Here is a 67227-nt window from a genome sequence, read left to right on the forward strand (position 1 = left end):
TTCTGTTTTTATTTGTTTAACACAACGTCCCAACTTCATTGGAATTGGGGTTGTAGCATTGGAGTAACTGTTTTTTTCGGTGACAGTGAACCGTTTGTTGCGGGTAATGCATTCCCGACATACCCGCAATTGGTGAAAATCTGCAATAGAGAGACCATATAAAGTTTTTCTTTTTTTTTTTTTTTTTTTAAACAGTTTTACAGCTCCAACACGCTTTAAACACACTTTTAATTTAGTCCTTAGCACCTGTTCTCGCTCTTGCTCTCACTTCTCCAAATAAGAGGCAAAGCTTGCTTGCTTCAAGCTGTTGTACCTTTCACTCTCAGTTGAATTTTATTGTACAACTCTCATACAACAAAAGATAATTAAAAATGGTGTATAAAACCACTAAAATGTTCAACCAAATAACCAATTTTATCTTCCGAAAATCTGCAAGCTTAATGCTGACATAATAGGAAAAGCCATCGTTGGGCTAACAGAAATTAGCATTACTGAATAGGAAAAGTCATCGTTGGGCTAACAGAAATTAGCATTACTGTTATGGTAATTATAAACCTTCAAACAACTGCTACCTTAACACATAACACCGAGCATACGACAATACTCACAGGCATATATTCTCTCTGCTCTGTGGGAACGACTATGACTGGAGATCAGTTGGGGACCTTCTCTGTCTTCTTGCTTAATTGCGCAGCATCTCTTCCAGTTGACCTCAGTGCTACCTGGCGCGTTGCTGACCTACGTGGTACTATACTGTAGTCGCGCAACTCTAAATTCGTACTTGCCTATATACCGTAAAGCAGGGTACCTACGCAAATATGGAATCTGATTTCATGAATTTACAGGTCCGGAAAGGTTTTGAAAATTAAAACTATTGTATGGAAAAACATTCATGTTTCCAAGACTGTTATAAGACCTATTTTTATTTTTTTTTTAATTAATAAATTACGAATTTAAAAAAAAAAAAAAACGTTTTTGGAAGGCATTTGAAAGCGCAGCTACAGTGTTTGTCTGAAAGCACACCGTATTATACCGTGGTCTTGGTGAACACTCGATTTTGATTGGCTCAGAAAATTCCATTGGTATATTTTACCAGTTGATAATGTACATCTTTCGAATGTCTCAAGTTGTTCCTGTCAAAAAAATCATTACATTGTTCTAAATTAATGTGCAGCACCCTTAGCCATTAGATTATACGAGCAAACAACCTGTCAATCAGACACATTCAGATTTTCTGATAATTAAATGTGAAGTATTTTGAGGACAGAAATTAGCTAATTTAAAACAGTGATTTAATCATTTGCTACACTTAGTTTGGTGATTACAACACCTTTGACTGGGATGTTGCTGAGGAATTGAGGAGAAAATGATGTGACTGAAGAGGCACAAAGAGTCAACTCTGTAAGATTAAAATCAACTCTCAGACATGATGGATGAAATCAATGTGAAGAAAACAACAAAATAAGCAATTAAACACAAATTTAACACTTAACTGTTGTTTTGAGTGATACCTTGCGACAGTTTTGTCGCCGTCCAGTCAGAGTACAGCGTTGCCAGCCTGATAGCTTGTATCAACCATCAAATATAAATATACAGAATATATGTGTAATTATAAAAACTGATTTCATCGTCATACCTGTGGTTATTATTCCACATTGTCAAACTCGAAAACCTATTTGCTGGAGTACTGAATAGCGTGTACATTCGCTTAGAAAGTTATGGAATTGAAATGACTCGTCATAGTCAAGCCTTCAGGCATTGCAAAGAAAAATAAATTCTTAGTCAACCTTTCTATTTTGACTGCAAAACATGTATTTACTCAAATGTCACAAATTATTTGAATTTTTATTTTACTGAGAAGTCTGGAAATGTATGGAATTTTGAAATCTCAAATGTGTCGGAATCCTGGTAAAATGCAAAAAAAACAATCGCTCAGAAATCTGCGCAATAGTGGGCATGCAAATTATGAATCCCAAGTATAGCAGAGGAACCACACCATTATTTGAAAAATTGTGCAGCTTTAGAGGTATATTTTTTCTCAAGAATATGCTCAAATTCCAGTTTGTTTGTTTTTGTGGCTGAAGGTGTATTTTCCAGAATTTTTGGTTTAATATCCTAACACAGTGTCAGAAGGCATATTTTCACAAAAACAATAATATTGGGGCTGCAGCTATTGAATATTTTAGAATTCGAGTATCCTACTAAAAATCTTACCAAAAAATCGAGTATTTGGATAAACTATATTTTTGCTTGGTTAGAGCAAGTATGGATACACAAGAAAAAAATAAATGACCAATTGATTTTCTTTTCTAGATAATTAACTGTTTTATTTCTTAAATTCACATTGAGCCGCAAACTGTATTTTCTTGTCTATAAACATTTTCAGTGAGGCAATTTAAAACATCCATCCATCCATCCATTTTCTGAGCCACTTATCCTCACTAGGAGTGCTGGAGCCTATCCCAGCTATCGACGGGCAGGAGGCGGGGTACACCCTGAACTGGTTGCCAGCCAATCGCAGGGCACATTTAAACAAACAACCATTCGCACTCACATTCACACCTAGGGGCAATTTAGAGTCCTCAATCAACCTACCACGCATGTTTTTGGGATGTGGGAGGAAACCGGAGTGCCCGGGGAAAACCCACGAAGACACGGGGAGAACATGCAAACTCCACACAGGTGAGGACGGGGATTGAACCCCGGTCTTCAGAACTGTGAGGCAGATGCTCTAACCAGTTGAACACCGTGCCACCCAATTTAAAACAAATAAAAATAAAACACAAATATAATTAGATTTCAGTTTAAACTTGGCATGTCTTGTAAGTATAAAAAACACAAGGCAATTTAAAAAGGCCTAAACAGCCTTTATTTTCTACAACTTCAGCAGCTAGCATTTTGGCATGTGACATAATAAGTAGGTTCATAACTGCATTTATGAGCACAGACCAGACTAACTAAATTAAAATGAAGACACCTCGAGAAGAAACACAAATACTACCTTCATTTAGTTTGGGCCCGTTTTACTCTAAAGTCCTCTCTGACCAACTGTGCCATGTTTCACAACCTTCTCTTAAGACGTGCCAGTACCAAATGCATAACTCGCAATAATTTTTTTCCACCTACAGGAGATAACTAAAAATGTAGCCACTTGTATACAGATCAGATGGTAGCACACTGGCCATATGTCTCACAGTTCTAAACTACTGATCTACACTGAGCAAAACTGTCCCTTCCTTGCATGACAAAGCACCCTGTAAGAAGTCACGCTATAGTCGCCCACATACTGTAGTTCTCACCATTGTAATAAACTGGCCACTCGTTCGACAGTAGTCCTAATTAACCGAAACCTTAGTCCTCTGCAGGACTAACGTTGTGCTACTAAGGTACATTAATGGTAATTTACTTCTTTTTTTTTTTTTGTCTTCCGCTGCATTCTGTGCATGTTAGGCGGAGATATTGCGAGATTGATGTGCTTGCAAGACGTGCTGTTGTAATTTGCAAGGTCTGTGAACACGTCACAGTTGTTCGTCTTTCTGCTCAGTCACTTTTGGTATTTTCTTTTTTTGTCTCTCATTTGTCTTTCATCACCGTCTTCATCTTCTTTGTTGTGTTTAACGGTTGTTTGCAAACTATAATAGTGCCTTACCCCCGTCGTCGCCATCTTCCGGCTCCTTGAATCAAATACGTGCTCTTCGCTTCCGCCTCCTTTCCTCGGATTGATGAGGATCCGCTCCGTTGAGCTTCACAATTAACTCATTCCTGCCTATGACAGGCAGCTACTGTATATACCAATATCAGGCAGTGAATCGGCTAAATAGATCACCGAGGCAGACAAAATTCCTCAATCATCGAAAAACTCATACTCGTTGCAGCCCTAAATGATAGTTATGTCTTCCTTGACTGGCGTTAAATGTTGGGTGAATTCTGAAGTTCTAGAAGAACTTTGACAGATGTACTTTGCCAAAAATGTAGATTTAATGCTGATGTTTTTACAGTTGTATGCCCAAAGATTTGGGTGAAAATCAAACTTTTGTGCAACCTTTACAGATGTCTTTGCAAAAAATTTGCTTTAAATTCCATACTTTTGTGAACCTTACAGGTGTATTTTAACTTTAATTTCAAATATTTGTTTTTTTTTAAATCTAAAATTTGGTTTAATTACAAGGATTGAGCTACTGTAAGATGTGTATTTTCCAGAAAACGTTAGGTCCAATTCCAACACTGCACATTTTTTGGTGTAGTTTCACAAAAATTATCATGATTTTAGACATCCAAATGAATTTTGGTCAAGTTAACAGTTGGGCAATGTTAGGCTTTTTTTTTTCCTCACATTTTTTTTCATATTCCAACATTTTCCGTAACTAACTTTGCATTACTTTAGAGGAATATTTCATACAAATTTGAGTTTTGCCTATATAAGAAACTGTTGTTCAAATGTTAAAATGTAAAATTTTGAGTAGCACTTTGGTCACCGTGTTAATGTTGACTTGTTCTGTTGTCATTATTAGCATTTTCCTGTATGACTTGTCATCACTAACACCCTTGTATCAGTACTAACAATACTTGTTATACGATATTATCGTAGTGATTTGAATGTTCCACCATATTTTCCTTGAATGTTTAGATTGAATTCTGTTGTTTTACCACTGAATATATGCTGTATTTGTTACCTAATTACTGTGAAATGAATGCAAATAAATAGTGCCACACATAGTAGCTTTGTTACTCACTCTGCCTTCTTCTCGGCGCAGAGTAAAAGCCTTCGAGAGGTGCGCAAAGCTGTGGGCGAGGGCAAGGTGCCAATAGGGGGCATGACCAGCCAGCTCCAGGAGCCCCTCGCCTCCACTGGGCACATCAAGCCGCCGCGCACAGGCACAATCAAACCCCAGGGGGTGAAAGTGGAAGAGGGCAAGGCGTAGTCGTGAAGATTGGACCTAAAAAAAATAGATTTAAAAAGACTGGTCATCACCACCCAGCCTACAAACACGCAAGCTCCTTACACAACGTCTGAGCCTTCCAACAAGCACCATCAACAATTCCTCCTGTTGACCCGGACACTTACCACGTCACACCACAATGTAAGACTTCTAGAGAGAGAGATATATATACTGTATATATAAATATATACATAAGACACAGCCTTTTAAAAGATCTCCACACGGTCCTCTTTAATTTATTACTTTCCCCCTCCCCCACCTGTAAATGGCTGCTTGATGGTTCATTTGTGCTCACCGTTTTTGCCAAACTATCAACTGCCTGTTAATGGACAGTCGTTTGGACACTTAAAACCAATTCAAATACAGTTGGGGCACTCCAACCCCAACCCCCCCCCCTTTTTTTTTTTTTTTTTTTGGTTTGTTGATAAAAAAAGGTTCAAGCTCGTCATCTGAAATGGGGTTTTTATATCAGTAAAAAAAAAAAAAAAAAAAAAATTGCATGTCGACGTCAAATTGCCATGAACGTGTGGCTACACGTACAGATTTGTAGATGTTATTTCTAAAAAGAAAAGAAAAAATGTTTGCTTTTACACTCTTGTCTCTGCTGTACAAAATGGTGAGATGTTTTTGTTTTGTTTCCCTCTCTTTCCCAAAAATCATGTTGCTTCCACATGAAAGTTGTCATAAATCTAATTGTCTGAAAACGTTACACGGGACACATTATTTAAAGCAGAGGTGGGCAAACTGCGAAGTGGGTCCATATTAAGGCCTGCGAGGGAATTTTTGTTACTAAAACGAAATCGTGTTCAGATAAAATGGCAGACTATAGGCAAAAGTTCCCTCTTGTTTTTCAAGAGTTTTCAGTCCACCCCCATTAAGTTCTGCCAGCTTCTATGTGGCACAAGCAATAAATGCAGCAATCAGGGTCCAATTATGATGTAATATTTCCATCACAACCGTTACAAAAGGGGAGCATTGTTGTTTTTTTGTGAAACACAGTGGAAAAAAGACTTGTAATGTTTTGAAAAAAATGTGAAAGCTTTTTTTTTTTTTTTTTTTTTTTTAATTTTGGGACACTTGCAAAAGTCATAGCTGGGTAATTCAATGAGTCTGGTTTAACTGTACTGTACCATGATACTACAAACGGATTTATCTTGGCGTGGTACAAATGTGTGTGTGAGGAGACTGATTAAACCCACATTTATTTTGAGATATCAATGCTTAAAAAAGCCAGGGTGGGAAACCTGCGGCCAGCTATGCATTCTAGAAAAAAAAAAAATTATTAAAAAAATATGAACATGTAATTAAAGGAGCCATATTTTACCAAACCAACTATCTATCCCAAGTATTTGGGATGTAAGATTGTCTCTCTGGTGCCTCAGTAAAATGAAATATTAATTAAAATCGTCCACACAATAGACTTTCTGATGTTTTTCTGCTGAGGCCTGAAATCAGGTCATTTGAATTTCTTGAGCTTATCTACGTCACTAGCGGAGATCTTCGCCTTCCCTTTCCTCTCCCGAGCCGTCGTCAAAAAAACCTAAGTGCTCTCTCAAGTGGGTCTCTACGAGGAGGCAACCAATCAGAGGAAAAGGGGTAGTCTTGATCAAATATGGACAAAGCGATACAAAACTGGGATCAAACTAAAGTAGCTGTCAGAGGAGCCTTTTCTGCACACTCGTATAACAACTCGTGTATTTTAAAATGAAATTGACACTTATACTAAGTCCATGTTAGAGAGTCACTATGGAGGTCTATATTATCAAAATATGGGACCTTTAAAAAAAGTAATCAAACATTTAAACGACAATACATTTCGTCATGAACCTAAAAGTAAAAAGAAAGTTCCCCACCCCTGCTTTAAATTCGCAGAAGGGACTTCCCATTAATGTTACTTTGTCCAATTTTTGGGAGTGTTTCTGTTTTTTTTTTCCCCCTACAAAAAGTGCCCCACGCTTTCTCACCCGTACCAAAAATGTTGGTAACCTAACTTTTTTTTTGTACTTTTAAAGACTATTTAATTTTTTTTTTTTTTTTTTGGTGTGTCAAAAGGACCAGTGCTTTCTACACAGCTGATCCCAGCGTTCTATTTATCCTACCCTATGATATGTTTTATCCTTTCCAGATTTGGTCATTACTCGCCCTTGTTTCAGGGAAAAAAAGAGCTTATTGAAAGAAAAAGTAATAAAGCAGTCGTGATTTCTTAAAATGTACCGTTGTTGACTGGATAATGTAATTTTTATTTTGTTTGAGTTCATTCAGTGTCATGGTAGACCTTGTGCTGTTTCAAAATCTTAAATTTTAATTTTGAAAAAATATATATATATAAACATAAACTTATTTATAGTATATTTAACATAACTTGAAAATGAAGGGTCGTTTTATTTTTATTTTTTTTGTTACCGTAATACCCCAAACACTCAAGAGTTTTTCGTGTGTAAGACGTCACAAGTATCAAATTACAAACATTCTTTTGGTTGTTTTAAAAAAAAAAACTTGTCAGGACGAAGACCCACTTTTATTCTGTGACTGAAAGGGGGACCTCGGAGAAGTGCATTTAGTGTAATTCCACTAAAATACGGTAAGTGGTATTTTATTATAAACCTCAGCGCGGCGTTAATAAGCTAGCTACGAGCCAATGGAAATATAACTCGGAGGTAGCATTGCCATCGCTTTGAACCGAACTATTTACGTTTTTAATTAGCCTTCTGTTGGACCAACTCCGGAACTATATGTATTAACTCTTATTTAAACCCCATGATTATTTTTGCTAAAAACTTGCAAAACATTTGGCCTCGTTATAAAACGTCGATGCTTGGTTGCTCCTTAGCCCACAACGCAAAAAACATGTTCTACATTTCGTCGTCACGATAGTTCTCCCCACCCCCCAAAATATTCCTCACACTTAAAACAAATGAAGTTTTGTAACAGCCTTTGAAAACATGGCAGTGACAGAAGATGAGTTTGCCTATGTGACCAACTCTGATAGACGAGGGCCATTTGAATGCTTACATTTAGCTAGGTAGGAAGGACAATTTATTTGGAACAGCTCATAAGAGTGCTGTTCAGCATCAATGTCACTGTGGACTGATTTAGAAGAAGCAGTGCCGAGATACACAAAGTCTTCGAAACAGTGGCGTCCAACCGAAGGCCCGTGGTGCGAGAGCATTTGATCAAACTTGTCATAGGCGTTTCCAGCCCGTTTTTGGGGTGCTCAAGCACTCTCAATCTCAGAACCACTAAAATTATATATAGATATATATATGTTTTTACTGTATGTCTTTTTTAAACAAGCTCCAAGAGTTTAACCATACTGTCCTTAGTTGACACTACAAAGTTACTGTTTGTTGTGCAAATCCGATCCTTTCCTTTGTTTTGTTTTTTGGTCTGGTGCAACATTTAAGTAACTTGACTTTTCCCAAAAAGGTTGTTTCTCTTTCAAAAAATGTCAGAATGAAATTGTTTTAAAATGTACAAATTTGTCTTGTTGTTCTTAAATACACATGTACTTAAAAGTTAAATGCAACTAAACTGCACCTGACCTAACCTAACAAATATACCTTATTGGAGTTAAAGCTATAATCTGTCATTTCTGTCGCCCCCTAGGCTGTAATTCAGTATTACAACAACAAAAAACATGGCTTTGTTATGACGTAGAATGTGATGATTCTACTTTTTTTTTCTGTTTTGAAGGACATCCAGTTCGGAAAAAAGATTGATGCTTTGGAAGAGGCAGTTGTAAAATCACTCTCATTGCTGCGTTTTGTGCATGCATTGCTCAGACGTTGCTGAACTTCATTTATTTTACGTGAGGCACCTTGTTGGGCAGCGAAACCTCAGAAAGAGGTTTTGTTCATTCACAACAATTATTGTATGATTAGTTTCTGCTTCAGAAATGCAAAACAATATGTTTAGTGAGCTTCCCCCCCCCCCCCCCCAAAAAAAAGACAAGGGGCCGCGCTAAACCCATTGATAGGTAAAATTTTCAAAGCGCTAGTAAGTGGGCCGGTTTGGGAAATGAATCAGGCATTCAGAAAATATAAATAAATCAAATGCTGAAAAATACAGCAATATTTTAGAGGAGCTGATGTGCTTAATCAGCAATGTGTCATCTCCTGTAGTAGTGGCTTGGGTGAAAAAGACTTGCAAAACATAATTACCTACTACAGGTTTTTAAAAAAATAAAAGATTTAAACTGCTGTACCATTATGCACAGTTTAAATATTGAATTCAGTAATTCTGTCACATACCACTAGAGGGATGCGTACCACTCTTTAAGAGTCACTGCTGATATACAATAATAAACAGGTTAACAGGGTGTTGCGGTGTAAGAAAGCATGGCTATGGTGGCCATGAGAGCCGACGAAAGCCTGATGATGATGCAGGAGCTGGACGACCGCCTTAAAGAGCAGATTGACAAACTGGAGCACATCCGCCTGGCTGCCGTTGAGCTCAAGGACAACTTGTCTATGGTGAGTGAGGCAGACCATATGCGTGTAGTATGGTATTAGTTGTAATATTATGTGATATATGTGATATTATTTTGTGTGCAGGGCGACAGTGATCTTTCTCAGTCGCTGAGTGATCATGTGGAGTGGTTGAATCACTTGTCAGAGCGCGTGGAGAATCTTCACATGAACACATCTGTTTTTGTTCAGGTAGATTTGACAGTTTGCAATACAAACACATACTCATATTTATTATTCCTAAAACTACTATCTCCTGTATATCAGTGGCGGGCGGTGAGTCTGGGACCTGTAGTGACCTAATCCACATCTTAATCACACCATCACGTCGCAAAAAATAATGTACAACAATACATATTCAGCTTCAACCAATCAGAGGGCTATTTAGCTGAAGCAATCGGAGGACAAGAAAAATACCAATGTGACTCAGCCTGCGTGACAGCGCAGAGTGATGGATCTAAAATCTGATTGGTTAGACCATTTCAATGGTGTGTGTGTGTTACTTGGTTGACGCCAGAACTTGCGATTCTGAAGGCCTTGGGCAGATTAGATTTCCATGGCAACACATAGAAGCTGAAATCTACATATACAGCACTGTACACGACTGTGAGCGGAACAAAGCACATGCATACATGCTATGACATGAAGACAAAAGACTTGGAAATAAATTAATATATATTATTATATATAATATATACATATCCATCCATTCATTTTCTGAGCCGCTTCTCCTCACTTGGGTCGCGGGCGTGCTGGAACCTATCCGAGCTATCATCGGGCAGGAGGCGGGGTACACCCTGAACTGGTTGCCAGCCAATACCAGGGTACATACAAACAAACAACCGTTCACAGTCACATTCACATCTACGGGCAATTTAGAGTTTTCAATTAACCTAGCATTTTGGGATGTGGGAGGAAACCGGAGTGCCCAGAGAAAACCCACGCAGGCACGGGGAGAACATGCAAACTCCACACAGGCGAGGCCTCTCTCTCTCTCTCGCTCTCTCTCACTCGCTCTCTCTCTCTCGCTCTCTCTCTCTCTCTCTCTCTCTCTCTCTCTCTCTCTCTCTCTCTCTCTCTCTCTCTCTCTCTCTCTCTCTCTCTCTCTCTCTCTCTCTCTCTCTCTCTCACACACACACACACACACACACACACTCTCTCACTCACACTCTCTCACTGATGGTGTAGTGGTACACTCGCCTGACTTTGGTACAGGCAGCGTGGGTTCAGTTCCCACTCAGTGATGATGTGAATGTGAGTGCGAATGGTTGTCCAGCCAATCGCAGGGCACATAGAAACAAACAATCATTCGCACTCACATTCACACCTATGGGCAATTTAGAGTCCTCAATCAACTATACGTCGTAAAATGCGCACTGCAGAGTTGGCTGGTGGTGTTGATGTTCAGCTCGCCATCTGCGTGTGTCTTTAAAAAGTCAATCCATCGGTTTTTTATTTCCTAATTTTTGGGAGCTTAAAAAAAACACCACCGAGCTGTTTAGTAAATTGAGGCATCTGGCGAAGACACCTTTTCGGGGTGGAGCCATCGTTAACTTGCTAACTGCACACTGGAGTGGTAAACGGGCACAGCTAACTCACAACTGAGCAGCATAGCCAAACAAAACGTCACTCATCGCAGGGCTGTGTTTTAGCCCCACCCACAAAATCGGGAAAATTGAAACGGTGAAAAATATGTTATAGCTTAACAATTCAGCACTATATTGTTATGTCTTTACATATGTTTTGAGCACTTCAAACATATTTACTGTATTTAGAAACAAAACGGATATCTGCTGAGAGTGTCTTTATCAAACAGACTAGCTGGTAAAGTGACTAACCAACCTACTGACAGAGTGACGTCAATCAAAACATAACCTCTGGTCTTTTAAAATGTGTACTTCGCAGAGGTAACAATAAGGGCATACAGAACAAGCCTGACCGTGCAACAGTGAAGCGTCTCATCCATTAATGGAGGTTTCTTTGTCAGATGAATCCGAAGCCTCGGGCTTGGTCCGGAAGGCAGGCCTCCAAACCCGGCTACCGCTGGGGGCGCGCTCACCTGGCCGACGACGCGCAGTCCGAGATGTGCCGGTCGCCAATATGCACTCGAAGGAACAGCGACGCCGCCTCCGAGATGTCTTGTAAGTGGTGACCTCCAACAAGAAGGAAAAACATGACGTCTACGTGTGGAACTAGCTCACCGCATCGCCTCTCATTCAAATGATTTACATTTCATGCATGACTTTACATTTCTGTTTGTGTAAACATAAGTATTTGTTCTCCTTGTGTTACTCCTTCAAAAGTTGTATAGTCAGTAAATGTGACTTTTAAGTTACAAAATAGGTGGCATGGTGGACAACTGGTTAGAGCGTCTGCCTCACAGTTCAGAAGACCGGGGTTCAATCCCCGGCCCAGCCTGTGTGGAGTTTGCATGTTCTCCCCGTGCTTCCGTGGGTTTTCTCCGGGCACTCCGGTTTCCTCCCGGATCCCAAAAACGTGCATGGTAGGTTAATTAAAGACTCTAAATTGCCCGTAGGTGTGAATGTGAGTGCGAATGGTTGTTTGTTTATATGTGCCCTGCCATTGGCTGGCAACCAATTCGGGGTATGCCCCGCCTCCTACCCGAAGATAGCTGCGATCCTTGTGAGGATAAGCGGCTCAGAAAAAGGATGGATGGAAGTTAGAAAATAGCAGATTCAAGATTTAGGACAGTCACAAAACATTATGTTCAGCTCACTACAACAATGACAGCAATACCATTAATATCCATCCATCTCTCCATTTTCTGAACCGCTTATTCCCACTGTTGTTGCGGGTGTGCTGGCGCCTAGGCCAACTGACTTTGGGCGAGAGACATGGTACACCCTGAACTGGTTGTCAATCCAATTAATAACCCCCAACAAACCCCACCCAATCATTCTCTGCTCTGCTGGTCCTCCAGTTTTAATGCATCATACACCCTTCTGTGGGGCGTCCCAGCACGCTTGGCCTGCATGTCCTCACCTGGTGTATCCCCCACCCTCGCTCCCCATCCACAAATAAGACCACGATTTGACTGTTGTAATCTTACTTGTGTTCAAATATGTAGACTGTCTCCCTATTGTTCTGCTGTGGTTCTCACCCCTATTCCCCTTGTCCAGTCTGTCCCCTAATATCCGTTTCTATTCGGCTGCTTTTTCAAAAACAACAGAATAATTTAAAAAATTAAAAAATAAGCAGAGGGAATATTTTAAACTCTCCTGTTGCAAAGCAAAACTGTTGCAGCACAAAGGCATACAGATCCACCATTCTGCAAGGCCATGCAGCTGAATAAAACAGATTTAAAAAAAAAACCATTAATAAATATAAAAAAATAATTAATACAATAAAAATACAAGACCAAGTATAAAGCATTCTGTCTTTATAAAGATAATTGTTCCCACTTGATATGGCCAGTAAAGGATTTATTACATTGTAGTGACACTTATTTTCCTTGTACTTTTTCATTTTTATTCAGAAGAAAATGCCTTACCATTTTCATAATTTTGTATAATCTTTTTGGAATTTTTCAATTATTTTTATAACTTTTTAAATGTGATTTTTAAAACCAAGTACAAATATGTTTTTATACATATTAAAAAATAAATGTTACAACTTTTTGATAATTGTTTTGTTTTCTTTATATATATATATATATATACATATATATATATATATATATATATATTTTACAAATGATTGCATTGGCATTTTTATATACATTTGAATACTGCAATGCCTTTTTTATTTATTAAAAAAATAAAACAATAATAATCATCATCAATATCATAATAATCAATGCAGCCCTATGGGGGCTACAAGCCAGTGCAAACTGGAGGCCGGTCCCAAGCCCGGATAAATGCAGAGGGTTGCGTCAGGAAGGGCAGTCGGCTTGAAATTTTGCCCAAAAAATAGGAGCGTTCATCCAAAGAATTCCATACAAGATCAGTCGTGGCTCGGGTTAACAACGTCAGCTTCAGCTACTGTGGGTTGAAGACAAAAAAAGAGGTGGAAAGCGAGTTCTTAGGCAAAAAGAGAAGAGGACATTAGGAGGAAGGTTGATATATTGATGTGTCCAGTAGAGCAGGTGGAAAGGCATTAAGGCTAGGCAAGTTTAGGGGCAGGGTTCTAATTATTTTACCATGATGTAGATGTAAGCCCACAAGCTAGCTAAAATGTATAATGAAACCAAAAAAAGAAAAACAAACAACTTCTTTGGAAAGGGGAAAAGGCCAAAGGATGAGACAGAAAACATAGAGCCTCCAACTTTCAAGAAAGAGAAAGCTGTGCTGTATCTGAGAGCCAATATCCGCAGTCCCACTGCAAATACAGGTTTATGGCTACAGTTGATTCTCACACGCCAAGCCTGCTCTACGTGATGTGTGGTGCCAAAACTGCCCAAAAAACACTGAATACCTTGCTTCCATTTCCAACATCCTATCTTTGTGAAGCAGGATTTTTCAGCAATGGCGGCCTAAGTCACTCACTTCAGGTGTCATTGTCTCCCATTACACCAAGAAAAAATAATAAAAATGTACCGGCATTACCACATAACTAGCAAACCTTTATTGCGCAGTGACTTTTTTTTTTTTTTGTCAATGTCTATGTCTCAAAACTGTTCTCTGTCAATCTGTTGTCATACTCGAGCGGCTCCAATTACCGGAGACAAATTCCTTGTGTGTTTTTTGGACATAATTGGCAAATAAAGATGATTCTGATTCTGAAGATGGTACCAGCTGGTTGAAGATTAGCACAGGGCTCCCACTAATTACAATCACTCATCCAGCGCAACTGTGAGTAGTGTTTTCAATCATTTTCTATCATTTGTTTCTATGCTAGTCCGTCAAAATATCGCTTTATGTAAAATTGGTCGGTGTCGCAAAAGGTTTGGGCAACAGTGCTGTACCACTGATGTACAGTTATTGCATTAGTTTACAGCAGTTTTGTAATGTAACACATTACAAATACTCTGTTACTGTGCTTTAGTAGAGTTTTCACATATCTTTACATTGCTTCATCATGTATTTTTCTGGCAACTCACTTTTACTCCACCACATTTCTTAAATAAAATGTATAATTTTACTCCAGAACGTTTCCGACCAACTTCGTTATTGGACAAAACAATCTGAAGAAATTGTTCATCGAAGTAATTGGTGAACCGTGGAGAAAAATAATCTAACAATAGTTCTTCATGTACTGAATGGTAGGGGTAGCATAGAGGGAGGTCATGAAAAGAAGATGCAGGTAATCAGGTCTTTATATGGGTAGTGTCGCCAGGCTAATTTAGCTTGTTCGCCACCACGCAGATCTCTATGCTTCACCACTGAACTAAACTTAATAATAACAAAAAGTAAATAAAAACATAATCAAAATTCTAGCCACTCACTTTTTGTGTACTTTTAATTTCAGTTCTAAAGCTTTAGTATGTTTAGCATACAAAATTACCGTTGATACATAAATACAGCAAATGTCAGATGCTAATTCGAATTTTACTCAAGATATATTATACAAGATTACTTTAAGTTCTGCCAAAGTTTTTTTTACTGTTAACATACTATAGTTGTATTTTTACCCATTCTAATACTTTATACAAGGCTGGTTTACGGATGGACTTGCCACATCCAATATGGCAGAAGCACTGACGTGTCTGCAAGTATCCTGGCTATGCTTGACGTCATGTTGTTCGTCTGGTCATGTCAATAAAGCTTTATTAAGAACGCGTGGTGCGGGATAGTTGTAGAAGGAGAAGACGACGACGACGTGTGCGTGTGGACACAAATAGCACCGAAAAGTCGAAATTTTCCAAGTAATTTTCATATTTTGAGCCTTAATATTACACGTGGCGAAGAAAATGGCCGAAAGCGACTGGGACACGGTGACTGTTTTGAGGAAGAAGGGGCCGACCGGTGCTCAGGCCAAGTCCAAGCAGGTATCGCCTCATTTCCACTCTTGTTTTGGGGGGTATTTTAGGTCAAGCATTCACATCGACCCTATAAAATCATGTACAAAGTCCATAAAATCAACCTAGGTCATCCGTAACAATGTTGTCAATCGCGAGGCTAGCAATGCTAGTGCTTCGTCGGATGTCACAATCATAACAAATAGTCTTATGAATCGGTTGGAAATAATCGACAGTTTTGATTGTGTGAAGTGTGAGTGTAATAATAATCATAATAATAATTGGACATGAAAGGTGGGCCAGTCCAACTTGGTACGCCGCTTTTGAAGCTTGGCGACATTTGCTAACAAACGCAGACGAGAAAGTTCCATAGAAGCCCACAGGAACTAGCATGGCAAAAAAAAACATCATGCTCGATGACTTTTTTCCACGTTTTCTCATTCATTTTACTTGTATTTAATGAATATACGAATGGCAGAAAGGAGTTTGGTGTTTCTGTATGGAGAAGATAGCGCCTGAAAGTCTTGTTCGTGAGTTTAATACCGGATTTAAGCTAGTTAGCAATAGCCACCACTGCTTGTCCAAATGTGGCCTGCGATTGGCTGGCGACCAGTTGAGGGTGTGCCCCGCCTCTCGCCCGAAGACAGCTGGGAAAGGTTCCAGCACGCCCGCGACCCTAGTGAGGAGAAGCCGTATGGAAATGCATGGATGGATCGTCCTTTAAGTATTCTTGTTCTATATCCAGGGGCTTATTTAGTGATGTGGGAGCTCAAGGCAACCCCCGTCAGCCGTGGACTGCAAATATTTAGAATATTAATGCTGAATTGTTTGTTGAAAAAGTGTGAATTTTGGAACGTTTTCCTTATTCCTGAGCTAGATCAAGATCCCGTTTGATCATTCTTATCTAAGAATTGAATCATTTTAAGGATGATGAGATTGATAAGAACGTTATCAACATTATTGCATTGGATATACTATTACTATACTATTTACTATTTTGACCATTTGAATACTCACCTCTTCAGCCTCTTCAGCTTCACTTAATCTCTACTGCATCCATCATCCTCAGCTGGCACTGACAGTGGTACTACTCGTCTGGTTTATGCCGTTGTCAGTGAGGCACATTTGGTGTCACTGTGAAGAAGGTTGAAACCTTTGGTAGTTTTTAAAAAGCTGCTGGTTTCCTCTCACCTGCTCTTCCCCGCACCACTGTCATTACTCAAAATAAGTTTATTTCGCTACCCTCTTCTTGAAACAAGTCTGCTCATGCTCTGTATAATGGAATAGTCCATTGCACGAGAAGGGAGGGGGGACACTAGGAGGGTTCATAATGAGGTTAAGTGTTGATGTGTTTTTAAGCACTCCATTTCAGACTAAAACAATAATTATGCCTTTAAAGCGAAGACAACTTTATTACCAGGTTTTCAAGAGATTTTTGGAGGCCCTTGGACATGTAGGCAGCTGTCTGTATTTGTCCAATGGTTAATGCGCCCTTGTCTGTTTTGGTATTTTTTCATCAAAAGTTATGACTTCGTGGATTACTTGAACACTGTTAAAACCTGGCCATAGTTTGCTGTGTTTTTATAAAAAAAAAAAAGCAATTTCAAGTACAATGGCAATTATCCGGATTTTCGCTATTCGCGGTCACGGCCGGTCCATATCCCCCGCGACTGGCGAGGATCCACTGTACAATGATATGCAAATTCTCTTCAACCTATATTTAGTTGAATATACTACAAAGACAACTTATTTAATGTTCAAATTGATGAATGTTTTTTGTTTTGTTTTTTTGTTTGTCCCCCCCCCCAACAATTCTCCCATTTTGAGTTTGATGCCTGCAAAACGTTCCCCAAAAATTTGGGACAGGGGAAACAGAAGACTGGGAAAGTTGAAGAATTCTCAAAAAACACCTGTTTGGAACATTCCACAGGTGAACAGGTTATTTGGAAACAGGTGAGTGTCATGATTGGGTATAAAAAGAGCTTCCCCGAAAGGCTCAGTTGTTCACAAGCAAGGATGGGGCAAGGTTCACGACTTGGTGAGCAACTGAGCAAATAGTCCAACAGTTAAGAACATTTCTCACCATACAATTGCAAGGATTAATAGTATAAAATCATTCAGAGAATCTGGTGAAATCGCTGCATGTAAGCTGCAAGGCCAAAAACCAACATTGAATGTCCGTGACCTTCGATCCCTCTGGTGGCACTGCATTAAAAACTGGCATCATTGTGTGAAGGCTATTGCCACGTGGGCTCAGGAACACTTTAGAAAACCTTTTTCATTTGACAGAGTTTGTCGCTTCATCTGTGACTTTGAACAGATGATGTAACACATCTTTTTTGGAACGTGTTGCAGGCATCAATTTCGAAACAACCGAATATTAGCAAAAAAACATAGTTTATCAGTTTGAACATTAAATGCCATGTCTTTGTAATGTATTCAAGTGAATAAACGTTGAAGAGTATTTGCAAATCATTGTATTCTGTTTTTATTTACATTTAACACACCCTCCCAACTTCATTGGAATTGGGGTTTGAAAGTCTCCTTACTATTTTTAAAGAAGTGGACTGAATAGTTTTACATCATTTTGTATTACTTTTTTCATTTTATTCCTGTTTTTTTCTGTCCATCCATCCATTTACTGAGCCGCTTATCCTCACAAGGGTCGCGGGCGTGCTGGAGCCTATCCCAGCTATCATCGGGTAGGAGGCGGGGTACCCTGAACTGGTTGCCAGCCAATCGCAGGCTATTTTCTATTGACTTGAATTACTGTTTTGTATTTTTTTTGTATAAATGAATACTATCCTATGTTATTTGCTATCAACAAAGTTACAATTCTGTAATAATTGTACTATTTAAAACATCACATTACTTTTTTGTGTGACTGTAAAGTTATGGTATTACCATTTTCAAGTACATGTGGAAAAAATAAGCAATATAAATATGTTTTTATCACCATTTTAATACAATTCTAAAATTACTCATTAATGTTGATTATTTTTATTTCAATTTGTAATCTATTTATTGCATTGAAAAAAATCATTTAAATTGTTTTTTGTACATCTGTATTTATTTGTCCTGCTTGGATAATGATTACTTATCAAGGTGTGTATTGAGTCTAAAGGACGTTTTGACTCATTGAACATGACATAATCATGAAAAAAAAAAAAAAATAGAACTCCAATGTGTTGCTGTATTTTCTGATCGTCAACCCCCCCACCCCAACCCGAAGGCGATCACCTCAGCTCAGAGACGAGGGGAGGACGTGGAGACCACCAAGAAATGTAACTGAACTTGCACATGAAAATAGCGTGATCTTAAGGCGTTGCCATGGTAACCGTAGCCATCGTTTGCTCTGACTCAAAGGGGCTGCGGGGCAGAACAAACAACACCTGGTCAGCAAGAACACAGCCAAATTGGACCGCGAGACTGAGGAGCTGCACCACGACCGGGTCTCCTTGGAGGTGGGAAAGGTCATCCAGAAGGGTCGCCAGGAGAACGGACTCACCCAAAAGGACCTCGCCACTGTGAGGATGCAACGTAACGCATATACGGCGCCATACAGTAGCTTCAATTGGTAACAAGAACACGTTTGTGTGCGTTTGTCCCTGAAGAAAATCAACGAGAAGCCGCAAGTCATCGCCGACTACGAGTGCGGGAAAGCCATCCCCAGCAACCAGGTCATGGGCAAGATCGAGAGAGCCATCGGTAACAACCGCTCGTCTTTGCCAAGGGCCGCCGTTTCAAAAAGGCCCATCACTAGTTTCAGCATGTTCATGAATTTTTACCAAATCAGATAGAGAGCGAAAATACAGCAGACAGATTATTCATCCACAAGAATGACTAAAAATACACACATACTAAAAATAGTATTTTGTTTAACATAAAAATGATACAAAATACAAATGATTTATGTCATTTTATCATTTTTCAATTTTCTTCAGTTTTTAATCATTTATATTAAACAGTTGCATTTTGTATTTGTACTGTATGGATATTGGTATTGTATTTTAAAATGATATATACACACACACAGCAGCTGAAATACGTATTTAACACGTTACAATTTTTTTCACAAAATATACTTGTAAAGGTGCTATTGAACAGAAAATTTCACCCGATGTTGGGAACAACCCAAAATCTATGGAAAGAACTGAAACTCAAGGTCCAGAAATACCATACCAGTTGGCGTGTTCAATACTTTCTCTGTGTCATTTCACATTATAACACAACTTAATTTCTGATCTTATTTGCTCTACTTTCTTTGTATATATGGATTACTTGGGTTGTTCCCAACATCTGGTGAAATTGTCAGGTCAATAGCACTTGGAAATATATTTTGAGAAAAATTGTGACACCTTAAATACTTATTTCAGCTGCTGTATATATAGTGGGTGTGGGTACGGAAAGTATTCAGACCCCCTTAAAATTTTCACTCTGTTATATTGCAGCCATTTGCTAAAATCATTTAAATTCATTTTTCCCCTCCTGTACACACAGCACCCCGTATTGACAGAAAAAACCCGAATTGTTGAATTTTTTTCATATTAAAAAAGATAAACTGAAATATCACACATCCATAAGTATTCCGACCCTTTGTTGTGACACTCGTATACAGTGGGTACGGAAAGTTTTCAGACCCCCTTAAATTTTTCACTTTTTGTGTTATAGTGCAGCCATTTGTTAGTCATTAAAGTTCATTTTGTTTCCTCAATGTACACACAGCACCCCATATTGACAGAAAAAAAACTTAATTGTTGAAATTTTTGCAGATTTATCAAAGAAAAACTGAAATATCACACAGCCATGAGTATTCAGACTTTGCTGTGACACTCATATATTTAACTTGGGTGCTGTCCATTTCTTCTGATCATCCTGAAAATGGTTCTACACCTTCATTGGAGTCCAGCCGGGTTTGATTATACTGATTGGACTTGATTAGGAAAGCCACTCCCCTGTCTATATAAGACCTTACGGCTCACAGTGCATGTCAGAGCAAATGAGAATCATGAGGTCAAAGGAACTGCCTGAAGAGCTCAGAGACAGAATTGTGGCAAGGCAGGGATCTGGGCATGGTTACAAAAACATTTCTGCTGCACTTAAGGTTCCTAAGAGCACAGTGGCCTCCATAATCCTGAAATGGAAGACGTTTAGGACAATCAGAACCCTTCCGAGAACTGGCCGTGCGGCCAAACTGAACGATCAGAATCAGAATCCTCTTTATTTGCCAAGTATGTCCAAAAACACACAAGGAATTTGTCTCCGGTAATTGGAGCCGCTCTAGTACGACAACAGACCGTCAATTGACAGAGAACACTTTGGAGACATAAAGACATTGAGAAAAACAGTCACTGAGCAAGAAATGGTTGCTAGTTATCTGGTAATGCCGGTAATTTATTTTATTTTATTATAAAAAATATTTTGTCCTCTAGCACTTAAGAGCAGTTCGAATGACTAATATTACAATAGTCCGGTGCAATGACCATTGTGCAAAGGGCGCCGAGACTTCACGCGAGAAGTACGATAGTCTGGGACAATGTTGATTGTGCAAATGTTGCAGATACTCCTCAGTCAGTGTGCAAATGGAGCAGATGCTACTCTGGCATGAGTGGCCAGTATTGGTCAACAACAGATATGCAAATAGTGCAGTGTGGCGAGACTACTACTGCGAGTGCACACGTAATATGTAATTGGCCTGACAGAAATGTGACAACAAACTCGAGACGAAAAGAACAAGAATTGCCAGCATGTTGGAATGGAATTGTAGGTTAGGTGTTTAAGAAGTTGATTGCAAGAAGGAAGGAGCTGTTGGAATGTCTGCTAGTTCTAGTTTGCATTGATCGGTTGCGCCTACCTGAGGGAAGTAGCTGCAATTGCTGGTGACTGGGATGTGGAGGGTCCAAGAGCATTTTGCACGCTCTTGTCTTAGTTCTGGCAGCGTGCAAGTCCTCAAGGTTCGGTAGGGGGGTACCGACAATCCTTTCAGCAGTTTTGTTTGTCCGTTGCAGTCGGAGTTTGGAAGAGAAGAGCCTTGGTGAGAGAGGTAAAGAAGAACCCAAAGATCACTGTGGCTAAGCTCCAGTGATGCAGTCGGAGATGGCAGAAAGTTCTAGAAATTCAACCATCAGTGCAGCCCTCCACCAGTCGGGGCTTTGTGGCAGAGTGGCCCGACGGAAGCCTCTCCTCAGTGCAAGACACACGAAAGCCCGCATGGAGTTTGCTAAAGAACACCTGAAGGTGTCCGAGCTGGTGAGAAAAAGATTCTCTGGTCTGATGAGACCAAGAGAGAACTTTTTGGCATTAATTCTAAGTGGCATGTGTGGAGAAAACCAGGCACTGCTCATCACCTGTCCACTACAGTCCCAACAATGAAGCATGGTGGTGGCAGCATCATGCTGTGGGGGTGTTTTTCAGTCAATATGGGGTGCTGTGTGTACATTGAGGAAAAAGAGGAACTTAAATGAATTTAGCAAATGGCTGCAATATAAAAAGAGTGAAACATTTAAGGGAGTCTGAAACCTTTCCGTAACCACTGTGTATGTATATGTTTGTGTGTGTGTGTGTGTTTACATACACACACGGTACGGTCAGTTTAGTTTTTAATTAATGTAAATTTGAATATATAAATACACTTAAAGTAGTATTTTGTTGGTAGTGTTGCGTGAGGTGTGCTATTTGTATGATTTGCGGGACAGGCATGAAGCTGCGCGGGAAGGACATTGGTCAACCCCTGGAGCCAAAATCCAAGACAAAATGAAGACAAAGCCTCGAAGTCAGCCGCCCCATCCCCCCCCCTCCCCAACCCTCCCCTTCACCTTCCCTCACTGCCCTCCCTGCCCTTTTTCCTCCTCCTCCCCGGGCTGACGAGTCCAGCGTTCTCACCCGAGGACCTGCCTGGACACTGCATTGCAAGCTGCACACGGGACAAAACCAGATCAGACGAGATGTCACACAACGTGTGAGAGCTTTTGCTTTTTGGTTCTTTTGCTTCCACCCTCTCCGGCTTGAAGATGATGATGATACTCTTGGTCGCCATCCTTGGGGCGAGCATTCTAACGGCCAAAAGTGCTCAACCGTTGCATTTTTTTCACTCACTCAGCGACAGTTTACGTGGATGTCATTTAACAGTTGAAGCCTTTCTGATGCTATGATTTTTCTTTGCAAATAAAGTTTGACAACACTCCTAAGTTGTCTTCTTTTTATGTCAATCTATTCAATAGCACTGTGCTTTCATGTCGAAATGAACCACTGCCCAATGAAAATTGTGTACTTTATCTCCATACTCATTTCCATGATTTTTTTTTTTTTTACTCTATTTTGTACAAAAAGCTCTGTTAGTTTTAATATTTTTAAGTTGTGAAATTGCGAGACAATGGGTATTTTATGAGTAGTTGATTTTCATTTAAAAGAATAATAAAGCCTTTTTTTTTACCTAAAAATATAACATGCATTCATTTAATTAAAATACTTTAAACTGATTTTATTCAATCTGAAAAAAGAAAATCAAGAAATGCATGGTTGGAAAAAAAAAAACATTGAAGATGCATGCTTTATAGTTTTATTATAAAAATTAAAATTAATTTTTTTATGCCAAGATTCATCCATCCATTCTCTACCGCTTATCCGAGGTCGGGTCACGGGGGCAATACCTTTAGCAGGGACGCCCAGACTTCCCTCTCCCAAGCCACTTCATCCAGCTCTTCCGGGGGGATCCCGAGGCGTTCCCAGGCCAGCCGAAGGACGTAGTCTCTCCAGCGTGTCCTGGGTCGTCCCCAGGGAGGCGTCCGAATCAAATGCCCCAGCCACCTCATCTGGCTCCTCTCGATGTGGAGGAGCAGCGACTCTACTGTGAGCTCCTCCGGGATGACCGAGCTTCTCACCCTATCTCTAAGGGAGAGCCGGGACGCCCTGCGGAGGAAACTCATTTCGGCCGCTTGTATCCAGGATCTTGTTCTTTCGGTCAGGACCCAAAGCTTGTGACCGTAGGTGAGGGTAGGAACGTAGATCGACCGGTAAATCGAGAGCTTCGCCTTTCGGCTTAGCTCCTCCTCTACCACAATGGATTGATACAAAGTCCGCATCATTGCAGACGCTGCACCGATCCGCCTGTCGATCTCCCGTTCCATTCTTCCCTCACTCGTGAACAAGACCCCAAGATACTTGAACTCCTCCACTTGGGGCAGGATATCATCCCTGACCTGGAGAGGGCACTCCACCGTTTTCCAACTGAAGACGATGGTCTCAGATTTGGAGGTGCTGATTCTCATCCCAGCCGCTTCACACTCAGCTGCGAACTGCTCCAGTGAGAGTTAGTGGTCACGGTTTGATGAAGCCAACAGAACCACATCATCTGCAAAAAGCAGAGCTGCAATACCACCAAACCGGACCCTCTCTACGCCTCAGCTGTGCCTTGAAATTCTGTCCATAGAAGTTATGAACAGAATCGGTGACAAAGGGGAGCCTTGACGGAGTCCAACCTTCACGGGGAACGAGTCCGACTTACTGCCGGATATGCGGACCAAACTCTGACTCCGGTCGTACAGGGACCAAACAGCCCTTACCAGGGGGTTCGGTACCCCATACTCCCGAAGCACCCCCCACAGTACCGCCAGAGGGACACGGTCGAACGCCTTCTCCAAGTCCACAAAACGCGTAGACTGGTTGAGCAAACTCCCATGCACCCTCGAGGACCCTACTGAGAGTGTAGAGCTGGTCCACTGTTCCACGGCCAGGCCGAAACCACACTGCTCCTCCTGAATCTGAGATTCGACTTCCCGACGGACCCTCCTCTCCAGCACCCCTGAATAGACCTTACCAGGGAGGCTGAGGAGTGTGATCCCCCTGTAGTTGGAACACACCCTCCGGTCCCCTTTCTTAAAAAGGGGCACCACCACCCCAGTCTGCCAATCCAGAGGCACTGTCCCCGATGTCCACGTGATGTTGCAGACGCGTGTTAACCAGAACAGCCTTACAACATCCAGAGCCTTGAGGAACTCTGGGCGAATCGCATCCACCCCCGGGGCCTTGCCACCGAGGAGCTTTTTAACCACCTCGGTGACCTCAACCCCAGAGATAGGAGAACCCGCCTCAGAGAACCCAGACTCTGCTCCCTCATGGGAAGGCGTGTCGGTGGAATTGAGGAGGTGTTCGAAATATTCTCCCCACCAGCTCACAACGTCCCGAGTCGAGGAAAGCAGCGCCCCATCCCCACTATACACAGTGTTGATGGTGCACTCCTTCCCCCTCCTGAGATGCCGGATGGTGGACCAGAATTTCCTCAAAGCCGTCCGGAAGTCTTTCTCCATGGTCTCCCCGAACTCCTCCCATGCCAGAGTTTTTGCTTCAGTGACCACCAAAGCTGCATTCCGCTTGGCCAGCCGGTACCCATCAGCTGCCTCAGGAGTCCCACAGGCCAAAAAGGCCCGATAGGACTCCTTCCTCATCTTGACGGCATCCCTCACCGTTTGTGTCCACCAATGGGTTCGGGGATTGCCGCCACGACAGGCACCGACCACCTTACGGCCACAGCTCCGGCCGGCCGCCTCAGCAATGGAGGCGCGGAACATGGTCCACTCTGACTCGATGTCCCCTGCCTTCCCCGGATCATGAGCAAAGTTCTGTCGGATGTGGGAGTTGAAACTCCTTCTCACAAGGGATTCTTCCAGACGTTCCCAGCAGACCCTCACAATACGTTTGGGCCTGCCAGGTCGGACCGGCATCTTCCCCCACCATCGGAGCCAACTCACCACCAGGTGGTGGTCAGTTGACAGGTCTGCCCCTCTCTTCACCCGAGTGTCCAAGACATGCGGCCGCGAGTCCAATGACACGACCACAAAGTCGATCATCGAACTGCGACCGAGGGCCGTTCCTCCCAATCACGCCCTTTCAGGTTTCACTGTCATTGCCCACGTGAGCATTGAAGTCCCCCAGTAGAACGATGGAGTCCCCAGCGGGAGCGCTCTCCAGCACCCCCTCCAAGGACTCCAAAAAGGGTGGGTATTCTGAACTGCTGTTTGGTGCATAGGCAAAAACAACAGTGAGGACCCGTCCCCCCACCCGAAAGCGGAGGGAGGCTACCCTCTCGTCCACCGGGGTGAACCCCAACGTACAGGTGCCGAGCCAGGGGGGCAAGATGTATACCCACACCTGCTCGGCACCTCTCACCGTGGGCAACTCCAGAGTGGAAGAGAGTCCAACCCCCTCGAGAGCACTGGTACTAGGGCCCAAGCTGTACGTGGAGGCGAGTCCGACTATATCTAGTTGGAACTTCTCGACCTCACACACCAGCTCGGGCTCCTTCCCTGCCAGAGAGGTGACATTCCAAGTCCCTAGAGCCAGCTTCTGTAGCCGGGGATCGGATCGCCTTCGGCCACCGCCCAGCTTTCTCTGCACCTGACCCCTATGCCCCCTCCCACAGGTGGTGAGCCCATGGGAAGGGGGACCCACATTACCTTTTCGGGCTGTGCCCGGCCGGGCTCCATGGGTGCAGGACCGCCCACCAGGCGCTTGCCTTCGAGCCCCACCTCCAGGCCTGGCTCCAGAGGGGGACCCCGGTGACCCGCGTCCGGGCAAGGGAAACCTGAGTCCATTTTTTGTCGTCATCATAAGGGGTCTTTGAGCCGTGCTTTGTCTGGTCCCTCACTTAGGACCTGTTTGCCATGGGTGACCCTGCCAGGGGCATAAAGCCCCAGACAACTTAGCTCCTAGGATCATTTGGACACACAAACCCCTCCACCACGATAAGGTGACGGCTCAAGGAGGGTGTTGTCCAGGGGGTTGTCCGTACCTATATGTACCCTGTGACTGACTGGCGACCAGTTCAGGCTGTAATCCGCCTTTCGCCCGAAGTCAGCTGGGATAGGCTCCAGCGCCCCGCGACCCTAACCAGCATAAGCGGTGTTGAAAATGGATGGATGGATGCTGCCATCCAAGCCACGTCTTATGCCAAGATGGTTTTGAATAATTTTCAATTGTTTTTTTCATCTAAAACTTTACATTTGGTGACAAATGCATGTTTTTGTTTTTTTATTCTTGAAAAAGTGAAATAATTAGACACCTGTGAATATTCTCATTCATCCAAGTCATTTCATTCTTAAGGCAGTGAATCGATCGCAACTGGACTATTCTGTTTGAATTGATGAAGCCTGCTCGGATGAGAGGCGAAAGGTCTTTGAAAACAAACAGAAAAAGTCCAGTTGCGATCGATTCAGTTCCCTGAGAGCAGCCATCAGCAATTGAGATGGTTTAGCCGGAAGATGGCACTATATCATCAAACCATCCGTTCTCTGTGTTGCTCATCCTCACTAGGGTAGCTGGCCTATCCCAGCTGACTCTGGGCGAAAGGAGGGGTACACCCTGTACACACCTACAGAAGATTTAGTCTTTAACCTAGTACTTAATATGTATTAATATATGTACATAATTGATATAGAGTATTTCTTGGGAGAAAACTGGTGTGCCCAGGAAAAAAAAAAAACAGATTTGCATCCGGGTCCTTAGAACTGTGAGGCAGATGTCTTAACCAGTCGCGTGCACTATAACATACGTCCATATTGGGTCGACATTGGCTTTAGATCCCCCCCTATGAATTAGCCCTCAAATTAATTTGTGTATATATATATTTTTTTAGAATAAAATCGTGTCATTCCCATATTGAATCGAATCGTTCCGCCCCTCGGGATAGCATTTTTTTAAAATCAAGTCGCTACCTGTGTATCTAGATATGTATCAAATCGGCCTCACGCCAGAGATTCCCAACCACATTTATACATACGCTTGTTAAAATGTATATTTTTGTTTTGTATTACATTTTATGAAAAATGCAATTGGAATTAATAATTATATCAAAATATATTACAAAATACATTTTCTTCAAATCAATTTATTACATTTAAATGTTAATCTATTTTAAAATTGCTATTTTAATTATATTTGAATATATTTATTAGAACATAACTGTTATATTTGATTTACTGAAACATTATTATTTTATTCTATATTAATTTCTGTATGTTTGTTTATATGGAGTCAAATACAGCAAATGTTATTTCCATTTAATAATTCATTAAAAGAATAACAAAGCTTTTTGGATTACCCCCAAATAATAATGTATGGCTTTAATGAAGTCTAAATAATGCAAGCAAACGAGGGGTAAATATCCAAGTGTTTTTTTTCTGACCCATTTCTATTAGCAATGATGAAAAGGTTTCAAGTGAGAAAATAAATGGTTTATTGGTAGACACACACTTAAATGATTAGTCATGAGATGTTTAAAAAAACAACATGCTGTACATGCAGTCCTGTTAACCTCTCGCTCACCAGCCACTTATTAGGAATCAATCAAATGTTTGCTACTTGTAAAACAAAACAAGGCTGCCATGAATAAAAACTTCCATAACAAACGACATCATAAATATGACCTTGAACTGCTGCTCATTTTCATGACTTTTTTTTTAAGGCCTGCTTGGGTTGTTCTTTCACAATCTACTGTACAAAACCAAAGAGGAGTGTTATTGTGAAAATCCAGTTACACAAAAAACACCAGCCATATTTACATGTTGGCTTCACAAACACACACGAGGAACTGAAGGCACAGGGTCAACAGAATAAGGACGGATGAGCGAGCAGTCGTTGCACGTCGACAGGACAGTACAGCAGATCATTCCATCAAAACATGATAAGGATGCTTTATTTTTTCATTCCGACGGATCAGGTTCCATTTTCGACACGACACAGCAGTCCTTGAAAACATTGTAATACTTGAAATACAGCACAGAACAGCGGCAAATATTCGCAAGATCAGCTAACGCGCACACAGTACAGTACGTACTACATTTCATTCCAACAAGTATTAAGACCATCCTGAAAAGAAAAGAAAAAAATTAACTACGTCATTTTACGAGAAAAAAAAAAACGGCATATTTTCCAAGTCATGCATTTGAGAAAAAGAGTTGTATGCGAATTTTTTTTTGTATTTTTAAAGAAAAAAGGTCCTTTAACGAGGAATATGTTTTGAGATTAATCGGAATTTCGGAGTATAAAAAAAGTTACTGTAGATTACATTTTTTTTTATATATATATATATATATATATACACACACTTTTTTTCAAGATTAGTTATATATTCAAAATTATAGTTGTAATTATATGACAGTAAAGCTGTATATTTCGATGGAAAAAATATTTGGGAAAAAGTTGTACATTTTCAAAATTGTCATATCATCCTGTCATGTCATCCTTGATTACAGTCGTACATTCAAAACAAGTTTACATTTTTGAGGAAATAGTTGACAATTGTTTTCATATTTTCTTGAGAAAAAAATGGTACATATTCGAGATTTATGTTGTAGTTTTATGCAAATGTCTAATTATGAGAGAAGATGTATCTTTACGATATTAAAGTTGTAATTTTCATTTGAATGTTTTTAAATGAAATCATAAATTACAAAATGAAATACTCGTCACATCACTATCAGATTATTCGGAAATTCCACTCCCTCAGGAGAGCCTCCACATTACTCTTCCGTTCGCAGGAAACACACTGCTCCTCTGATGTCATTCCTGAACTTCCCCTCATAAAAATACAACTTTAAAATCAAGCTATTCAGAGAATAATCTAAAAAATACAACATTCCCCAAAGGATATTTGCAATTTTCAACGATCCAGATTTTTTGGGGGGAAGCCATCCTCTATTGTATTCTCACCTATTTTGCTGCTGTGCTCAGGCAATACTTTTATTCTTTTGGCAGCCTTGTAGGATCTTGGTGCCAAGGAACTACTTGGAAGTGAGGGGAAGAGCTTCATTTCTTCAGGCCATAGCCCTGTCTCATAGAAAAATATTTCTTCGCCGCCATCTTGTGGCATCGACAGGCAATTCTAAATCTTTGTAGGCAGGGCTCTGACCCAATCCCCAGCGAGTAACAGTGCATACAACTCTTCTTCTAAAAGACACCTTTTTTTCTCGTAGGTTTATGACGTAGGTCTTGAACGGTCATTTTCTTTTCTTTTTAGTTTGGCCCTAATATTCCTTAATAATTTCAACCATATGAGTTTGGAAAAAAAGTGGCAGGATAAATGTGGACGCTCGGTAGCGGTAATGAGGAAGTTATGTTCACAGTGTCTCCTTTTGAAGAAGTAGAAAATCACCACACATTTTGGGCCGCAAAAAAAAGAAAATCAAAACAGTAAATGAACCAGTGGGGACCAAGGACAAAACCTCGGGGGACTCTGCCTTGAGACATTTTGAGGCTACGTGTCCCAATACTCTTGTCCAAACAGTGTATCAGTCAGGTTCCCAGAGCACCGGCAGCCCGTCACTTGAGAGAGTAGAGCAGTTCGGCGGTGTGACACAGCGCCAGAGGGTGGGCTGAGGAGAAGTACTGGCAGCACAGCCAGTCCTCCAGCTCGGCGTTGCGCTCGGGTTCCAGCGACCGCTCGGCGAACTTCATCATGAGCAGCGCTCGCTTCACGTCCAGCCAGTTGAGGAGGCCCTCGTGGCGGGCCGCGTCCGCCCCCGGCCCGCCGCTGCCCGGCCCCCGCTTCTCCCACTGCTGATCCAGCAGGTCCTTCCTTGGCCCCCACAGGAGGCTCTGCAGAATGCGCTTGGCGTCCTGGATGTGGATGCGCTTGATGGGGTCCGGTTGAAGCAGGAGCCGAGCCAGCCTCTGGAGGCCAGCGGAGTACAGCGACACGGGAGGGATGGTCGGCAAGTCTTCGCAGCGGTAGTCCTGCTCCTTCAGGGCCGGACTCACCTCCGAGGAGTAAACGGACAAATATTTACACGTAAGATTAAACTCATAATTGTACAAACTGAAAGAATGTTGCAATTTTAGAATAAGGTTCTGTATTTTGGCGGCACGGTGGTCGACTGGTTAGAGCGTCAGCCTCACAGTTCTGAGGGCCCGGGTTCAATCCCCGGCCCCGCCTGTGTGGCGTTTGCATGTTCTCCCCGTGCCTGCGTGGGTTTTCTCCGGGCACTCCGGTTTCCTCCCACATCCCAAAAAATGCATGAATTGGAAACGCCAAATTGCCCGTAGGTGTGAATGTGAGTGCGAGTGGTGTTTGTTTGTATGTGCCCTGCGATTGGCTAGCAACCAGTTCAGGGTGTACCCCGCCTCCTGCAAGATGACAGCTGGGATAGGCTCCAGCATGCCCGCGACCCTAGTGAGGAAAAGCGGCTCAGAAAATGGATGGATGGTTCTGTATTTTCAAGCATTTATTTATTTATTTATTTGTATAATAAGCCCCTGATGAGTTGTACATCTTGATAAGACAGCTTTGCAGGAGTCAAGTAATCTCAGTGCAAGTCAAAATAAACTTTTTCTCAATAAGATATTACAGCTAATTTTAAGCCAAAAGCAATGGTTGACAAGGGGTCCCAGCTGACTTTTTGTCTTATTCTAAGAGTAAGACCATTTGCACAATTTCACAAATTGGAATTAAAGTAATACATTGAAGTTGAATACATATATATATATATATATGCATGTGTGTGTGTGTGTATATATATATATATATATGCATGTATATATGGAGGCGTGGTAGTCGGAGTTGTTGTAGGCAGCCAAACCAGACTGCCGTTCCGTAGCTCCTCAATGAGAGTAGACTTTGAACTCCGTAAAAGTAGTTCTGCCTGTGTCGAGCCGCAATATACGACCGTATCTGTATCAGAGCGGACTTGGTTGCGATAAACCTGTATTTTAAATCGGACTCCTGATATAGTGTTGTTTCGTTTGCGAACGTTTTGTTCAAAAGAACACAAATCTTTTCAGTAAACGTAATGAACTGAGTTAGTTTATGAAATGATTTCGTTCTTTGAGCTCTGCCGCGTGAGGATAAGTGGTACGGAAAATGAAAATGAATTGTCTTTTTTTTATTTTTGTTTGTTTTTTACTCAAAGGTTGCCATTTTTTTTGTCATACATTTTCGAGAAGAAAGTAATGTAATTTAAAGTCATCTATTGCTTAGATAAAAAGTTGTATATTTTCCAATCAAAAGTCATATACTCGGCGGTCGTCAAGCTCCTTCAGGGCTCACCTCAAAGGGGTTGTGCTGGTGGAGGAGCTCGTAGATAAGGATGCCCGTCTGGAACTCGTCGAATTTGCGGTACTGGGCAGCGGACACGATCTCGGGCGCCAGGCGAGCATGGTCCCGCTTGACGCGAGGGTCCACGCTGGCGGATGCGGTGTCCTCGGCTGTGCGCCGCTTGGCCTTGGCGAAGTTGCTGATGAGGAGGCGAGGGAGGTGTCGCTGACTAAAAGCCTCGCTCATCTCGGTCTGCTGGGTGGGCGGGGGCGGGGCCGGTGGGTAAGGAACCAGTAGCAGGTTCTCCAGGCACAGGTGGCGGTGCGTCACCCCGTGCTCCTTCAGGTGCTCCAGGCCGTGGCACAGCTGCAGCAGCAGGAAGCAGACACGGCGCTCGTAAACCTCCGGCTGGCTTTTGTGGAAGGCCTCGAACTCTCGGGCGAAGTCGGCCGCCGTCTGCCGCGGGATCTCGGGAACGATGACCACCACCCGCTCTCGCTCCGATGCCGCCTGGTCGGGGGGCAGCATGCTCTGGGGGACGCACGCCAGGAAGTGGCCACAGTCCTGCTGGAGGTTGAAGTGCGGGGGCATACTCTGTTGCACCGACAGGCCGTACAGGCGGCCCTGCTTGGCCTCCGCGGACGGACTCTTGCAGATCTGACGAGGCAGGAGGAGGCGGCGTCGAGGAGAGGAAGAAGAAAGGATCACGAGAGAGAGGAGGTTTTTACAGACGGGCAAAAGGTAGGGCAACCAAAAAACACAAATGAATTCAAGGTTTCAAGGTCAATGGCAATTCAGTTGAAAGCAATGGGCCTCATTCACTAACCATGCATACGCACAAATTTGTGCTTAATCGTGCGTACGCAAGTTTGATACACAAACGTGTGATTCATCGATATGTTCGTACTTTGCGAACTTCAGAAGCTCCTCAGACCGTCAAATAATGCAGGATCAGCTTTTGAAAAACAAAACAAAACAAACAATAAAAGTAACATTAAAGATAATACATCAAAACAGGAATTGGCTAATGAGTTGACTAATGTCCTAAATAAGGACACTACACATTCCTTTTACCCTCGCTCCCTTAAGTGCTTGTACAGTGTATCTGCATTAGTGTGTGTGCGCATATACACATTTATTAGTGAATGAGGCCCAATGCCATTTGATGCATATCTTAACTTAATCCCCAACTGAGCATTTAGTCATAACAGGAGTTTTTTTTTTTTTTTTTTTTAAGAATTCTGGTATCACTATACTAACCCCAAAAGTGGGGTACAAACATACTAATAATTGGGACGAATTTGAGTATTTTCTCTCCCTTGCAATAAAAGACAGCAAAGGCTGAATTGTCTGATGTCTCCTGTGCTGTGAAAGGTGTTAAGAGGAACTTCTCCATTCCCGATTTGCTCGGAAAACAGGGCCTACGATTGTAAACACATCCTTGTGTGTGGTCAACACCGGATTCAAACTTTTGAGTCACCATGGGAGGATCGGGATTACTCTTAAACGACTTCTTAGAAAGTGGGAGTGAGACAACACTGTGGCCTTGGACTATGATTTGAAGTTTTACAGGATTTATCTGATTGTAATTTCAACTGGATGATGAGCGGGCCGAGGGGCATCCGGGCTGCAGCTTCAAATACTGGACAAAGAGCCACTAACAACTGAGTACACACCCCTCCTCCAGTTGTGTTTACATCGGAGCCATGGTGTGCGCCCTAGTGGGACCAATCCATCTGAAGTCCCAGAACAAACAAGACCGGCGCCTGATTTTAATCTGCAGACCATTCTTAACTTGAACAACCCCAACTCACCCCTAAGACAAAATCCAAAGTATTTGTGTATTACCTTCACGGCGTATGAGTTGCTGGGGTCGGAGGCGCAGGCAGCGGAATAGTAAACGGCGTCGCCCGCATTGCAGCTGGGCTTGTTGGACGTCAGCCTGAACAAAGACCAGTTGCTCTCCTCGAACCTCCGGTTCCTTTGTGAGCCCGTAAAGTGCTCCTCGCATTTGAGAGCCAAGCGCCGCAGGGACTCGGCGTAGAGGCCGCCCAGCTTGGAATACACGCCCTCCCGACTGTCGATGTTGCTCAGGAGGGTCTGCAGCTGCAAACTGGAGCCTAGGTTGGGCGCCGGCCCTGCTTCGGAAGCGGAAAAGGGCGCGCTGAGTTGAGGAGAGGAGGAGCAGGTGATGCTGCTTCGGCAGTGGACACCTAAACGGCCATGATTCTTAAAAGGCTCGTCCAAAGTCCGGGATCTGGAGGGACGGCCGAGTGGAGCGTGACAGCGCTCCAGAGACTCATTGGAGGAGAAAATGGGTCTCGTATCTACTGGACTGGACGGTAAACTGGCCCGGCAGCTGGAGTCATTAGGTCTACACACGTTGTTTTCCGACCCGGTGAACAGGAGGCGAGGGTAGGCCTGGAGAAAGGCTTTGGAAGTGGCGCTGTCGGGGGCTGACACGGTGCGGTTGACAATCTTCTTCTCTGGCAGTGGAGGCGGCTGGATGGCCGTAATGCTAAAAGTTGGAGGGCGCGGAGAACCTGGCGCCGACGCCACCGGACTTCTCAGGAACGGAGAGGAGCAGGACAACCAAGATCGATCCCGAAAACCTGAGGAGAGATGGGATATTATGGTTTCACTCAAGCATCTGTAGGATTTGGGCATCCACTTTCGACAGATCTCTCCCCCCCCGCCCCCTCTACTCATCTCTGTTCAGATCCCCTTACCTCTTGCCTGTAATTGAGCTGGAAACTTCCATAGTCCAGGACTAATACAGACATTCCAAACTCCGTATTCCATCCACAATCGGGACATTCGCAAATTGAGACTATGTGGTGACTTTTAGAGCTGGAGGAGTCAGACACTGAGGTAATTTAGTGGTACGGCCTCCAGTTACTGTGAGGAAGATGTAGCCAATCCCCGTTTCCCCCTTGTTATCAGACCCCATAATTATATCTTCAAACGACGCTGGAAGCCAGGAAGTCACAGCAAATGCAAGAGACATTTTAACCTAAAAATAAGCAACAGATGCTGCTCGTTGCACTTTTTAAGTCTTTGGCGAGGTTATAAAAGTGATTCCTGGCGGCTAGTCTCAGTCACAACATGGTGTGAAAGAGGAAGAGATAAGATGACAGGCACAATAAAACCTTGGGAGTTCCTCTACTTGTCTGTGCGCAGTTTTACTCTCGTCAAAGGGCAGCAGAATAGTCAAACACAGCAGCAAACATTTCCCATTCGCACATGAACACCTGACTTAATTAGTTCGCCTAAACAATGTCAGCCCATCGAGGTAAACGATTCCCACAAAATTGGAAGCATACAATGGTCTAAAATGTCTGTATTAAGATGCAGGGGTCTGGGGTCTTGTCCAACCCGTGATTCATTATTGTTTAGTCATGATTTACTGGTGATGTAACTTTCATTTGAATTGGAATCCCTCAAGGTTCTGTCCTTTGTACCCATTTAGTTTTTGGGTGCCTTTTAAATTGCTTGTTTACAAATATTTGGGTCTTGCAGTGCCTGCTCACCAGTTATCAAGTGCAATTTGGCATCTTGGTAATGAAGTGCTGCCTCCACGAGGAAAATACTGTAACTGCAACTTATGGGGGGCATGCGTCCATTTCGCTGTTAGTGCTCGCTTTTTCAGACTTTGTGCTTAACAAGTAGCTATCGCCATGGAATGAAATATGTTCTCACATTGGAACCGTAGGGGGATGGGATGGTTGAGCAGTGGCTCATTTACATAAGAATAACAGTTTGATTTCAGCGAGACTTGAAAAAGAGGGTGAAAAGTGTATGACTTTTCACATTGCCTTAACATCCCAAACTGCAAAAGACTTCCACTTCACAACGTACTGTATATGTCTGTCTCCTTGTTCCTCTTTATGACTCTTGACAGTCCACTTCTCTGTCAATTTTCTGACCACAAAACCAAAGATGACCATACAATTTCAATTGAATGGCCACTTTTTTTCTACTGGATTGGCTCTACTTCCATCGGGTTGGGGCTTTCGGGTTTTCACCTCAAAATTGTACAGCTGGGAAACTGTGGAAACACATTGGTTGTAATGAGACACTGTAATCTGTATTTACTTTTTGATCAATTTTATCTGAGAGGACACAACAATAAAAGGGCAACAAGAAAATGGTTGATGCAGCAATATGGAGATTTGGAGCATATACAGAACATATTGTGAACATCAGGCGATAAGGCACAGCAATGGGTTAAGCTAAAGTCAGTATGAGTTTTTATTTTTGTCAACATCCTCGAATGTTACAATAGCCTCTTTCACACAGCGACGCCGCAAATAAATGGCGCTTTGGAGCCGTGACACAAGACAGGGCATCTATTTACAAGGCCACATTCACACAGCTGCGGCAGCTTTGCACATTCAGATAATTAGATGCGTGGTGGCTTCAGCATCTGGGACAGTGACAATTGCTTTTAGCAGAAAGCTTGAGCAGGCTTGGGCAGCGAGTTCCATTGCTGATTGTTTCTCCACTTCTTGCAACTGGCCCCTTAAACGATTTGCTGTGACCTGTACGATATTGTTCATTCTGTATTTGTCTTTTGGGGCTGAAAGTGCACGTGGACCTGGATGTTGAAAACGAAAAGACCGCACCGGGATCAAAAAAGTTGTCTGAATCTGAGTCTCTGGTGTTAAACTTCACATTCTGGTCATTGCCCCTTAAGGTAGCTTTCCGCCTCTGATACTGCTTTGGAAGCCAGCTAATTTGCGGGTCGACTTGTGAAAAACAGACACTCGATCAAAAGCGACTCACCCGCGTCAGCAGTCAGACTGTCGGTGGAGGCGGTCCGTAGCCTGGCGCTGCCTAGGTCTCGAGGGGATGTGGCAGGACTCTCCAGTGAGCCTAGCTGTGTGCAGCGGTTCAGTTCCATGTTGCTGCCGCTCAAGTGACCGGATGCTCTGCGGTAACAACAGACACAAGGACACGATTGAAAAACACACCCTAATCACATTTGATTTTTGCATAGTCACTTCCTGATTTGGTATCATACAACCTCATCCTCTGACTTCCCACTGCCAATTCTGAAAACAGCGCACGTGCCGACTTTCCAATCGAGGCGACCAATTAGGGTGAGTGACAGCCACTCACTTGTCTAATCAGAGGCACTAATGGCACGGGCAAACAGCGTCCCATCCCACCCCTCCCTCACTTCCATCATAAAACAACTCCTGCCCCATTAATCTCTCGCCCTTTGCCTTCAATTCTGCCATAAAACAGCAGATGACGAGGACTGTCATTTTAGACACTAAAGGAGCCGCCGTGAAAGGTGTACGGTGTATAATCGAAGCACGTCTGTGCACGTCTCTGAAAGGCACGTTTCCAAAACAAAAGATTTTCAATGCGGAAAGAATGTCAAACGCTGCCTGTTAGCCGTGGGAGGATGAGCACAGCCCTGAAACTCTCCTACAAGGCTCTGTTTTTAATGCTTTAACATTATAGGGTTTCATGTAAAATGTCAGAAAACTGAGAAATTAATATTTACATTAAAGTGGCTCAGGGTGTTTTTATTACGTAACTGTAGGGACTATTAAGGTGAAATCATTTACTTGTGTAAATTTTATTCAATTATACAGTATTTTGCATTATTTTTATTTTTTATTTTATTATTATTATTATTATTTTGTTATTTTTAAATGAATTATCAATGTTGAATTAAATGTAATTCAGTATAAAATTACTATGTACAAACATTTATGTAATTATTTGTAGAAATGTAGATTTTTTCCTTTTTCAACATATTCATTAAAAAACAAAATTCCTATTTGCATTATACACATCATGCTTTAATATAATTATTTTTATTATAAATATTTATATGTATAATTATATATATGTAATTCAATATAAAATTACTATGTACAAACATTTCTGTAATTTGTAGAAATGCATTCTAATGTGTATTAAATAGATTTTTTCCTTTTTCAACATTGATTAAAAAACAAAATTCCTATTTTCATTACAATATACATCATGCTTTAATATAATTGTTTTATTATAAATATTTATGTGTGTAATTATATTTTTATTATAATATATACATAATTGTTTTAAAAAAGGAATATGAAAAGATAAAAAAATAAACTCAAATACAATAATCAGGCAATAATTAGGGTATGGTGTCAATAAGAGTGTAGGCCGTCATTTGAGGAAATACAGTAGCATGGCTGTAGATGTCAATAATATATCCTGCCAGGCACCATTTTGTTTTTTTTGTTTTTCAATTACACCTTATATGTATCATAAAACAACAGAAAAATCAAAGGTTGCAATGAAAAGTATGCACAGGTTTCAGGAAGGCCGATTCCTGAAACGTGGCAACAAATTAGTGGCTAGTGTTAAAATAAACAGTAGCTACAAATGTCGTCACAACATAAAAATGCACAACTCGCCAGGATGTTTGTCCTGTTTATTTTGGGGATGTCCGCTGTTAGCCCAAATAGCACTTAATCAACATCCTAATTGCACATTTCCTCCTAACAGATACCAACACTTTCTTTGCTATAAAAAGACAGCCCACAAGCTTGTCAGTTACAATCCTTTGACCACACTGACCTAGTTTTACAGTGTACACAGGCATCTTGCAGTAAATTACACATTACTTTCAGACGCACTGTTAAACAGTGAAACGATATGAACTGAAGGCGGTGTGATGATGTGAAACTGCTGTACAACACTGAGTCGTGACTAAAGAAAGGTGTGTGTGTGAGGTTATCGCGCCCAATACATTAAATAATTACACACTTTATGGGATTTGAGCAAGGTGGAGTTTGGAAAGAATTTGGGCTGACTCAGAATTTCGGAGGAGAGACACAATGTGACGCCACAACTTGATAAAAGCACACAAGCTTTGCAAAGACTATCAGTAGGACTGCAGGTTCCTCCGGTGGATGTTCTTCTTTTGTCTTAACTTTTCACTGCGCCTCGAAAAAGTGTTAAAAACGAGTTAAACGAGTTAAACTCTCACATGACGTAAACAATGTTCAGACTCAGAGGTTTTGTACATATTTTCTGGAAAATGTTGGAAGAATTCTGCATTTTTCTAGAAAGTGTCAAAATATAAAAATCTAAATTATGTGATCTTTTTTTTTTGGGGGGGGGGGGGGGCGGTCACTTAACTGAGGTCCCACGAAGCCCAAGAAAAAGCTAAATACATCCACCTTTTAATGCTCGTGAATTAAAGGTCCCATATTTTGGTTATTAGGACATCCATACAGTGAATCTTTGTAACATGGACTTAGTATAAAAGTGTCAATTTCATTTCAAAACAACACCTTGGTTTCGTATCCACTTTGTCCATATTTTTCTCCGATTGGTTGCCTGTAGAACGGCCAATTGTGAGAGCATGTGTTATGTTGACAGCGCAGCTGCCTCAGAGAGGAGAGGTAGGCGGAGATCTTCACCAATGACGTAGTTGATAAGCTTGAGAAATACAAATGACTTCAGGCCTTTCGGCAGAAAAACGTCTGGAACTCAGGAATGCGTGGACGATTTTAATTCATATTTCACATGTTTACTGAGGCACCATAGCGACAAAATTACATCCCAAATACTAGAAGTTGGTCAGGTAAAATACGGCACCTTTAAGAGACAGTTTTCCCTATAAATATCAGTTACAATGGGGCAAAAAAGTATTCAGTCAACGACCAATTGTGCAAGTACTCCCACTTAAAAAGATGAGAGAGGCCTGTAATTTTCATAGGTATACCTCACATAGCCATCTTCTTTACCACGTCCCCTCACTAGGGTTGCGGGTTACCTCATCGAGACAAAATGAGGGGGAATTTTTTTTTTAAAAATCCAGAAAATGAAATCTGATTTTTAAAGAATTTATGAGCAAGTTAGGGTGGAAAATAAGCATTTGGTCACCGACAAACAAGCACGATTTCTGGCTCCACCCGTTACCTGTATTAACGGCACCTGTTTGAACTCGTTATGAGTATAAAAGACTCCTGTCCACAACTTCCAACAGGCACACTCCAAACTCCACTATGGCCAAGACTAAAGCGCTGTCAAAGGACACCAGAAACAAAATTGTAGACCTATTCTGAATCTGCAATAGGTAAGCAGCTTGGTGTGAAGAAATCAACTGTGAGAGCAATTGTTAGAAAACCGAAGACAGACAAGACCACTGATAATCTCCCACAATCTGGAGCTCCATGGAGCTCTCACCCCATGGAGTCAAAATGATCACAAGAACGGTGAGCAAAAATCACAAAACCACATGGGGGGGACCTAGTGAATGACCTGCAGAGAGCTGGGAGCAAAGTAACAAAGGCTACCATCAGTAACAAACTACGCCGCCAGGGACTCAAATCCTGCAGTGCCAGACATGTCTCCTGCTTAAGCCAGTACATGTCCAGGCCTGTCTGAGGTTTGCTGGAGAGCATTTGGATGATCCAGAAGAGGATTTGGAGAATGTCAACAGGTCAGATGAAACCAAAATAGAACTTTTTGGTAAGAACTCAATTTGTTGTGTTTGGAGGAGAAAGAATGCTGACTTGCATCGAAAGAACACCATACCGACTGTGAAACATGGGGGTGGAAAGATCATGCTTTGGAGCAGTTTTTCTGCAGAGGGACCAGGATGACTGATCCGTTCGTGTAACGGAAAGAATGAATGGGGCCATGTATCGCGTGATTTTGAGTGAAAACCTCCTATCAGCAAGGCCATTGAAGATGAAACGTGGCTGGGTCTTTTAGCATCACAATGATCCCAAACACAGTGCCCGGGCAACGAAGGAGTGGCTTCGTAAGAAGCATTTCAAGGTCCTGGAGTGGCTTAGCCAGTCTCCAGACCGTTTTAATGTAAGTGTTGCAAAAAAGCCAATGAAAAAACTAAAGTTTAAACTTTGATGCTCGCTAGCTGAGGTCTGGTGAACTCCTGCATGTTGAAATTGCAATTTTGCGTGACTACCTGGAAGATTCCGGTTCAAATGACTGTAGAATTCTGACTTGTGCAATCCTTTGACAAACCAAATAACAAACATTGTTAAAATAACCCCTCTCATTACATCTCTCGCATTGGATCACACTGTAGCATGCAGCATGTACCTAATGTCCGGGCCTGTGGAGCCCTCCGACACAATTTCAGCATCTTCAAAGACAAAGCTGCCTACCTCACAATGAAGAGTCCGACTGGCAGGCGCCACCCCGCCAAAACAAACAAGAAGCTTCAGGATCAGCCTGGTGGCTCTCTAAAGCCCCACATAATATGTAACATAACCCTGGCACCACCCGGGTCATAGCTGTATTTAAAGATCCCAAATCAAGCGCTCCTGTATGGTGACCGCTCACGTTGCAAGTGATGAATTGCCCGATCTATTAATTCTACTGCTATTGGTGGACAGTGTCACTGCCAGAGTGGGACAGTTTGGGTGTTGCCCTGGGCAACAATCTGCTCAGCAGAGCCCCCTCCCCTTTGGCTATCTTCAACTGACCAGCTGACTCTCTCTTGAAGCCTTTTACGAACTTATACACCCTCACACACATATTGCACAGTGCAAACAATTCACGCACACACACCTGCAGATGACTTTTAAGCAAGTGATTAACACGGAACTAGAAATGACAAGAAAGTGTATTTTTTTACGGTTTAGTCAAACTCTCACTTCCGGAACCATCTGTGGCTTTTAAATGATTCAACACATCATCATGCATCATGGGGCACATGCAAGCGTATCAACTTGTTGGATAAGACACTAAAAATCCTCACAGGAAGAACTGAAAAGGCACAACCAACAGAGGATAGATGATAAAGCGTTTACCCATAAAAAAAAGTTGAGTCGTTGAAAGTTTCATGCACCGATCACAACCTTCTCAAAACATTCCCAGTTGACTGGGAAAATAACTGATACTGCTGTAATAGGAATGCCAAACCACTAGTTGGCAACCTTTTGAATACCCTAGTTGGACAAGCAGGACATTTGGGGGGGACTTTATTAGTGCATTTTGCCAGCAATAACAACAAACACCTGCATTTGTGATTTTCTGGAGGGGAACCGATCTGTTCTTTGCTATAAAAAAAAACCTCACCTATTCCTTGTTTTTGTGCTCAGGCAAAAACTATGCGTAAAGAAAATACTGCTTTGGCACCATCTGAGGGGTGGTGATTTTGTCAAGCCATAGCCTTGTCAAATCTTTTGGGTGTGTGATCTGGAGACAATTCAAAACCTTTTTGGGTGGGCATAAATTAGTCGCTAATTTTCACTATTCGCCGCAGGGCTCAGTCCCTATCCCTCACGAATGGCACGGGTTCGCTGTATTGCAATATAGCGATTATGGGACAATCTGTATGTTTTGTTAAAACGTATGTTGTTGCAATATCTAATAGAAGAAGGGTAAGTCTTTGCAGTAGTCTTTTTCTTGCTCATTTAAGAATAAACACAGTAGCCCCAGAATTAACAATGAAAAGCAGAGCTTTTAAAGAGATTAAAACAAAATATACTCAAGTATTCTATAAACACAGAACACTGACGAGAGTTAATTGCTAAATGTAACACAAGGACTAAAATTTGTCATTAAGTTTGCAACTGCACAAACTGAGAAGTATAGTGTAGACCGTGTTGTTCGTCCATCCTTCCATCCATCTTCTACTGTATAGTGCTTGTCCTCATACACATCAGGGTGGGAAGTGGAGTGAACCATGGTAGGGTCCCCAGTAAATCACAGGGGACAAATAGGCAAACAACCATTGACCCTCACATTCATACCTATGGGCAATTTAGTGTCTTTAAGTAGCCTAATGTGCATATTTTTGGAACGTGAAAGGAAGCCGGGGTATCCCCTGAGATTTGAATTCAGAACCTCCCAACTGTTAGGCATATGTGTTAACTACTAGGCCACCATAATGCCCTATGATAGTATCTCCCATATATTGTTCTGGGAAAATATAAGGATACAATCGTAATATTGGTATTTTGTTTAACCCTTGTAAATGTACACATTGCTGACTCCTTAAACAACAATACTGTGGTCCAATATTTTACTTTTGGTTATGATCCACTATTTTACTTTTGGTTATGACGCATTAGTACACATACTTTGTTTTCACTGATTCATTTTTAGTGTTAACACAAACATAAAACCGTCATTTTCAAAAACTGCTACACCCATTTTCAAACATTTTCAGGCATCAAAACACCATTGTTGTGCTAACAAACACACAAAGACGACACAGTTTGAAAAGAAAATCAGTTTTCAGTTAAAACAGTGAACATTATCAAACACACCAGAAGGAACTGTATTTCCACAATGATCTTTTTAATAAATGACAGAGTAGGCAAGGAGACTTGTGTAGAATCAATTAGCTGATAAGATTATGTAAATTACTACTTTAAATGAAGTGGAACCAAATAATCCGTAGTTTGTTCTGTAATGCTAATTTTAGAACAAATATTTTTTGCTTCATCAGCATAATCTTGGTTGAGCTCCCAATTGTAATACTTTAGAAGCATTCTACTTTGGAGGTTCCACAGTATTCCATTACAAAAGTCAGGATTGTTTAGCTTTCTCCCCTTGTTTTGATAGCTCAGTCTATCAAGCTCCGGTCAAAACAAAGCTCGCTATTTAAAAGTGTGTCCATTAGAATTTAAAAAACGAGCATGAATAGAACAAGGCGTGTATTGAGAAAGGGTGGCTCTCGTTGTTTGAATGGAGACGAAATAAGGCTGCACAGTGAATGTTGCACAGTCGACAGCAGTCAGGTACGGTACTGTACAGTATATATTGTATACAGCACCAACACCACAGGACATGCCATCAAAGAGCAAAATGCATTTAGTCTGAAGAGTACGTGCCTACCGTGAGCGCTAAATAATGTAGTGTGCAGTGGAGCGGTGTCACGAATGAATTACAGTGCCATTAATGTTAATGCACAGTTACAGGTAGGAACAGCGGAGGACGGAAATGTCAATTCATGTTATTAATGGGACGGTTCACGTTGGATTGCATTTGTTTTGCAGCAGGTTTACAGTAGAGTAGGATGTCAGTCACCCTCTATTGAAGGGATGCTAAATTTGGGCCAAAGACTGATTCTCTAGCAATGACCATACTAGTCTGAAAACACCCAATCTTGTCTGATTTTGGAAGCTAAACAAGATTAAGATTTGGATGAGAGACCGTCTTGGAATACCAGGTGCCGTAAATTTACCTATACTCTATGGGTATAAAACGCTGGAAGATTGATTTCCTGATATAACTGGACTCTAGGAACTGCAATGGTTCAGCAGCCAAGTAAACATGCTCAAAAAGAACTCCAATAAAAACATGACAAGAATTTAGGGGTACAACCGTATGGTTGGTCAATGCAGTAATGCACTAAATTGTATTGCTTTTATACCCTGGATATTTTCCCAGATCGGACATGGGTAAAGGTGCCGATTTCACCTGAGGGTAATTAACTCCTTCTGTACCACCTTTGCGGTCAAACAGATACCCCCACAGAGCAATAAAGTGTTTAAGGATTCCTTACCTGTGCTGTTTTTTGGGTGGAGGCGGTGGAGGCGGTTGATTGGCCTCATGGCTGGCTGATCCCTGGCTCCCCGCTGCCATAGGCTCTGTTGAGCTCTCGTGTTGCTTGGCCGGCATGCTCCTGCTCTGCTTGGCCTCCTCTACTGCGACGGCGCCCTCGCTGTCCCCCTGACAGGCAACATTGTTGGGCAGGAGCGGGGGGGCCACGCCTGACTGTGTCTTTGGAGGGGGGCTGCTCAGGGCCTTGTTGCAGACCCTGGACTCCTTCCAAACAGCAGCACCATTGACCAGGCTTGTCACACGAGATGTTGTCCGGGGATTAGTAGTCAGCGTCTTCTTTTCGGCCTCCTTCCGCTCTCTCTCCTCTTCCTCCTCTTCCTCGTCAATGCGACAGTTCCAGGCGGAGCTGTGGTGGTGCTGGTGCTTCTGCCAGCGCTCGGACGCTGCCATGCTGTGGTTTTCCGGCTGGACCTTGAAATGTCCCTCTTTGGCAGAGACCAGGAAGAGCCTGGAGAATTCGGGGAGGGGAACGGGAGACGGTAAGGACGGTGAGAGGCTAGAGGAGCCCAGTCTGGGGAGGTCCTGAAGAACAGGTGAAGAGATGGACGGTGACAGGCTGGAGGTGTCCAGTTTTGGGGAACGGGTGGTCCTTTTTGGTGGAATGGGTGGGCTAGATTGAAGGCTGGGGTGTAGAGAGGGAGTGAGGGTGGGTTCTGTAAGCAAGGAGGGGACACTGCGGCTGGGACTGGGCCAGCGGAAGGCGGTGCTGCTGGGGTCTTTGTGTGCTGTGGGGCTAAGGTGGCACTGGGTGCTGAGGGCTGAATCGGGGCTACTCAGGTAGAAAGTCCTGTTGTTCTCCTCTGTATGAGCAGCCATCACAGTGATGGTGGCCCGCTGGGCTTCTCCTGAGAATTCAGAGTAGTTAGTCTGGTCTGGGGAACCCGGATAACTTTGCACTCCTTTTCTCTGTGACTTGCGCTTTTTCTTGGTGCTCTCCGCGTAAATGGGCTCAGAGTCTGGACCCCTGGGAGAACTGGGCGCCGAGTTACCCGTTGCTTGTGGGCTTTGGGCGCTCCCAATAGAATCCCCGGTCACAGGCAGTGAATCAGTGCTGCTACCGAAAGAGGAGAAGGAGTCTAATAGGCTGTTTTGTTTAGACAGGACAGGAGGAGAATGGATGGATTGCTGACTGTTATTGACAGTGTCCACAGATAAAGCTGAGGTTAAGGAAATAGCGGAAGTGCTGGAAGTTTTGGCGATTAGAACAGTGGTGCTCCCACAGCTGATGCCGTTGCTATACACTTTGGCAGGACTGGTCGGCTCAATAGCCACAAGGGAAGGTTTGTCCATGGAATTCTGATGCAAAAAATTTGCTCTCTTTGCTGCAACGCTGGGGTTGTAAGTGCTCTTGGTCCTGGGGGAGGTGGTACTATTCTGCTGCCTACTGGTGTCTTCATTGGTGTTGTGAGGCTCTCTACCTTCATCTTGGGTGACCAACATGTTGCTAATGATCATGGAGTCTTTGGACAAGGAAGAAAAACAAAGGTCAGTCTTGGTGCCTGGACTTTGAAGAGTTGTATCTCTCAGGCTCTTATTGCAGTTATTACTATCTATGTAAAGGGAGGACAGATCCAGGATCTTCTTCAGGCCCAAACGCTCCACTGGGCTCTTAGTGTTCTTCTGTCACACAAAAACAAACGGTAAATAACACAAACAGAGTATGACAGACATTTACAAGCAGTTTAAGAAAATCACCTGCTCTATGTTCATGTTGACGTCGGCCATCGAGTCGCCGGTGTCCAGGCTTATCATAGTGGGCTTGACGGCGATGGTCGGCTTGCTGTAGGGTGAGGGTGTTGTCACTGTGTCGTTGTCATCGCCTCCGCTCTTTGGACACGCAGTGGCGGCCGCAGCGCGTGCTGGGCAGCCTACAGTCTTGTGCGCGCTTTGCTGGTGGAAGCAGTTCTTGCAGGAGCCGGGTTTCCACACGTGTTCCGCAAAGTCGCTACACACTGACATCTTCGGCTTCGCGCGATCGGCGGAAGGTCAGAAGTGGCAGTGAAGCGTTGCAGCACACACAGGATGCGCTGTCATGGCTGCCAAGGTTGTGGTGGATTAGGGTGGACAGGAAAAAAATATTAGAGGAGTTTAAAATACGTCGCTATCGTTTGCTCAACCCACAAGTAGAGTCATGTACTGTAATTCCTCCAAGCAACTGTTATATTTTGAGAAGCACATCAGGGTCCTAATTTTGCTTTACGATGGTCATATACAGGTCTGACATCACATCAAAGTCACTCATTTGGTCTTAGAAAATTCAGTCTTTATATATAAATTTAGTTTCATGAAATATTATATTGCCACTTTCAATTGAAAGCATACGCAAATTTGTTTTGCATTTTACTAGTTATGATTTAGAATTCAGTTTAAAATGTTTAAAATAAACAAATTTTAAACAAACATTTAAAAATAAAATAGTTATACAATGTATAAAATGAAATACAATAAGTACACAACAAAATATAAAAAAATAAACAAAATAAATAAAAATGTATTTTATAAAATAAATTTAAAATCAAGTTTAAAAACCTTTTTTACAAACTTTAAAAAATAAAACAGAATATACTATATGAAATAATTTAGAAAAATTATGTGAATTTAATTATATTTTACAACATAAAATACCGTAATTAAAATTCTAAATTTAACAACAAAGATATATATATATATATATATATAAAATGTGAGTGCGAATGGTTGTTTGTATGTATGTGCCCTGTGATTGTCTCGCTACCAGTTCAGGGTAGTATGCCGTGGCACCTATTACGGTTGGGAATCTGTGGCATGAGGCAGATTCGAAACATACAGTCCCCTCTAAAGGTATTGGAACGGCAGGGTCAATTCCTTTGTTTTTGTTGTATACTGAAGACATTTGGGTTTCAGATCAGACGATGAATATGAGACAAAAGTTTCGAATTCCAGCTTTTATTTCATGGTATTTGCATCCAGATGTGTTAACAACTCAGGACAAAGCACCTTTTGTTTGAACCCACCCACTTTTCAAGTGAGCAAAAGTGTTAGAACATGTGACTGATGGGTGTTTCTAGTTGCTCAGGTGTTGCCTTTTAGATTAATTGCTTTAACATTAGTGCTTGTTTTTGGCTTTTGATTTCACCTGTGAAAAGTGTGTTTGCTGATTAGCAAACATGAAGACCAGAGAGCGATCTATGGGAGAAAAACAAACCATTTTGAAGGTGAGAGAAGAGGGAAAATCGATCAGAGCTGTTGCACAAACATTGGGCATAGCCAATACAACAATTTGGAATGTCTTGAAAAAGAGAGAAATTACTAATGTTGTAATGAGTAATATACATCGAACAGGTCGGCCAAGGGTATTAACAGCAGTTGATGAAAGAATCATTGCGAGAGCTGACGAAACATCCAAAGACATCAGTCAGTGACATCACTGCCAACCTCCACAGGGAAGGGGTGAAGTTATCACAATCCATTGTTCGAAGAAGACTTTGAGAGAAGAAATATACAGGTCATATCACAAGATGTAAACTACTCATCAGCAAAAAGAATCGGAAGGCCAGATTGGATTTTGCAAACTACAGAGATGAGCCACAAACGTTTTGGAACAAAGTTTTATGGACTGATGAAACGAAGATTAACCTCTACCAAAGTGATGGAAAGGCCAAAGTATGGAGAAAGAAAGGATCTGGTTGTGATCCAACACACACAAGCTCATCTGTGAAGCATGGTGGAGGTAATATCATGGCTTGGGCTTGCATGGCTGCTTCTGGAACGGGGTTAGTAGTCTTTATTGAGGATGTAATTCATGATGGTAGCAGCAGAATGGATTCTGAAGTCTACAAAACCATTTTGTCTAGCAATTTACAGAAAAATGCATCCAAACTAAATGGGCGAAGCTTCATTATGCAAGAAGACAATGACCCAAAACACACGGCCAACACAACAAAGGACTTCAACAGGGGTAAAAAGTGGAAGGTCTTAGACTGGCCAAGTCAATCACCGGACCTTAACCCAATAGAGCATGCATTTTACCTCCTGAAGAGGAGAAACTCCCAGAAACAAACAAGAACTGAAAGAGGCTGCAGTAAAGGCCTGGAAAAGTATTTCAAATGAAGAATGCAACAGTCTGGTGAAGTCAACGGGTCGCAGGCTTGATGCTGTTGTTGCAAGTAAGGGTTATGTCACCAAATATTAAACGTTATTCACTTTAAGTTAGTTTAATTATGTCTGTTCCAATACATTTGCTCACTTGAAAAGTGGGTGGCTTCAAACAAACGGTGCTCTGTGTCCTGAGTTGTTTAACACGTCTCGATGTAAATACCATGAAATGAAAGCTGGAATTCTGAACTTTTTCTGACATTCCTCTTTTGATCTGAAACCCAAATGTCTTCACTATACAACAAAAACAAAGGAATTGACCTTGCCGTTCCAATACTTTTGGAGGGGACTGTACGTTTCGAATCGGCCTCATGCCACAGATTCCCAATCGTAATAGGTGCCACGGCATACTGCTGCTTTGCTAGCCTTTTGCACGAGTCCTCTGTTTAGACTGCAGTCTAATCAAAGCTATACATCATTGCCGCCGCCACTGACCTTCTTTACCAACATGCCTCACTACCATATCACTCGACCACAAGGTGTGCATGAGTGGGTTTTTGCTTTTTATTTGGAAAATGTTTTGTGGTCGACCGTGGAAGCAGTAACAGAACGTGACCACTTAGTGTAGCAACTAAAGGTGCGCAATGGTCTGACTGTTCAGCACAATTTGGCCGACTCAATTAAGTTTTGTCTTTATGCCTAATATCAAGAGTGGTCAACTAATTTTTAGTTGAATAGCTAGTTAGTTCACATCTAATAAATTAAGGCAACAGCAACAGGGTGTGACTCTTCGTTATTTACGGGGCTTAGGGACCAAGACCTGTTGTGAATAGCAAAACTTAATTTTATTTATTTAGTTATGTGTTATTCCCCAGGTTTTGTTGTTGCGGTTACCAGGATTATGCAAAAACGACTCCACTTCGTGGAGAGTTGGGACAATGGGAAGGAAGACCCCATTAAATTTGGTGGGGATCCAGGACAGCTTAGTAGATAATGCATTCATTCTCGTGAAGAAAATTCTGCAAATGCAGGAGGTGGGTGTATATGAAGGTACACAATTTGGTGCTGAGTACCACTGTAACTGGAATCTGTTTTTGGAGATTAAAATGATCCATCATTCATGCCTTCCCTCGGGTAAGGTCTAACTTCCAATGTAAAAACAGCAACAAGGGAGCCTGCTCGCAGACACCCATTAGGATATAAATGCCATCTGCGGATGTAACATAAGAAGTGCTGGCATGTCGTATTCCCATGGCCTCCTAAATTAGAGGCCATGCGCTGTCTGTTAAAGGAGAAAAAAATAAAACAGAGCAAGAGAGAGAGAGAGAGAGAGAGAGAGAGAGAGAGAGAGAGAGAGAGAGAGAGAGAGAGAGAGAGAGGCTGCTTGTTGTGAACCACGGTGACATAAAAGCCCTCCTGGTTCCTTGGCAGCCCCCGACATGCTGCAAGAAGATGGAAGAGCCTCAAGCATCCCAGAGGTCGGAATGAAAGGAATGTCTAAAAGGCGCAAGTCTCACCAGTGTGAATATCACACCCTGAAAAAAAACCTCTACTAAACACAGTCAGACCATGTGTGTGCGTCCTTGCACAAACAAAGGCCACCTCCTTCCTCCTGTTGAACAGGAGTGACAGCGACAGGATCAACACTACTTCACAAGGATCATTTGTTGCCGGGCATTCCTCTTTCCCTTACCCTGCTTTAATTACCTCTCAACAAGGTGCTTCAGACACAAGCCCATTAAATCAGCTCTCAAGAACACCCCAAAACAGGTTCTAGAATGTACAAGGGGTATCCCCAAAGCCTTCAGAGAAAAATGACATCGTTGTTTTAAAAAGTACAAAATAATTTATGTTTACATTTGACTTTTTTCCATCTGAGTCACTTGAAGTTTGTTTTATGTTTGTTTAGTTGTGCTTGAGACGACAGCGAGAGCCTTGCCTATCAACCTCACGTTATCCAGTCCAAACCAAAGGGTGACTGATCAGAATGAGCTCATTTGGTTTTGGCATTCCTTTGGTTGAGGTTTTAAAGTGGCTGCAACGACTTTCGCTTTCTGTGACAAAAGTTGACTTAATTTAGCGTTCGTTTTACATTTCACCAATGTCGAATGAATGAATGTCTTTCCTTTATGTTTTTTAAACGTTTCCACATAAAACGACAGGGTTGTCACGAAAATGACTAAAAGTGATATAATATACATGCCAGGCTAGTAGACACACAAAATTGTCTTTTGAATGCCCATTGTCACAGAAAAACTAAATAATGCGAGTTGCATTAGAAGTATAGCAGATGTACGATTTTCAAGATAAGCGTTATAATGTAAATGACGTTGAAAGCGGTTAGACGGTAAAGTGTTGTTAGACATCCACATTGTTGTCATGTAAACCAAAACATTTTTGTTAGTAAATATGGTCTGTGTGGGTTAGAGGGGGTTCACATACACACAGTATATATAGGACACGTCAAAGGTAAGCATTAAACATTCATTTCGTCTTGATGGCTAATCAACTCATAAAGTATGCTATACCTGTATTAGTTCGGAAGTTAGGTATCCTATCGCTGTTTCATTGCTGCATAGCTTAGCTAGCAGAGTTAGCCAAAAAACATTAATTGGTTGCCATCAAAACTTTACAGAAGGTGGAGTAGTTACTTATTCAATCAGTTTGATCCAAGGACTTTAATTCAAGGATTTCTTGAGGTATGTTCACGTACCTTTAATATGATAATCGCAAGCAGGCAACAAAACGTTATGTAGCCTAGCAAGCTAGTGCTAGCACTACGGTTGTAAGCGAACATGCAGGCGTTCTGTCGAATCATGCTCTAAGGTTTTGGTGTGTGTGTGTGTGTGTGTGTGAGTGTGTGAGAAGTAATGTAATTACAATAAAGTAATTGAATTACAGTAAGGTAGCACCCAATATTTCTGTCATGTTGTAATGTTGGTTTGACTTGACTGAGAAGAATACATGACCTGAATAGAGCAGTGATTTCCAACCTTTATGGAGCCAAGGCACATATTTTACAATTGAAAAATCTCACGGCACACCAACAAAAAAAATGTCAGAAAAAGTCCCATTAATTACTGTATGTACTTCCTGCAATCTAATAGAAGAGCATTTATTTGTTCTGTCTGTCTCTATACCTCACTGGCATAAAAAGATGAACAAAGACATATTTATTGTACATATAATGTTTTGATCAATTAAGTAAATGAACAAGTCATTTCAATAGACACATTGCTCCAGCTTGTGATCGGATCAGTGATCAGTTTTCGTTTTTTTTAAACTCGCTGTTCGGTGATCGGCCCCAAAAATCCTGATCGTGTAAAGCCTAGTAATTAATACTTCCGATTTGGACGTTTAGAATTATTTTTTAGCTACTAGTTACGGAAACATATTGATCACATCCCCTGACATTTTTTTGGGATGATGGAGTAGTTATTTCTTCTATTAAATTAAGCTAATTTGCTGGAAGACATAAATCTATATTTATAACCTCCATTTTGGGTGTTACCTACAATCATTGTTTCTTCTTTAACTAGCATATCTATGCACCAATATTTAATCTACTGTTGTTATAAATTTGTGGAAGGTGGGGTTGTTAGTTATTCTATCAGTTGTATTCAATTGGTTGGAAGACGTGAAGTTACATATTCATTCATTTATTTTCCGTACCGCTTAGCCTCACGAAGGTCGCAGGCGTGCTGGAGCCCATCGCAGCTGACCGAGGGCGAGTGGCGAGGTACATCCTGAACTGGTTGCCAGCCAATCACAGAGCACATATAAACAACAATTTTCACTCACACCTACGAGCAATTTAGAGTCTTCAATTAACCTACCATGCATGTTTTTGGGATGTGCGAGGAAACCAGAGTACCCGGAGAAAAACCACGCAGGCACGGGTAGAACATGCAAACTCCACACAGGGAGGCTGGATTTCAACCTGGGTCCTCAGAACTGTGAGACAGATGTGCTAACCAACCGCCCACCGTCCCGCTAGGTTACATATCATTAATGTTTATTTGTTAGCGAATGGAGTTAGGAAAAATATTTAATCAGATATCATCAAACCTTGTGGATGGTGGGGTAGTTAGTTATTATATTAGTTTGATCAAATTTGGTGTAAGAATCAAACTTAATTTCTACTTCCAATTCAGCAGTTTTGCATTATCTTGGTTTCTTTTTTAGCTAACGGGAGTTGCGCAAAAACATTCAGACGCCGAAAAAGCTTTGTGGAGAGTGGAGTAGTGAGCCATTCTCTCAGTTTGACCTACTTGGTTGGGTGACATGAATTTAATTATTACCACCATTTTTGGAGTAATATATTACGATCGTTACTTTGTTAGCTAGTGGAGTGATGCAAAACTATTTAAACGGATGTCATCAAACCTTTATAATGGTAAAGACATAAACAGCTTAATAAAAATAATCATTTGCTCTGTCAATAAGATTGCCTTTACTATGATTGCCTCAAATTTTGACTAATCACTAACTTTTTGAAAATAGGCGTGGCTGTTTAAGCATGGGAGACATTTACCCATATAAAACCCATAGAAAAATTGCTAAATTCCAAGTTTTTGTTCTTCATTACATTTTTCTATTAGAGTCATTGTTTTGGTTGGAGTCACTGATGGTGTAGTGGTACACTCGCCTGACTTTGGTGCAGGCAGCGTGGGTTCAGTTCCCACTCAGTGACGGTGTGAATGTGAGTGCGAATGGTTGTCCGTGTCTATATGTGCCCTGCAACTGACTGGCGCCCAGTTCAGGGTGTAGTCTGCCTTTCGCCTGAAGTCAGCTGGGATAGGCTCCAGCGTCCCGCGACCCTAACCAGGATAAGCGGTGTTGAAAATGGATGGATGGATGGATGTTTTGATTGGATGGCATTCATTATTATGTTCATCGACTTGTTTGTTAGCAGGCTTTACACGATCAGGATTTTTGGGGCCGATCACAAGATGGAGGAATGTGTCTATTTAAATGACCTGTTCATTTACCGTATATACTTGTGTACTTGCTCAAAAAATTGTATTTACAATAAATAATGTATTTTTGTTCCTCTATTTATGCCAGTAAGGCGTAGTGACAGACAGAACAAATTAATGGTCTTCTATTAGATGGCAGGAAGTAAATACAGTAATTAATGTATCCACTTTTTGTGACATTTTTGTTTGTTGGTGTGCCGTGAGATTTTTCAATTGTAAAATATGTTCCTTGGCTCCATAAAGGTTGGAAATCACTGCTCTAGTCAGGTCATGTATTCTAATCAGTCAGGAAAAGCAACATTACAACATGATAGAAAGAAATAATGGAAGCTTACTTACTGTAATTAAATTACTTTATTTTTAAATAAATTACTTCGCCCACACCGAAACTTTAGAGCATGATTTGACAACGGCGGCATGTTTACGTACAACCGTTCGTGCTACCACAAGCTTGCTAGGCTACATAACGTTTTTGTTGCCTGCTTGCGAGCCGTATCATATTAAAAGTAAGTGAACGTACCTCAAGCAAGCCTTAAACGAACGTCCTCTCCTGTCCTAAGCACCGGTGCACCAACACGTTTTTGCCCATTTTGTCCTCATAATACAGTCGGCGTGCTCCGCTCTTGTTGTCGTCGCCACGGTAAAGAGTGTATCCGGTCGCATTTGAGTTGACAAGATAAAGCCCAATGATCGTAAAAAACGGGATGTGGTGGTATCGGAATACAAGATTTTATTGCAGTAGTCTGACAGTGCAATTGTGAAAGAGCAAATTTGTCTTGTAGTTTGATCGGGCATGACGTGTTGTCTGTCTCAGGCGTGTTGTCTGTCCCACAACGGCGATGTTTTTTTTTTAAAAATAACTTTATTGGCCGTCAGATATTTCCAATACTACGTCAAAAGACACGTGACAAGGCTCAAAATAAACTCGCTTTTGGATTCAAATATACTGTGCACGCAGTGACTGAGTAAATGTCTTTTGCGGAGCCGATGAACGACGTCATTGATGGGCTGAATTATGACATTAAAGCCGATCAGCCGAGCGGCATAAAATGCTAAATATCGGCCGATACCGATCAGCCCGATAAAATCGGTGTAAAGTCTATTTGTTAGTTATCAATATTAAGCAAAAACGATTGTACTTGAAATTAATTATGTGGAGGTGTGTGATATACTGTAGGCCAAAGAGGAAAAAGAAACATTTTGATGTGTATTCTTATAAAAGTATGAATTTTTGTTCACATGTGACATTTTTGTGATTTTCCAAAAATTTTCAGTCTATAACGATAATGAAAATGGCATCCATGAAGGTGCACAATGTTGCGGATACAAATTAGGATTGTTCAACCTTGGTGGAGGTCTATGCTCAACTGAAGAACATTCTAGATGAGTTCTACAGCACTGTCGCTGTGTGTTCATTTAGTGGATCTGTCATTTCACTTTCCCAGCAGGCAATCAAACTAGAACAACAGAGGGGGGCAAGATGTGGGAGAATCATCAGAGAACATTTTTGTGCTCCGTCTGCCCTTTTCCCTCCAAACAAAAATTCTTGCTATGTCTCTATTTGGGTCATTCCGACATCCGCCGACATGTTCAGAGATGTTTGTTTGACGACAGCTAGATCCCACTGTCGACATTCCCCACGCCTCCTCAAGCTCAACGTCCAGTATTTCTCACTTCATCTCATGAAAAAAGCAACAGTTGTTCAGTCACATGACAACATCCAAAATAACAGAAACATGAATGTGTTAAGACGTCACTAGGATAGAAGTTTGCTCACCAGAAAATGTTGTTTGAATGCTGAGAGATAATGTTGCTAAGCCAAACTTCCAAATAAAGAAACAAATGTGTGACTAGAATGCCAACTGATATATCACAACATACTTTAGCAATCCCCACAGAGGATGATATTGGAGAAAATGGATTGGACATTTAATGTGGATCATTTGTCAAATTTCAAAACTGATATGTAAAAACCATAGCTCACTTGTGCTAATGTATGATAATAACAAGGAAGACACACATAAGCATTATTCACACTAATGCATCTTATTTTTTAAAAGGAGTTGAATTTTTTTTTTCATTTTTGGAAAAGAAAAATGCTCAATGTTCAAAAAAATCTCTCAAAGTAGAAGTTCTTCAATAGAAGAATAATTATTCTTCAATAATAGCATTACAGTCTTATTGCAAGTATGTGACAGTCAAAACAATGATGGCACAACACAGCACTGTAGTAGCGCTTCTCAGGGAAAACGTGCACCACTAACAACAAAGGATATTCAAAAGACAGTTTTCTTGACAATGTGACATAAACATAACATAATAAACATGCTAACTACTGGCCTAGCATGTTTATTACAGTGTTTTCAGTCGTTTTTGCAAGTCTGTGTGAATGATATTGTCATCTGCACGCGGTGAAATTTTTAAAAATCGTAAAAATATCACACTACCCTGATGAAAACGAATAAACAGAAAAACACTCAATAGCATTACCGTGAAGTCTCGGCTTCAGACACATTAGTGTGGCCGTTTACATAAGACTGGGTGTTTTTGTTTTAACTGCTAACAAATCAAATCTTTGTTGTTGTGGCTGCTTATAAAAAGACAAATATTTTAAACGTGTCTCATAGTGAACATTTTTAAAAGCAATAAAACAAACAAATTAAAATGTTGGAACTCAGCGCTTCTAGTAGCGTTTTTCTGTTAATAATGGCTAAAGTGTCCGGCCTAGCTGTGTTAAACTTGGACAAAAACTTATTTAAAAGACATTTTTGCCCAGTGATCTTCTTTACGTGTGACGTCACCAACTAGTGGCCTGGCATGCATAGTACAGCATTTGTTTTTCCGAATGGAGATTGTTTGACAATATTGACATCTGTGTGGAGATGTTTCTAAAATGCAAAAAAACACCCAAAAAATAAAAACGCCCCAATCTCGTTGTCAAGCAAACATCCTCAATGAATCCAGTAAAAATCAGTAATTAGAAATATGATGAAGATTAGCGTTTGTGGGGATGCCGGGCTCTCCAACATTCGAAATGGGGTCTTAAGATGGGAAAAAGTTGCCATATATCACTTAAGACAAGACTTATTGTGCTCCTGAGTCAACAATTAATTACCACAAACATGGTAGCCGAGGGGGAGCAATAAATGGGTAAAAGGAGCTCGAGGGGCTTATCAACACACAACAGCTGCTCAAACTGCACTTTGACTAGTGTAGTCACTTATTGTTCTAAATTTAATCAGCTTGTAGTCCATGTTAAATTTATGGGCGGGGGGGAGGGGGAATGGGATGAAACAAATGTTTACTATTATCTATATTTTATAAGAATTTGCCAAATATGGCCCACGGGCCGTCGGTTGCACACCTTGCTTTAAAGGGCAACGCAATTCGAGTGTTTAATGAAGCGCTCACGGAAATGAATGAACTAAGTTTTTCTTTACATTATTTTCTAAAAGTGAGCAAAATACCAGCGTGACGTAATCAACTAACGTAAAAAAAAAAGTAAAAAAAAAAGTGAAGTTTTGTACAACAACTATTTAACGTGTATATACACAACCAATGTAAAATCAATAAATTACGCCCTACGCGTTGGGGGTGAAACATGTATTTAAATCGATTAAGACACTTAAGAAAATGCTCATTGAGTGTAATTGACGAATTATTAGCTACATTAGCTCGAAATAACCGGAAGCTTACCTGCTCGGACTTTCTGTTTTTGCCTGGCAACAAGAACTCAACCCCGCCAAAACAGCCGCAATAAAAGTGCTGGGTTCGAATCCCTCCTGGGTCCCGGAGCGCTGCTATATCCGTCCTCCGTCTTGTTGCCTTATCCCGACGACGACAGGTTCTCAAGGCGTCGGGCTGCTTGTTCTCGTGCTTCCAGAAGTGCTCGTTGCTGCCGTTCGCTTGAATGACTATGCGTGTGTGTGTGTGTGCGTGTGTTGCTGCGCGTAGCTGTGCAGAGGTGCAGGACGAATCCTCTGCAGCAGCTCGGAGGTGGGAGGAGCTCACAGCAGCCGTGTTGTCTGACCACTGGTGGCTTTTTATTACCTCCGCCGAGGAGGAGGTTATGTTTTCGGGCTACCTTTTTATCCGGGTTTATTTGATAACGTACACGAAAACCTGTGCACGATTCACTTCGGATTTGGTGTGGAGTTGTTTGCGATCAACGTCGGATCCAGATTGTAACACGGACAAAAAAGACAGAATGTGGGGAAAAAAAACAACGATTTGGATAAGATTTGGCATGTGGACAGTGCCACACAAATACATTAGATCCAGATCTTTCTGGTAATACAGATTGAACACAAATTTGGTGAATGAATTGATGTGGATTAAAAAAAATGCTGAGGATCCAGTTTCAAACAAGATTGAGCACTGGAATTTGGGTCTACATCAGGGGTGTCAAACTCATTTTTGTCACGGGCCGCATCGCAGTTATGGTTCCACTCGGAGAGCCGTTCTGGCTGCAAACCCATATGATTGCCTCATATTATTACATATACACAAATTAATGCCAAATTACTTTTGAAATCAGAAGCCAGTAAAAACTGTTTGTTCAACTACAGTATGAATCCATTTTATTTTAAAAGGGGGGTTGGTAACAAAAAAAATGCTTGCAATAGCAACATTTTTAAAAGTGAAGCCGATTTGCAATTTTGGTATTTTAGCAAGAAACGCAAAGTCGATACACACTCTCGCGAGCCACATAAAATGACGTAGCGGGCCAGATCTGGCTCCCGGGCCACCAGTTTGACATTTTGGTCGAGCTCATATTCGCAGCATGGGAAAAAAAGCTGTGAACAGAATTGGATTGAATTTGGTGTGTGTACATGAATATGGATCAAATGTGTTGTTTCGGTGTAAAGCCTTCTTGATTAACTTCTGATAATGATCTAGAATCGGATTGTGAATCCAAATCTGGATCCGGATTGCAACATACAAGATCTCAATAAAAGTATATGCGATTTTTTTTTTTTCACATCTGGTGTGTAGCTTCATTTTTACCCACAAATACATTCATTTTGATCCTGATCCAGATTTGTAATGTTGATCAAAATGAAACTCCGCTCCCCAAGTGTTCTTGCTAAGACAGTTATCCTAATAGCTACCATGTGAATGTTTTTTTTTAATGAATGCATCAATAATACCACACTTGACGAGCAGTAAAGGAAAACAAAAAGTATTTTGATGTGGGGTTAGCTGGAGGTATTTGGAAAGGTTTTTGTTTTTGAAGCCACTTTCCACCCCCCTTAGACCTCCCTTGGACTGTTATTTTTTGAATCCCCTGATCCTGGTTGGACCCCTGCATAGTCTACAATAGTACCTGCACTTGAAAATACAGTGCACGGTCTTTGCTGCTGTCACAACGCAAGCAGCCTATCAATAAATCAGATGTACACGCAGCTGCTCATCTTTTACAACACTTACCTGGATGAAGCGAATATGGTCGGCTGGAGGGGAGACAGGATCATGAAATATCTCCGTGATGTGGGAGGTTTTTCCCCATCTCCTTTTCCCGGCCTGCAGCTCCGCATTGCAATACGAGAAACATAGAGCGATAAGTCAGTTCGGAATGGTTTCGTATTGCGTGCAAAGGCGGATTTTTACGAGAAATGTATTAGGTGTTTTCGCTGCACTTGCCCCTTTTCCACAATGAATTATTAAAAAGACGTTCATCTCAAATTCAATCCGGCGAAGCGTTAGTGGAGGGTTTTAATGCAAGCGGCAACTAATTGACTTGTAATGATGGCAGCCATTATGGAGATCACGTAGACCCTTGCCCTAGCTCCCCTTCAGAGGACAAGCCCAGAGAGTTCCCATTGGAGCGACTTAATCAAGGTGATTAATTTTATAAATAGCTCGCAACAGGCAGATTAACTCCCTCAAAGCGTATGACCTCGACTATTTGTGTGTTTTTATCTCGGAAATTGAGAGTGTGGAAAAATGCTGCGTCATTTGTCTCTGCCTTCCTGGTAATCCTTTTGTCCGAGCCGTTATAACCTTGAATGTCTCTGATTCTCATTTCCATTATGGCAGTGTGGGATTTCCTGTTTCGGTGTAAACGTGCCACATGCAGATTCAATCGTACACTGACAGGATTGTTCATGTGAATTGCAATATGTCGAGTTAATGGTTGTTTTAAATAAATTGCGGATGCATGTATTAAACCTGACTTTTTCCACTCACCAGATACCAAAATCTCGAATCCAGATAAACTGGAAGACGCAGCGGTCGATACCGTTCCATTCCGGTGCTGTCGGCGGAAATAATTAATATTTTCCGTACACATTTTAAATCAAACCTTTTTTTCCCCACGTCATCTGAATGACCTGACCTATCTGTTCCTTTGAATAGTTTTTTTTTTTTTTTTAAATATCAAGAGTGGCCTTTGAGCACAAAAGTTCACCTACTCCTGTAAATTAGTTCCTCGCACATTATTAAAAAATATCTTGCGTTGCATGAAGACAGACGTCTTTACTTTAGTTTAGCCTTCCAGTAAATTTCTAAGGAGAATGTTTAGCCATCAGTTTGTGACTTCAAGCTGAAGCGCACTTGTGTTCTGCAGCTGGATAACGATCCAAAACAAACCAGCATGTCAACCTCTGGATGGCTTAAAAAAACAAAACGAAGGTTTTGGAGTGGCATGACCTTAAAAATGCTGTTGATGCTCAAAAACCCTCCGTTTTTGCTGAGTTAAAACTATTCTGCAAGGAAGAGTGGGCCGAAATATCCCCACAAAGATATGAAGGACTCATAGCCAGTTATAGAAAACGCTTGATTTAAGTTGTTGTAGCTGAGGGTGGCCCAACCAGTTATTAGTTTCAGGGGCCATTACCGGTGCTTTCTCACACAGCGCCAGATAGCGTCAAATAGCGTCCCCCCTCCCCCCCTTAATAAATGTTTACTTGGGTTATCTTTGGCTGATATTTACATTTGTTTGAGGATCTTAAACATTACAGTGTGGAAACTATGCTCAATAAATAAATAAAGAGATGAGAATTTGAGAAGGGGCCACTGTATATGCTTCAAAATGAAAGCACGAACAAACTCATGTTTTCAGTATTTACTGCTTCAAAGAGAGCACACCCCGCTTCCCTTGAGACTTTCTTCTCCGCAGGTCGCCTCTTACAAGCATGTGAAAGTGACCCTCCTCTGCCCCCTAAAACCAACCCCCCTCCTCATGTAACCGTAGCCCTCTGGAAGCCAGACAGCGCCTCGACCCACCTTAAACCCACCTTCACAATCCCTCCCTGTCATTCCGAGGTTGCCATGGCAGCAACTCGCATGCGCAAACAATACACACACAAACCCACCCAATTATTTTTTTTTTTTAATCGCCCATTCGGTGTCAGATGACGAAATGTCTCTCAGCCTCCGTCCTCACAATCCCGTAGCTGCCCAGACAAGCTCAGATTATGAAAGACGCACAAAAGAATGCATTTGAACATCGTGTGGTACACTTCTATTGTTTTAGCCTCAGATTTTCTAACACAATAATCAAAATTCTATCAACAGTTTTGGCTACTTGGGTATCCTGTTAGTGGCAACGGTTTAGCTCAAGCGTCAATAAGTTTACGACTGCAGGATACTGAGAAAAAACACTTCGTATTGAATGCATCTTTTGGAAGTAACCACTAACAAACAGCAACATTGGAGGTCCAGCTCCTGTATTTACTTCTCCGTGTAAGGAGACACATCCGATCCAAGAGGAGAATTAGGGCAGCTGGAATACAGGCCGTGACGTCAATGACTGTGGGGTATAATCTTTAACAATAATTTTTCCTGTGTCGCTGTTCTGTATAGATGGCACAGACCCGAAAAATGGGGAGAACGTAAACTCAGCAATTTTCTACCTTTAGAGGTAGTATCAGAGCCGTAACAGAGCTGTGGCTGTGTGTAAAGCCCTTTTTATACTGCCTGAAAAAATTCTGCCTTTTTCCATGTCACTGATCTGTGTAACCAGCAGTTAAATGGAATCGTGGGATGAAGTCACCCTGGCAATTGTTTGCCTTCGGAGGTAGTATCAGAGTCGTAACAAAGGTGGGAAGACGACCGTGTGTATTTTTTGCCCTTTTTTCAAGTGGCTATTATGTATGTATAAGTGACACTGACACAGATTCTTCCAGACAATTTTCCAAATTCTGAGGGTAGTATCAGAGTTGTAACAGAGTCAGGATTGTGCCTGTGTGTAATGAGACCCCGGATGACAGAGGGAGGATATTACACACCACTTTCACACTGTCTTTTGTCCTGTGTGGCTGTTCTGTATAATCGTCAATGACACCAAGTGGTGTCACCAAGTAGACCTGGCAATTTTCAGCCTTCTGGGGTAGTATCAGACCCATAACAGAGGGAGGATGACGCTTTTGTGTAAAGCCCCTTTTACACTGGGGGTAAAATTGAGCATTTTCCTACCCTTTTCCAGGTATTTAACGGGTATTCTGCAATTCCATGACCGTGGTATGAAATTTAACAATCTCTTCTTCTGGTCAATTGTGTCGAAAGCAATTGCCGCTGTCAGAGAAGTATTTTATACTTCACACTTGATGCTTGCGCCGTCGGCATGATTTTAGTATACCTTGTTGCTGTGTGAAAGTGCAGACAGTTGCAGCAATATTCCACCTTTGCTGGGTTATGTGTGAAAGGCAAAAGGAAAATGTATTGTATCTCATTAGTACAGTTGGGCAAGATGACACCAAATGTTAATTAGAAGCTTTTAAAGTACTTGCGTTATTCCAGTGCAGGCAAACATCAACAAAGCGTGTGTTGACAGCAAAGCCACAAAAAGCTGCTCGCTTTGTGATTGGCTGTATGTTTTTGGCGGCCCCGTTCACCTCGCCGACCCGTTGGTCCGACCAGCCACTTGCTGCTCTGCCTAAAATCTTGACACACATAAACGCAAACACGAGCCTTCACACATACACGCACGCACGCACTAGGGGCCGTCTGCCAGATGCACTAGCAGTCTACAGATGTCCGGGTCAGAACAGGTCTCAGCTATCATAGCAAGGAGGAGTGTGTAAGTGAGTGTGCAGTTTATATGTAACACATTAACGAAGGAACTAAAAGACATGATAAATAATGATTAATTGGTTGACATTCACTACAAGGAGTTTTGTATATATTGGTATGTATGTACACTATCTGCTCTATTTGTGTGTATAAGCCTTTTTAGAATGTTTTTATTTTTTTTAGCAGAGCTTTTTATTGACCAGCTGAGGCTGGTTTTAGGTATACTTTATTGTTTTATTAGATTTTTTTCTTTTCTTTTGACTTTGAAATGTATATTTAAAAAAAAAATTCTCTTTGTGTTTGCTATTGTTGTAATATTGGACTTTTTTTCTTTGATTTCTTTATTTCTTATTATTTGCAACATGAATAGCCCATCCCCCACTATCTAACAACAAATTGCAAGTTTCTATAATTATTTGGCCCATTTCTACCACTACATTATGCAATTAGCTATCTAACTATGCCAACAACGTGAAAAATGCATATTCCCTGGGTGCCACAATTTATACAATAGCTCGGTGTCATTACTTACATTCTCAAGTGTTATGTACAGCATTTAAAGCCACTTTACAGGGGCTTTAAATGATTATTTTTTTCTGTAAACACTATAATATCCATCTTTGATCTATAGTGCATAATAAGTAAAATATTATTTATCTCTATATAAACTTGAAGTCTGAAATAAATAATTTTATTTAATAATTTTTTTAAATTTTCTACCAAAAGTCAAAACTTGTAAATCTACACGAGGACATAATAATCAAATGTAAACTCTAAAAAAAGAATTAGTCGACCATCCGATTTTCTATAAAGTTTATTGAAAATCCTGGCTTGCCACTTTAAAAAAACAACAACTGGAAATTACAACAACAACAACCGTTGTTACGCGTGTGTGCTGCTTTCGAAAGCAGAGGCGGAGATGAGTGTGGTGACCTTCTTCGGCTTTCGCTTCCACTATAGCAAGAGGTTCAAAGGCTCTAATATGCTCTTTGGCAGATAATAACGACTCACAATTGCGAGTTACACAGCGCTAATATGTGTGTGTAATACGTGCCCACCTGTGTCAAGTGTGCTTTTAAGTCATGAAACCGAGTGATCGACGTGTGAAGCCAAAATGAACAATAGGGCCTTAATTAGTCATAAGCGAACAAGTTGTTGAGTTATAAAGTAGGGAGGGGTCTCATAGGACGCCAGACAAACCCCCCTCACATGTGCTGCCTGAGGCTGTATAGAACATAAGAGGATGAGCAGCGTGTGAATCACACTTGCTTCCCAGACGCTCCTCCCCCCGCCACAATACTTGTTTTGACCTCCTCAGCCCTCTGATGACCTCACGCAGGTCAAGTCACGCTAAAGTGAACTTCATAAACGCTTCACATTGACCTTTCAGAACGATAACAGAGTGTATAAATACGTGAATGAGTGCGGTGATACTTGCGCTTGCTTGTACAGACATTGTCTTTCTTGCCATTAGTTCACAAGACAATGGTGTATTCAAGCCTTAAACTGCAGACATTTGAAAATTGGCTGTTTTAGCGTCACAGTTTCAATAGAAAAACAGTGTCGACTTGGATGTTCGTTGACATGACAACAGCGTTCGGGGGTCTGCAAACGCAAACAAATAAAAATCCGGTACTCATTACTGTACTGTTTTAACAATTAAAAACGGTGTTGCTTTGGGTGTTTGTTGACATAGTAATAGCATTCGAGGGACAGAAAATGCAAACATTTCAAAACGAGTATGATGGACTGCACATAGTTTTAACTGAAATTGTATCAAAGCAAATTTGTTTTTGCTGTTTACATGACAACAACACAAGAGGGATTAAAAATGCAAATATTTGAAAACAAGACGTGCTGTTTTGAAAACCACTTTCAACTGAAAATGGATTTTAAAAATATTTATATATTTATATTATTATATATATATATATATATATATATATATATATATATATATATATATATATATATATATTACAAAACAACAGCATTCTGGAGCCTTAAGTCCCAAACATTTCTAAACAGGAGTTAAGGGACATTTATATGAGACTGTTTTTAACTGAAATCTGACCATATTCTTTCCTTTCTTCATTGTAATTCACTAGATTTTTTTCCCAATGATAATTCTGTGTTGTCATTTCATTTCAGTGACAATTCTTAATCAACAGACAGCTAGCTCCACCCTACACAAACAAATCATCACTCCTGCGACCAAAATGGACACTACACGGCATATCTTTTTTTTTTTAATGGAAATGCAAAAATAATGACTACCAAACAAAAGTCTTGTTATGTTTTTTTTCAGTTTTTTTCCCCTCTACACTCAAACATTTGTCATGTTGTCTGCATGTCTGCAACCTGACCGCTAAAACTTGAAATTCCACACCGGGTCGTCAAAGTCGTGTCTTGCCGAGTCAGTCAGCAGAAGTGTTGAGGATGCTAGGTAGAGAACTGTTTACAATCCAAAATGCTAAAATATGTACTGTAAGAGTAAAAAGTGTTGTGCTGGTTTTGCATTTGGGTCTCTGAGGCAGCATCAAAGCCTATACAAAACATGTTGCCAGCAAAGATCCGACCAGACTCTTAATGAGGCTTTTTTGTCTTTCCCATCTTGTAATCCCAGCCAGCGTCGTGCCTGGACCTGCTCTACACCTCATCTGCATTCAAATCAGTCTCATCACACATTCATATATTGCCTCTCCTTTAATGACCCTCACTACTGGCATAATTGCAATCGTCCATGTCACACTCGCCCTGCTTGAAACACATATTTATTGCAAAGTTATCATTTATAGTACGGCTTTAATGAAGTGGACTGTTTATTGAGTGTGTATTTCATGATCATAATTATTTTTTAATGACATGGAATTGGGGCTGTGGGCCGGTTAATATTTGTAGTCAAACATCAGGTGTATCCTGGAGCTTTATTGTCAAACCTCCTATGTACTGTTGGGATGTCATAAACTTCATAGTATGACACTGCATCGCTGCAACTTTCCTTTTTCGGCTTATTTCAAATCCTTTTCTATCAATTGAGTTATTATATCTTTCTTTAAGTCACATATTAATTAGTATAGTTTGCTTCGTGAATGAGTACTGAGCCACTAAAATGTCAAAACCTATGAAGTCATTTATAATGGAAGAAGGATACATCTGGCACTTAAAGTCTTTACGAAACTGACGGTCCGACACACACGCACACACACACACACACACACACACACACACACACACACACACACGCACGCACGCACTATATGCTGAGGGCATGGTGGCCAATTGGATAGCACTGGATAGGACCCTCCCCTGTGTGGAGTTTGTATGTTCTTCTTGTGCCCGCGTGGGTTTTTCTCTGGGTTCTCCAGTTTCCTCCCAGATCCCCAAAACATGCATGGTAGGTTGAGTGAAGACTCTAAATTGTCCATAGCTGTGATCGCGAGTGCGAATGGCTGTTTGTTTATATGTGGCCTGCGATTGGCTGGCGTCCAGTTCAAGGTGTACCCCATCTCTCGCCAAAAGTCACCTGGGATGGGCTCCAGCACACCCGCGAGTGTGTGTAGTGAGGATAAGCTGCACGAAAATGGATAGATGGACTCATCTCCATGCTAACATGCTAGCGTTTCACTTAGCTTTTGCATGGTCACATTTTTTTTATAAAAACATTGAAATTGTTCAGCAAGATTTTCAGTTTAAGTCCAAATATAACCAAATGATACCATTTTCGACCACATTGGTATCTTAGCAATAAAATTAGCAGTTCGCCTAAACTCGATCAATTGTCTCAATTCCCCCCCAATGTAAAAAGTCACAAAATACCCCCAAAATCAACCTCACAATGCAGATTACACCCATTTCCACACAGGTGCTACATGTTAATGATAGTGGATATTGGTGTTAGCCCACATGCATTTTTAACAACCTTGTCAAACACCTTGAAATGATAGTGTTCGGAAAAGTGACAATTGATTCTTTTAATGTCAACAAAGCCATCGAAGTGTTTATTTGTTGTTGTTGTTGGTTTGATCTCAAACAGAAGTGAACAATTGCCTGTGTAAACATTTTGCACAACAACTAACCCTAACAAAAACAGGGTGTCAGTCAGTGGTCAGGAAGAGATCTTCATCTGTGTTTTCTGGTTTTCCAGTCTCTTGACCAAGAGATTTGTTATCTCAATAAGCACCTGTTTGGGTAGGGTGGGGGTTGTGCAGCGGTTTTAACCAGAAATTCCAGCCTGTTTCTTCGTGTAGCTCGTCGTGTGTTGACAGAAAAGCCACAGGTGCATCTTTTTTTTTCTTGCTCTAGTAAAAAAATGGTCAGTTTGGGGTTTCATTCATTCAAATGTTTGCCCACACTGGAACCTTTGTCCTCACACTCAAAAAGAGAAGGGGTGGGCTAGGGTGAGGGTCCCTCTTCAAGAATTAGCAGCCCCAGTCAACCATGACTGTATGCATTCTTAATTAGTGGAATTGCTGACATCCCCCATTGGGAAAATGTAACGGTTTTTGGTAGTAAAAGGCTACTGTTAACATCCTATTATATATGAACTGTATGAGAGTGTTGGGGTACATTCAATGGGCTTTTCTCTTGGACATTGCTCAATGGGGATTTTTCATGGGCAATAGTCATGGGTCTCTCTTATGGATGTTGCTCATGGGCCTGTTTTATATGCCTTGTTGTACAAATGCCTTTCTCGTGGTTCTGACCCATTGGCCTTGGTCATGTGACAATAGTCATGGACCATTCTCTTGCTCGGGGACCTTTTTCATGGGCAACAGTAATAGGCCTTTCTCGTAAACCGTCATGGACCTTTCTCTTAGAGTTTGCTCAAGGTAGTGTTATAAAATGATCGATTTTGTAAATCTGAAATCCATTTCTGTCAGGGAGTTGCGGAGATGATGGCAAAAGGTCGAGGATCCGAGTGCAGGGAAGCAGAAGAAGTGAGGCAGGGAAGCTGGTATAGTCTCCGAAAAGTATTTATTAAAAAAAGGCAAACAAGGCTCATGTAAAATCTAAATACTAAATTAACAAAGTCACCCCAAGAATCCAATCAAGATTCAAAGTCACAAAAAAACACAAGGGAACAAAACACTTACCACAACAGGAAACAAACTAGGGAAATGTGACTTGCAACAACAATGATCCGACACAGACTGAAAGGAACCAGAGAGCTAAATCAAAGCAAACTGACAAGACAACGAGGCACACCTGGACAAGACAAAAGGGGCTGGAGGGAACTGATTGGTTGACA

General features: G+C 41.5%; 3 protein-coding genes across 12 annotated transcripts in view; 2 read left to right on the plus strand and 1 right to left on the minus strand.

Moving 5' to 3' along the window:
* prrc2b (proline-rich coiled-coil 2B) overlaps positions 1–7149 on the plus strand; it is a 47778-nt gene extending 40629 nt beyond the window's left edge. For 7 of the 9 annotated variants that reach the window (XM_061699234.1, XM_061699232.1, XM_061699236.1 and 4 more), the window contains one exon: positions 4755–7149. In XM_061699234.1, coding sequence (XP_061555218.1) covers positions 4755–4922 — 168 coding nt within the window. In that variant the 3' untranslated portion in view covers positions 4923–7149. Of the gene's footprint in view, positions 1–3450; positions 3506–4754 lie in introns of all 9 variants that reach the window. The other 2 variants (XM_061699238.1, XM_061699239.1) reach the window with 2 other exon arrangements.
* A 7989-nt stretch (positions 7150–15138) lies between these two features.
* edf1 (endothelial differentiation-related factor 1) lies at positions 15139–22506 on the plus strand. The gene is made up of 5 exons (XM_061699126.1): positions 15139–15353; positions 18556–18607; positions 18690–18850; positions 18938–19031; positions 22019–22506. The coding sequence occupies exons 1-5, from the start codon at positions 15276–15278 to the stop codon at positions 22078–22080; spliced, it is 447 nt and encodes a 148-aa protein (XP_061555110.1). The 5' UTR covers positions 15139–15275; the 3' UTR covers positions 22081–22506.
* A 5022-nt stretch (positions 22507–27528) lies between these two features.
* Positions 27529–56899, minus strand: LOC133413996 (inactive tyrosine-protein kinase PRAG1). Of its 2 annotated transcripts, none has more exons than XM_061698995.1 (7): positions 56658–56899; positions 45604–45944; positions 43850–45525; positions 36133–36278; positions 33196–33959; positions 31360–32004; positions 27529–30074 (listed from the first exon to the last, which is right to left on the minus strand). In XM_061698995.1, exons 2-7 carry the CDS (start codon positions 45865–45867, stop codon positions 29637–29639), a joined length of 3933 nt encoding a protein of 1310 aa, XP_061554979.1. In that variant the 5' UTR covers positions 45868–45944; positions 56658–56899; the 3' UTR covers positions 27529–29636. The 2 variants fall into 2 exon arrangements, with proteins under 2 accessions (XP_061554979.1, XP_061554978.1); XM_061698994.1 differs by having other exon boundaries at positions 43850–45528.
* Positions 56900–67227: the final 10328 nt, after the last annotated feature.

Source organism: Phycodurus eques, chromosome 15 (genome assembly GCF_024500275.1).
Source record: "Phycodurus eques isolate BA_2022a chromosome 15, UOR_Pequ_1.1, whole genome shotgun sequence".
Classification (NCBI taxonomy): domain Eukaryota; kingdom Metazoa; phylum Chordata; class Actinopteri; order Syngnathiformes; family Syngnathidae; genus Phycodurus; species Phycodurus eques.

Excerpts from the sequence above, each read along its gene's own strand:
- edf1 (XM_061699126.1), top strand. The coding sequence starts at position 15,276 with ATGGCCGAAAGCGACTGGGACACGGTGACTGTTTTGAGGAAGAAGGGG. Across the intron at positions 18,608-18,689 it reads CGTGGAGACCACCAAGAAAT|GGGCTGCGGGGCAGAACAAA; the intron begins GTAACTGAACTT and ends TCTGACTCAAAG. Across the intron at positions 18,851-18,937 it reads CCCAAAAGGACCTCGCCACT|AAAATCAACGAGAAGCCGCA; the intron begins GTGAGGATGCAA and ends TTGTCCCTGAAG.
- LOC133413996 (XM_061698994.1), bottom strand. The coding sequence starts at position 45,867 with ATGTCAGTGTGTAGCGACTTTGCGGAACACGTGTGGAAACCCGGCTCC. Across the intron at positions 36,279-43,849 it reads CCACCCAAAAAACAGCACAG|AGCATCCGGTCACTTGAGCG; the intron begins GTAAGGAATCCT and ends TTGTTACCGCAG. Across the intron at positions 30,075-31,359 it reads ACCAGCACAACCCCTTTGAG|GTGAGTCCGGCCCTGAAGGA; the intron begins GTGAGCCCTGAA and ends TACTCCTCGGAG.